Source organism: Borostomias antarcticus (assembly GCF_949987555.1).
Source record: "Borostomias antarcticus genome assembly, chromosome: 19".
Lineage (NCBI taxonomy): Eukaryota > Metazoa > Chordata > Actinopteri > Stomiiformes > Stomiidae > Borostomias > Borostomias antarcticus.
Window position 1 is genome coordinate 1,732,202 of NC_140252.1, and position 72,089 is coordinate 1,804,290.

The window sequence follows — 72,089 nt, forward strand, 5'->3', positions numbered from 1 at the left end:
AAAGGGCAACATGAACTGCAGTCTCTTCAGCCGTCCAGGCATTAAGTTGAGCAGCTAGCTGGACCTGGATGAGATAGTTCTCTATGGGTTCCTCCCACCAAACCGCAGCAGTTTATTGGCACTTCTCTGGGCTCCGTCGGCCGGCGCTGGGAGGGGAACTGGGGAGGTGACATTAGCATCCTCCATCACTCTCGCTGACGGCAGTACAGCAGCAGCATCTTCTCTCTGCAACGTTGCAGAAGAGACAGTATCTCGCCGTCTCACCGTGGAGCGCTGGCCCCCTCAGGTATCTCGCTGTTTCCTTCTCTGTGGCTCCTCTGTGGAGGGGGTGCTGCTAGCTCACTGCTAGGTAGCCCCGATGTGACCCCAGAGATACGCTGAATGCATGGTGAGCGTCAGATTTTAAATTCGCCGCCCGGAATAGTCCGGTCACCCTTTTCTATATCCTTATATACGTGACCTCAGATTAGCGGAGCGACATCATATCTCTGGGGTCACATCGTGGCTAACTAGCCTCTAGCTAGCCTCACATTAGCTAACGTTGAGGTAAACAGTTGCTCTCGCGGCCGCATCTTGCGGTCGCAGACTTGTAGGCTCTCAAGAAATGTCTTCCACCTCTCTTTGAAACTTCAACATTTTCTTATCCCTCTTCTGACACCAATGTGGCGAGAATGGAAGAACCGGTAGTCACTTTTAGCCACAAACACGGGCGTATTTATTCTCAACCGTAAGTCACGTTGGCAGCTCATTCTTCAACTACCAGCCCACGCATAGTCACGCGCATAGCAACAAAACGTAGCAGCGTCCATACAGTAGCAACAACTGAACTGGCTGAACGCCCATACCCCCCCTCTCTACCCAGGGAACGCTGGGAATGTAGTTAACTTCCCCCTTGATGCTACAGTATTTACAATAAGTTTTTCAAATCGCGGTAGTCAAATGCAGTTTTAATAATCATTTTATCACAATAAATTTAATAGAATTTTATCACGGTTCATCATTGTACCTGTTATCGTTACATCCCTACTCGACTCGTTAGCAGTTTTTAGTGATTTCATTTTACAAGATGTAAGTCCCATTATATTTCAGGTGTTTGCTGTACTTGAAATGTAACTAACCCTACTTCCCTTCCTCCCCGCTTGGCCCCGCCTACAGGTGATGCTGCCCCACCCGGTCCCGCCCGCCGCCCCCTCATGAGCTGACGGGACTCCCAGGGACCTCTGGAGAACATAAGAGTGTGTGGCGGCCATCATGGTGACCTTTGCCGATCCGTCAGGGGCCCGGCCGATGGAGCTGCAGGAGCCCCCGAGCTGCCTGGCCACGCCCCTGTCTCCTGGGCTGCGCAGGAAACGGCTGTTGTGGCAGAACGCCGTCAAACACATCATAAGCCAGCGGGGGATGAACGAGCAGGTGAGGCGGCCCACAGCGTACACTCTCCTGCAGGGGCGCAGGGCTAGACATCATCCCCACCCCTGTGGTTCCATGTCTCCCAGGGGCGCAGGGCTAGACATCATCCCCACCCCTGTGGTTCCATGTCTCCCAGGGGCGCAGGGCTAGACATCATCCCCACCCCTGTGGTTCCATGTCTCCCAGGGGCGCAGGGCTAGACATCATCCCCACCCCTGTGGTTCCATGTCTCCCAGGGGCGCAGGGCTAGACATCATCCCCACCCCTGTGGTTCCATGTCTCCCAGGGGCGCAGGGCTAGACATCATCCCCACCCCTGTGGTTCCATGTCTCCCAGGGGCGCAGGGCTAGACATCATCCCCACCCCTGTGGTTCCATGTCTCCCAGGGGCGCAGGGCTAGACATCATCCCCACCCCTGTGGTTCCATGTCTCCCAGGGGCGCAGGGCTAGACATCATCCCCACCCCTGTGGTTCCATGTCTCCCAGGGGCGCAGGGCTAGACATCATCCCCACCCCTGTGGTTCCATGTCTCCCAGCCAGTCATGTGAAACCCTAGCCCAGGGGTCGGCAGCCCTTTAGCCCCTCCACAGTGGCTCACTGGCTTTGACAAACATTATATGGAAATGAATAATTAAATAAATGTATTACTATTAAATACATGTATTTATTACTAAAATAAATAGTCCTGTTGGCATTCAAGTTAGCTAACTAGCTAGATAGCAGTTAGCCTCGTGAGACCATCCTGATTTTGTGAGCTCACATTCTGTTTCTTTTGCAAATCAGTCTGGATACTCTCCATGAAAATCAGTTTGTGTCAGATCAGAAAACGATCTCGCCAATCAGCGTTGGTTGTGAGGAATTTGAAATACAAACAGGCAAGGTGGGTTTAAGTGTGACGACAGTGAGGAGCGGTTGAAGTTGTAGCGCGTGATAGATGGTGATACACGGATGGTTCATCCAATCACCTGCCAAGTAATTTTGAAAGTGTCTGCCCTTTTCCAAGCAATACCAAAGGAGATTTCTCAGATGATTATGCAAAGCAAACTATCTGGCGCGTCAGGTTAGATAGCAGCAGACTGCATAGAAATTCACCAGAATGCAGGAAATGTAGTGTTTAGTGCTCAAAATTTCCCCCTTGGACCCCCAGACACCCCTACCCCCCTTTATGTGTCCCCCCTGGGTGCATATACCACCACGCCTGAAAATACATCTAAGGGGAAGCATTACCTTCATTTTAAGCTCAAATATGTTTTGTGGCTCCAGTCAGATTTTGTATTCATTTTTTGGCCAAAAATGGCTCTTTTGTTAGTAAAGGTTGCCGACCCCTGCCCTAGCCTATGTCAGAGCACAAGGCCAAAATCCCAAACCACTTCCCTTTCTTCCTGAACAAAAGGTAATGTAGCTCGCTGGCACTCAAAAAGTATCTAGAAAAAGGATTGAGTATAACCAGGCCAGGTCCAGCCTGGCTTATGTGCGTGGCAGGCTTGTTTCTGTTCAGGACTGGTAGGACGGAAGCTAGTCATGCCACTGAAATAGCTGTGAATTGAAATGACATGAAATAAGGTCTGATAAATTAAGATGGGTATTGTCACCTGGCCACATCAGTTCCAATGCTTCCAATGCTAATCCACAATGAGAGCGGGATAGCCAGTTAACTCATGAGCTCACAACAACTAGCAGCAGCTTCCATAACATTAATGGTAGCAGTCAGTGGCTAAAGGAGTTACACTGATGATTACAGTAATGTTAGCTATTTTGCTGCAATTGTTTCAACTTCTGTTTCTGGACAAAGGTAAGGGATAAACCCAGATAACACAAGGCTAGAGGACCTACAGCGGGTCCCCGATGGACGAGCTGGCGGACCTCAGGCGGAATACAACACAAGGCTAGCGGACCTACAGCGGGTCCCCGATGGACAAGTTGCCGGACCTCCGGCCGAATCCGCTGGCGGGTTCCTGGCCATTTGCACATCAAATACCAAGCGGACCTCTGGTGGATTATTAGCGTCAGGGACAGCGGTCCACTAGTAATCCGAAAGGCTCCCGCTGTTGCTCCACCACCATTCCCCATTTTTTGGGTAACCCTTCCTTTCATAGTCCCCCAATAACTAAACATGTACCTGGTAAATACATGCATTAGTATAGCCTAATATATAATGGGTAATTACTGAGACATCTATACTGTAGGTATAATTTCAAAACAGGAGTATTTCAAATGTTCAATTACTGCACATAAATTCAATAACTGACATAGCACCACCAGGTAACCACATTTTTACATAGCTTCTATAACATCCAGTGACAAAAAATCTCCCACAGTGGGGTTTGAGCCCCTGACCTTTGGCATGGAAGTCAGGCACTTTATCCACTACACCACCAAGGATCTGGAAAGTTTGCAGCTTCATAGAGTTTTTGTTTTGGTGTTCTGGGACCACTGCCTCTTGTGGTGGCAACATAGAACTGCAGGTTACATGACAGAGGAAGGGAGGGAAGGAGGAAGGGAGGGAGTGACAACCGGACATTTGCTATCTATGGTGCGTGTCGCCACGCACAAAAATACTTTATTGTGGCTACATATTTTGCCCTGCAAATGCTAACATGCAACTGGTCTTCATTTGGGAGGTTAACTTTTATTCAAGTGCGATTTTTCCCAAGTTCCAAGAGCACCTAAATACTTGCTAGCTTGAGCGCCTAGTTGAACCCTCTGCTGCCATCTTTTCCGTCCTGCTGACCTGTCATTCCTCTTCCCTCGGCAGGTGGGGGTGGAACCGGCGCGGAAAATCTTTGTCACCGACGCTTACATCGACGAGATCAACCGCCAGATCCGCAGCAAGGCCTCGCGGGGTGCCACCAAGCGCCGCTCCTCTTTGGCCCGCGTCCACTCCGTCCACGAGCGAAGCTCCGTCCACGAGCGAAGCTCCACCAGCACCTACGTCAGCACATCCACGGGAGACTACGCCAGCGACGCCGACTTCTTCCACCGGTGGGGTCACACGGTATGCGGCGTGCATCTACCCACCCTGCGCCACACCTTCAAGTCCCGCGACCTGGAGAAGCTCTACCAGCGGCACTCCTCGCACCAGCGCCGCTACTCGCTGGCCGTCACCAACGCCATTGACGCCGCCGCCAAGCTCCACGTCCTCGTCCTCTATCTGGCGCTCGCCCCCGAGGCGCCGGCTGACACGCCGCGCGGCTGGCTGACGGGCTTCTTCATGGCGTTGGCGTTGGCGCTGTGCCTCCTGGCGCTGACCCGCAGGGACTCCATGTCGCCGCGGCGGCTGCGCTACGCCGGGCTGGCGAGCTGGCTGTTGCAGACAGCGCAGGTGCTGGGCGGCCTGGCGTACGGGCTGGAGATGGACCCGTCCTGGTATGTGCTGTTCACGCTGTTCGCCACCTACACCCTGCTGCCGCTGCCACTGCTCTGGGCCATGTGCGCCGGCTGCCTCACCTCGGCGCTGCACCTCCTTGTGGAGACGACGCGCCACTACAACGAGGCGGCGCTGCTGAGAAAGGTGAGTCAACCAAGCCACGTCAGACGTCCTGATCTAGCGCGCTCGCTTTGAGTTTCTCTCCGCAGATCTGTCCGGCCTTCACCCTGTCTAGAACGATTTCAGCGGGCGGGAGAAGGCTACTTGCCGCGACAGACTAACTCATTCAGCCGAGTTGTTATTGTATTGAGTCGATTTTTGCAATAACTGCTCTCATGGCTGTTTGTTCTACTGTTAACTTTACCGCTTGTTGCTACGGGAGACTATTTTGCCAGTGGCCTGTATTTCATTTTCACACATCAATTACGGGAACAAATCAGGGGCTACGTTCTATTTGGGGGGAAGGGGCAGAACAGCAGTCAGAACACAGTCCCTGACTGTCACCCTTTGGCCCAGTCAAAATGTAGTCTCTCTCCACACTCAGATATTACGAATTGCTGTGCTCTACAATACTACATACTACTACTACAGTCTTTGCCACTTCTGAGGGCGTATCGACAGGTCAAACTTGAAAGAGTGATGGGTCATAACAGCAAATGAGAGACGTTAGTCCAGGTTAAATGGGAGGGGCCAGGTTGGGTGGGAGCGCCTGATCGCGAAAATCGTTGCTGATTTATGGAAGTTTTTTGGCCTCTTTATTCAAATGGCAATGCATTTTGCAATTGGCAATTCAATGTGCAATTTGGTCGTGCAATTTAAAAATGCATTTTAGATTTGGCAATTCAATATGCAAAGTGGTCATGCAATTTGAAAATGCATTTTCCAATGGGCAATTCAGTATGCAAAGTGGCAATGCAATCCTCAATTCGGTTTGAATTATTTTGATGAAAAAATAGAATGAAATCTAAATCAATTGCATTTCATATTGCCGTGGTTTTCGGGTGTCTTTATTCAAATGACTATTCAGTGTGCAGACCCGCTCCTACTCAGCCCCCTAAGATAACCAACGAAGGCAACGAGTACCAGCCACTTAGAATGCTAGCATGATGGCGGCGGAAGAACTTGTTAATGCTTTATAATACAACCCGTGTTTTACCCATGTCTTACCAGTCTTACCCATGTCTTACCAGTGTCTTACCAGTGTCTTACCAGTGTCTTACCAGTGTCTTACTCGTGTCTTACCAGCGTCTTAGACTGTCTCACCAGTGTCTTACCAGTGTCTTACACTGTCTTACCAGTGTCTTACCAGTGTCTTACCAGTGTCTTACCAGTGTCTCACCAGTCTTACACTGTCTTACCAGTGTCTTACCCGTGTCTTACCCGTGTCTTACCAGTGTCTTACCCGTGTCTTACACTGTGTCACTAGTGTCTTACCAGTGTCTTACCAGTGTCTTACCCGTGTCTTACACTGTGTCACTAGTGTCTTACCAGTGTCTTATCAGTGTCTTACCAGTGTCTTACCAGTGTCTTACTCGTGTCTTACCAGCGTCTTAGACTGTCTCACCAGTGTCTTACCAGTGTCTTACCAGTGTCTTACACTGTCTTACCAGTGTCTTACCAGTGTCTTACCAGTGTCTTACCAGTGTCTTACACTGTCTTACCAGTGTCTTACCAGTGTCTTACCAGTGTCTTACCAGTGTCTTACCCGTGTCTTACACTGTGTCACTAGTGTCTTACCAGTGTCTTACCAGTGTTTTACCAGTGTTTTACCAGTGTCTTACCAGTGTCTTACCAGTGTCTTACCAGTGTCTTACCAGTGTCTCACCAGTGTCTTACCAGTGTCTTACACTGTCTTACCAGTGTCTCACCAGTGTCTTACCAGTGTCTTACACTGTCTTACCAGTGTCTTACCAGTGTCTTACCAGTGTCTTACCAGTGTCTTACCCGTGTCTTACACTGTGTCACTAGTGTCTTACCAGTGTCTTACCAGTGTTTTACCAGTGTTTTACCAGTGTCTTACCAGTGTCTTACCAGTGTTTTACCAGTGTCTTACCAGTGTCTTACCAGTGTCTTACCAGTGTCTTACCCGTGTCTTACACTGTGTCACTAGTGTCTTACCAGTGTCTTACCAGTGTTTTACCAGTGTCTTACCAGTGTCTTACCAGTGTCTTACCCGTGTCTTACACTGTGTCACTAGTGTCTTACCAGTGTCTTACCAGTGTTTTACCAGTGTTTTACTAGTGTCTTACCAGTGTCTTACCCGTGTCTAGACACTGGTAAGACAGTGTAAGACACTGGTAAGACACGGGTGAAACAGTCTAAGACACTGGTAAGACACTGGTGAGACACTGGTGAGACACTGGTGAGACACTGGTAAGACACAAATAAGACACTGGTAAGACACTGGTAAGACACGGGTAAGACATGGGTAAAACACGGGCTGTTGTCGTTGCCTTGTTGGTTATCTTAGGGTTAGAGAGGTTGAGTAGGAGCGCACACTGCACAGTGCACACTGAATAGTCATTTGAATAAAGATACCCGAAAACCACGGCAATATGAAATGCAATTGATTTAGCTTTCATTCTATTTTTTCATCAAAAATAATTCAAACTGAATTGAGGATTGCATTGCCACTTTGCATACTGAATTGCCAATTGTAAAAGGCATTTTCAAATTGCATGACCACTTTGCATATTGAATTGCCAAATCTAAAATGCATTTTCAAATTGCACGACCAAATTGCACATTGAATTGTCAATTGCAAAATGCATTGCCATTTGAATAAAGAGGCTTCCATAAACGTCCATACTGATTGGTGTCGCCGGGATTCCTGTGCTACCAATCAATTGCCAGGATTTGAACACCAGATTTTTGCATGAAGTGTCCCAAACCCATAGAGAGATCTGCAGCATGAAGTAATGTAACAAAGCTTATGTAGTGTATCAGTCAAAGAACTCTCATGGGTCTGGCATTGAGACTAGTCAAAACTCATCATTGGACATAGCTGGAAATCACTGATCTGTGGAGAGAAACTGAAAGTGAGCTCGTGAGATCAGGATGGTCTCACAAGGCTAAGAGAAACCACTTTGACCTGTTTTAGAATATGTCCTTCAATCAACATTACTGTCGGTGGGATATCAACTGTAATGTACATTTTAACATTGACATCCTTATTGCCGTCGCCTGTGGTAACATTTCTCCCTTGCTACAACTGCATGTCCCACGTCAATGTCCTCATCTCCTCAATGTCCTCATCTCCCCCTCAATGTCCTCATCTCCCCCTCAATGTCCTCATCTCCTCCTCAATGTTCTCATCTCCTCAATGTCCTCATCTCCCCCTCAATGTCCTCATCTCCGCCTCAATGTTCTCATCTCCTCAATGTCCTCATCTCCTCCTCAATGTCCTCATCTCCCCCTCAATGTCCTCATCTGCCCCTCAATGTCCTCATCTCCTCCTCAATGTCCTCATCTCCCCGTCAATGTCCTCATCTCCGCCTCAATGTCCTCATCTTCTCCTCAATGTCCTCATCTCCTCCTCAATGTTCTCATCTCCTCAATGTCCTCATCTCCCCCTCAATGTCCTCATCTCCTCCTCAATGTCCTCATCTCCGCCTCAATGTCCTCATCTCCTCCTCAATGTCCTCATCTCCCCCTCAATGTCCTCATCTCCGCCTCAATGTTCTCATCTCCTCAATGTCCTCATCTCCTCCTCAATGTCCTCATCTCCTCAATGTCCTCATCTGCCCCTCAATGTCCTCATCTGCCCCTCAATGTCCTCATCTCCCCCTCAATGTCCTCATCTCCGCCTCAATGTTCTCATCTCCTCAATGTCCTCATCTCCTCCTCAATGTCCTCATCTCCTCAATGTCCTCATCTGCCCCTCAATGTCCTCATCTGCCCCTCAATGTCCTCATCTCCCCATCAATGTCCTCATCTGCCCCTCAATGTCCTCATCTCCTCCTCAATGTCCTCATCTCCCCCTCAATGTCCTCATCTCCTCCTCAATGTCCTCATCTCCGCCTCAATGTTCTCATCTTCTCCTCAATGTCCTCATCTCCGCCTCAATGTTCTCATCTCCTCAATGTCCTCATCTCCTCCTCAATGTCATCATCTCCTCCTCAATGTCCTCATCTCCCCCTCAATGTCCTCATCTCCTCCTCAATGTCCTCATCTCCTCCTCAATGTCCTCATCTCCCCCTCAATGTCCTCATCTCCCCCTCAATGTCCTCATCTCCTCAATGTCCTCATCTCCCCCTCAATGTCCTCATCTCCTCCTCAATGTCCTCATCTCCTCCTCAATGTCCTCATCTCCTCCTCAATGTCCTCATCTCCCCCTCAATGTCCTCATCTCCCCCTCAATGTCCTCATCTCCTCAATGTCCTCATCTCCCCCTCAATGTCCTCATCTCCTCCTCAATGTCCTCATCTTCTCCTCAATGTCCTCATCTCCGCCTCAATGTTCTCATCTCCTCAATGTCCTCATCTCCCCCTCAATGTCCTCATCTCCTCCTCAATGTCCTCATCTCCTCCTCAATGTCCTCATCTCCGCCTCAATGTCCTCATCTCCGCCTCAATGTCCTCATCTCCTCAATGTCCTCATCTCCCCCTCAATGTCCTCCTCTCCTCCTCAATGTCTTCATCTCCCCCTCAATGTCCTCATCTCCTCTTCACTGTAGGTGTTGGCCAAGGGGCTGCTGTACCTGGGCATGAACACAGCTGGCCTGTTCATCCACTACCTGACGGACCGCGCCCAGAGACAGGCCTTCCTGGAGACGCGGCGCTGCATCGAGGGCCGCCTCAAACTGGAGCAGGAGAACCAGAGACAGGTGACAGGACGTTCTCAGACCGCCTAGAGTAAACAGCACCGCTCCTCGGACTAAAAATACTTGTTAGACAGAATGTCGGCAGCTCTCATTTCTTCGAGGCAGTTTCATGTGAGGCTGTTTTGCGTGTTACCGTTTGGTAGACATGCGACTTGACTATTTTTTGTAGTCTATGGAAGATGCCTCTTGACCTGAGGGCTTTGGTGGGAGGCAGTTTGGTGCGATGCCGTTTCATCTCATGCCATTTGGTAGGAGACCAGAGATTTGATGCCCTTAACCTGAGGGCTAATACCCAACAACGTTATTTCTAACGGTGATTTTAGTCTGAGGAATGATGCCGTTTACTATAATGTCATATTATGAACACAGTAACCTACTGAAGGACTGCACTAGGCTACAGGCTACACAACAGGGTGGGGTCAATCCCCTCTCAATTTAGTTAGGCAAAGAGTTTAGATCATTAAATGTGAAAACTGAAAAACGGTATCCATAGTCAAATGTTCACGGTATCCTATTTAGGTGAGCACACAACTTGTGAGAATTATATCATTATGAGCTGGTCAGTATGTCAGTATGAGTGAGCTCTAAGCAAAGACACTTTTACAAAACCTTGGTCGTTCAATTCTTCTGTCAGTTGTTCAAGATTCAAATTCAAGATCAGTTTATTCGCCATGTATATGGTTTACACATACGTGTGAATTCAATTATATAATTGTGTTATAGTATCTTAACAGGACTCATGCAAATCTTACATAACCATATCCTGAAGATGTTATTCTGTTTTGTCAACTGTACCTACAATACAAATGACGGTTGTTATAACAGGAAGACGTTTTAATCCTCTTTACTGAATGGTATGGATCAAGTCTGTAGGCCTACATGTCGGTTGAAAGACGGTTTGTGTCCAAACAGGAGCGCCTTGTTCTGTCCATACTGCCTCGCTTCGTTGCCTTGGAGATGATCGCGGACATGAATGCTCTGGATGACGAGCTCTGTCCCCAGGAGTTTCACAAGATCTACATCCACCACTACAAAGACGTGAGGTACACACACACACACACACACACACACACACAACATCTACATCCACCACTACAAACACGTCAGGTACACACACACACACACACACACACACACACACACACACACACACACACACACACACACACACAACATCTACATCCACCACTACAAACACGTCAGGTACACACACACACACACACACACACACACACACACACACACACTTATACACAAGATCTACATCCACCACTACAAAGACGTCAGGTACACACACACACACACACACACACACACACACACACACACAAGATCTACATCCACCACTACAAAGACGTCAGGTACACACACACACACACACACGCACACACACACACACACACACACACACACAAGATCTACATCCACCACTACAAAGATGTCAGGTACACACACACACACACACACACACACACACACACACTTATACACAAGAAAATGTGCGAGTCTATACGTTTCAAATCATCTCAGATTTATTTAATGATGCGTCAAAGCAAATTTGTGAGGGTTGGGGCCCGCGATTTCAGAATAAAAGTGAAAGAAAGGTATAGAAAAAATACATATTAATATCAATACAATTGATTATACAACGGCTTGTGTGAATACTCGATTGTGATTGGCCAAGACGCATTCGAGAGGCATACATTATTTCTCCACAACGCTATATATATATACGCCCGGCATCAAACGTGTTCTAAATCAATGCGCAGTTCAAGATACAACTGACCCAAACAAGAGCCGTAGCATCCCAAACATGATGTAGTGGTTGCTATAGAAACCACTGCGTTTCCAAGCTTGCCCAAGATAAAACAGCGGTGAACAAATAGCAACAGAATAGCAAAACAATGATGAATGAAGATATTTTCGATGTGAATTTTAATATATTTGGCAAAGGCAATACACTAGGCCTATTACTACTACTGCTGCTGTTGCTGCTAATAACAACAACAATTAGCCTACTAATAAAATGAGACTGCTTCCTGGGTCTAGACGAGTGATAACGTCATAACGTTAGATTTGGGTGGAGAGGGACTATACTGGTTACTGGTTGCTATGGAAATTGTATAACTCAAACCATGAAATATCAACTTGTCAAAGCTAATATGAGCAATAGATGTACTTTGTTCTCAGAATTATGTTTTCTGTTGAAAGGATAATGAACTCGGGGCCGGGTCTTTGTGCTGTTTAAGTGACCTTCGACCTATGCCTTCACTACCTCTGCGTGGGTCATTATAAACAGCACAAAGACCCGCCCCTCGTTCATTAAACAGCACAAAGACCCGCCCCTCGTTCATTATCCCTTACATGATTCACTATGACTCATCAATACTGTTTCTGTATTCCTCAACAACTCTCTGTACTTTGGAGAACTTAAGTGCTCCACAAAGAATGCTATACAGCATAAAACTAATGTAAACTAATGTTGTAAAGCTTCAACATTGTGATGCTACTGTACCCACAGCTGTTCCTGACTGTTGTACTGTAGCAAGTTCAGCATAGATGGTAATCCTCCCCTGGGAAACACACAGAGCAGTATGGCCCCTGATGTTCTTCTGAATGAGGACAGTTACAAAACATGAGAAAGAAAGAGAGACAGGTGTGCATGAAACCAGAAGGTCAGGACTGCACTGACATGCACATGCACATGACTTCAACTGGATGGAGCAGCGTTGTACAGTCTCTGGTACCAGACAAGTAAGGCAGGACTGTTATCTCACAATCATACATTTTGTTGTGAACGCTCTGTACAGTGCCTTATACCAGGAGTCATCAACTACATTTGGGGGTCATAATTTTTCCCAGCAGACACGGTGGGGGCCAGACTCAAATCATATATATATTTTTTTTTTTATTACTTTCGACAAACACTCTGATCGTCATAGAGGCAGGGGGCTAGATGCCGTTCCCCCTTCTGGCTCTCTGGGCCAAGCGGCCCAGAGGGGGGGAACACCTAGATTGCCTCCCCCTGCTAACGCGCTTTCCACATCGGTGGAAGGCAGGGGGCCCCCCGAACAGAGCACACCGCCAAAATTCATATGCTATGTATTTATAGATGCATGCTAATAATGGGTCAATTTTGACAAAAGTGATCTCGACTGAAACTGAAATAAGGACAATCTTGGCTCCTCAGATACAGTAGCGTACAGTGAAACACAAAATGAAGTTCATCTTCCACCACACCCAAATCACATACAGTACAGTACAAAGTCCCTCCTCCTCAGCAATGGAGGTGAACCTGCCCACTTCAATTGCCAGAGGGAAAGGACTTATTCCGGTTTCTCTACAAATTCACACGTATTGACCGGTCCTTCCATGTCTCTCAGTCAAACTTTAAATGTGTCCCCCCCGTCCCCGCTCTCTCCTCAGTATCCTGTTTGCTGACATAAAGGGCTTCACTCTGCTCTCCATGAACCTGTCGGCTCAGGAGCTGGTCCGAATACTCAACGAGCTCTTCGGGCGCTTTGACCACTTGGCGGAGGTAAGACCGCCTACGTATCGCAAATGCGAACCCTCCGACCCCTGACCTCTTACTTCCTGTGACGTGTTGTGACCGTTTACCCTAACCACAGACCTAACCTTGGCCTTTGTCAGAAGGTTGTTTTAACTTTCTCCACCCCCCAACAATAACATATATCAAGGCTCTGAGACTGTAGACAGTGTCTGCTGCGGCCTACGACTGACTCTGTTCACAAGCAATTTAGCCATCTGGTCTTTTCAAATGAAGAACACGTCTTTATTTGTCACACGACACACAACACACGCATGCAATGGGCTGATACTGTATGGGTGACATGACACACACACACACACACACACACACATGCAGTAGGCCGTCGCCGATGAAATGTGCTCCTGTCCTGTCTTTGCCAGGGACGGACAGCGTTAGCGATCTGTTCTTCTGCATGTGTTTTGGGTTCTTTATGGGAGGAAACCCTTGTGAACACTGGGAGAACATGCAAGACCTTCTTGCTGTGAGGCGAAAGTACTACTGTAATACTACCACATAAGAGATACTGGAGAACGTTTGTCCTCTCCTACAGTATCTTCTGTTTTCCCTATATTCAGTCTTACTGGCCATGACGTGAACAGTGGCAAGGCAAATCTTATTATATATATATTCTCTGCAATGTAATTTTTTCTTTATTCTCTGCAATGTAATTTTTTTGTCCGTCTTCTCTCCCTCTCTATATCTGTATAATGTAATTCATACCATAGCCAGGGTGAATACTCTTTCCTGATTGGCCAGCAGGTGTGAGTTCAGTAAGGGGTAATAAACGAGTAGGTGTGCGTTAAGTAAGGGATAATAAACGAGTAGGTGTGTGTTAAGTAAGGGGTAATAAACGAGTAGGTGTGTGTTAAGTAAGGGGTAATAAACGAGTAGGTGTGTGTTAAGTAAGGGATAATAAACTAGTAGGTGTGTGTTAAGTAAGGGATAATAAACGAGTAGGTATGCGTTAAGTAAGGGGTAATAAACGAGTAGGTGTGTGTTAAGTAAGGGGTAATAAACGAATAGGTGTGTGTTAAGTAAGGGGTAATAAACTAGTAGGTGTGTGTTAAGTAAGGGGTAATAAACAAATAGGTGTGTGTTAAGTAAGGGGTAATAAACGAGTAGGTGTGTGTTAAGTAAGGGGTAATAAACGAGTAGGTGTGTTAAGTAAGGGGTAATAAACTAGTAGGTGTGTGTTAAGTAAGGGGTAATAAACGAGTAGGTGTGTGTTAAGTAAGGGGTAATAAACGAGTAGGTGTGTGTTAAGTAAGGGGTAATAAACGAGTAGGTGTGTGTTAAGTAAGGGGTAATAAACGAGTAGGTGTGTGATAAGTAAGGGGTAATAAACGAGTAGGTGTGTGTTAAGTAAGGGGTAATAAACTAGTAGGTGTGTGTTAAGTAAGGGGTAATAAACGAGTAGGTGTGTGTTAAGTAAGGGGTAATAAACTAGTAGGTGTGTGATAAGTAAGGGGTAATAAACGAGTAGGTGTGTGTTAAGTAAGGGGTAATAAACTAGTAGGTGTGTGATAAGTAAGGGGTAATAAACGAGTAGGTGTGTGTTAAGTAAGGGGTAATAAACGAGTAGGTGTGTGTTAAGTAAGGGGTAATAAACGAGTAGGTGTGTGATAAGTAAGGGGTAATAAACGAGTAGGTGTGTGTTAAGTAAGGGGTAATAAACTAGTAGGTGTGTGATAAGTAAGGGGTAATAAACGAGTAGGTGTGTGTTAAGTAAGGGGTAATAAACGAGTAGGTGTGTGTTAAGTAAGGGGTAATAAACGAGTAGGTGTGTGTTAAGTAAGGGGTAATAAACGAGTAGGTGTGTGATAAGTAAGGGGTAATAAACGAGTAGGTGTGTGTTAAGTAAGGGGTAATAAACTAGTAGGTGTGTGATAAGTAAGGGGTAATAAACTAGTAGGTGTGTGATAAGTAAGGGGTAATAAACGAGTAGGTGTGTGTTAAGTAAGGGGTAATAAACGAGTAGGTGTGCGTTAAGTAAGGGGTAATAAACGAGTAGGTGTGTGTTAAGTAAGGGGTAATAAACGAGTAGGTGTGTGTTAAGTAAGGGGTAATAAACTAGTAGGTGTGTGATAAGTAAGGGGTAATAAACGAGTAGGTGTGTGTTAAGTAAGGGGTAATAAACGAGTAGGTGTGTGTTAAGTAAGGGGTAATAAACGAGTAGGTGTGTGTTAAGTAAGGGGTAATAAACTAGTAGGTGTGTGTTAAGTAAGGGGTAATAAACGAGTAGGCCTAGGTGTGTGTTAAGTAAGGGGTAATAAACGAGTAGGTGTGTGTTAAGTAAGGGGTAATAAACTAATAGGTGTGCGTTAAGTAAGGGGTAATAAACAGGGTGCGCCGGGATCAGTTCAAGCGGAAGTTGACACATGTATGTGCTGTGACTAAATAGTTCTATGCTAAATATTTTAAAAAGCCTTTCCCAGATGAACTAGAATCTTACTTTATGGCGAATTATATGTCAGAACGCCAACTAACACCTCTGTGAGTTTCTTGTCTTTGAAATTGAGAGTTTTTTAATGATTTTTCACGGTGCCCACCCACATCCTTGTATGACCAAAACGGTGGTAGAGCAATTATCAGACTTTCTCAAAAAGGCTAGTTTTGTCAACGTTTTGATCTGAACCATTGTATATGATCATAAGTAACCTTAAAACAGGGCTAAACATGCATTTTCCCTTTACTACTCCTTTAAGATGAAATCAACAACATAGTGGGGCTTTAAAACCATAACACACATACTCGTTAAAGTAAACAATGATGCCAAAGCTGTTCACAGTAAAGAGACAAAATATATGAACACAGATAGGACTAAGGGAAAATGCAATCAGAAACCAATAGTAATACAATTCATTCATTCATATAATCGACAGAATGTAATTGTGTGTGTATGTGTGTGTGTCTGCGTGTGTGTGTGTGTGTGTGTGCGCGCACGTGCATGCAGACAACAAACAGAAATATTATGATGTTCTAAGACATTTCTCTCTCTCTCTCAACAGGAGCACCATTGTTTGCGGATTAAGATATTGGGGGACTGTTATTACTGTGTGTCGGGGGTTCCCGAGCCACAGCGGGCACACGCTCGCTACTGCGTAGAGATGGGCCTGGCCATGATCAGCACCATCAGGTCAGCCCATCCTCCGGCTTTATAGATCAGCACGGTCCAAATCACATGTAGCACATTACAACTCAGAGCAGAATTCCCTCATAGATTACATTTGACTGCTGCCTCCAGCTATACTGAAGCCGCTTATGTGAAGTACATCACGTGCAGCAGTGTCCAGATGTGCCGGACTATCTGTCCTCTTGTCTCCCTCCACCCTCCACCCCCCCCCCGCCCCCAGGTCTGTGAGGAAGCAGCTAAACAACGACATGGACATGCGGATCGGGATCCACTCTGGCTCGGTGCAGTGCGGCGTGCTGGGCCTGCAGAAGTGGCAGTTTGACGTCTGGTCCTGGGACGTGGGCATCGCCAACATGCTGGAGGCAGGGGGGATCCCAGGGTGAGAGCCGGAGCAAAAATAGCTCCACTCTAACACTTTAGAAAATAGCTCCACTCTTACACTTTAGAATAGCTACCGCTTATAAATAGTTAATAGATCATTCACAATGAGTGGTTGGTTAACGAGTTATTAATGATGTGTTAAATGTTTGTTAATAATTGGCTAATGATTTAAAACTACACCTTATAAATAGTTAATAGATCATGAACAAGCGATTAGTAAACTACTTACTAATGACTTCAGTATTTCTTAATAGTTGATCCACCTACAGCTGGCCCCATCTGGCCTTCTATCAGGGAACCCACCTCAAATATTTAGAAGTGAGTAACAAATCATTATGTAAAGGTTAGTAAATATATTTGGTAAGACCATGTCAATAGTTTATAGACCTTATCAGGGGCCTCATTCATCATCATGGTTTACACACAAAATCCATTTATCAAAGGAAAAGTGTGTAAAGTACACACAACAAAAAGTGTGTAAATTACACATCCTTCAGACATGGTGTACCGTGTTTTACACGTTTTTTGAGGACAGGGGGAGTTGCAATGTGTGAGGGAGAGAGGGAAACAGAATAAGGTCTCACCCTGCTCGCCCGGGCCAAACTGTGCGACGCACCATGCTGTCATCCTGTTAAGTTACAACTCTCCTTTAAATATTACCGGTTCAAATAAAACATATAGCCTAAATATTGTCTTGGAATGGACGGAATTTGTCATGATTAGGCTCCTTAGGCTACAGTAGAACCACACAGTGATTTCATGACAGTAGGCCACTCAAGCGACTTTGAGAAGCCATGAAAAGCAGCCAATAAACGTGATGGACCATTATTATCATCCATATCATCAACATCATTATCACACACAGGCCCACGCACACACGCCTCCATGTGATCTAATTACATCTGTTGAGATTTAATAGTACCCACGGTGACAACGTTGTGGCCTGTGTGATGCCATTCATGAAATTGTGACAGGCCCAAAACAGTAACCGACCCCCCGACAAAGTGGGTCATACTACTCTACTGGCGTTCACAGCGGCGGTGACGGCCTTCCGCATGTTTGGCTTTGTTTGTGAGCTTCAAACCATGCCTAGATGTGATGTAGACAGGATCATATTCGGTGGGTATAATGTTCGGTGCAACATTTTCATGTACATATGATCATTACTGTGTTTGGTTTATTGTTCTCTACTTAAGCAATAAACCACGAGAGGCCGTGTGTTATAGTGATTTTATAACAGCTAGGAGGCATTGTTAGGCACGACGCGAAGTGTCGTGTGTTATCACTATAACACACGGCCTCGAGTGGTTTATTGCTTTTATACAACGGTTACTACAGCTATTAGTGTAAAATAAACACACAGCAATGTAAAATATTAACATTTATTCCAAACGAAGCATCATTCCCTCAATTCCGCCGAGCAAAATAGTTCCCCTAACAAAAGGGTTGCCAAGCAACAACAACAACTACAATGCATTGGATCAAAGGCGCATTAATACTGAAAATGGAATGATATGCGGTCCCAGGTGTGTGTTACAAAGTATTTTAACACGGCTTCTAGCCAATCAGAATCAAGAACCAGAACTAACCGTTGTATAAAGGTTCTTCTATTGTTCCTAAATAAATCATCCAAAAACAGCTTGCTCTTTGCACTACAAGTTCATACACTTCATGAGCATCATGTAGACTGGACGACAGAGCACAGTCAGCTGACCCTTTTCACAGTAGCCATTTTGACTTGTCATAGTAGGGTGACACTAAAGTGAATGGGCCCATTAATAACTTGATGTCACAACTATTCCATTGTTTATCCCACAAAGTCAAAATTGCTGCTGTGGAAAGGGTATCCAGGGGCGATGAAAAGTATACAGGTTTCAAATGAAAAGTGCGATACAAATAACATGTATTATTATTATTATTATTATTATTATTTGACTCATGCAAATACCTTGCAAAGAGGGAAGATTTCCTCGCTCGCACTTGACTAACAAGTGTGTGGATCTCAGCTTCCGAGAAGTTTTTCTTCTTTCTCCTCTTGGGTGCCATCGCTCTCTGTTTTTTCTCTCCACACATTCCATTGTACAGGTGGTTCTTATGTGTCAATCATTGCATGTGCTCATTTGCATAGTTAAATTTGGCTTAATGTGGGCGGGCTACAACCATATATGGGTGTGTTTGGGCTTGTTGGAGGCGGACTGTGAGATGCACTCTGTTGTGGGTAAGGGAAGGTTTATCAAGGGGAGATTTGTCTCAGCTGTGCTGACACACGTTTGGCTGTGGTACAACAAGTTTGGTAAATCTGAAAACGGTGTACATTTTTCATGTGTATGGATTCCTTTTGTGTGTATCCATTTTGTGTGTATCCACTTTTTTTGTAACAGTTTCACACGCTTTTTGATAAATGATAAATTTGATAAAAGGCCCCGGGATGTTATTATAAAGTTGCAACTATTCCTCATTTCCTAATGTTTACAAATGTTATTTTACATTATGTAATTGGTAAGAAATGATTTGTTACTCACTTATAAACATGTATTAATTTTTTAACAAGGCATTAATAAGTAGTTTACGAATCGCTTGTTCATGATCTATTACCTATTTATAAGTCATATAAATAGAGACAGGAAGTACAGGGTGTAATCTCACCAGTCTCACTATGCTATCCTGTGAAATATCACAATCCGAATGTTTTTACATGTTTGGCATGACTTGGACATAAGCATTCCCCTGGCGCTTGTTTTTACTGCTCCCATGGAGGACTATGTCCAAGTCATGCCAAACACCTAAACATATTCAGATTGTGATACATTTCACAGGAGAGCATACTGAGACTGGTCAGATTACACCCTGTGCTTCCCGTCTTAGAAAAGCACATTTATCATAGTTTTTCAAAGCATTTGCATTATGCCCCATTGACTTCCATTGTAGCCCAGTGAATGTCCACATAAAAACTGCAGCTAGCTCAATACTGGAACGATCAGTGAAATTATGATCTCTATGTTTCAGGTTCATGTTAGACAGACCACAAGTAGGGTTAAATGTACAAAACAGCACACTGCCTATTTAACAAACATTTAAAAAGTAATTAATAAGTCATTAACTAACAGTTTGTGGATGATGTACTATTTATAAGGGATAGTTGTAAATCATTAACTGTATATTAACAAATATTTAACACATTAATAACTCATCAACTAACAGTTTGTGGATGATCTATTAACTATTTATAATGGGTAGCTATTCTAAAGTGTTACCGTTTTTTTTATAAGGTTCTTGTTTTTCAATGTTGTTTCGGTCACAATGTGAATTGTGGCTTTAGAATAGCCGAACTAACGGCCTCTGGTCTATAGAGCAGGTCTATGTCTGGTCTGTAAAAGCAGGTCTATAGAGCAGGTCTATATCTGGTCTGTTAGAGCAGGTCTATGTCTGGTCTGTTAGAGCAGGTCTATGTCTGGTCTGTTAGAGCAGGTCTACAGAGCAGGTCTATATCTGGTCTGTTAGAGCAGGTCTATGTCTGGTCTGTTAGAGCAGGTCTATGTCTGGTCTGTTAGAGCAGGTCTAGGTCTGGTCTGTTAGAGCAGGTCTATGTCTGGTCTGTTAGAGCAGGTCTATGTCTGGTCTGTTAGAGCAGGTCTATGTCTGGTCTGTTAGAGCAAGTCTATGTCTGGTCTGTTAGAGCAGGTCTATGTCTGGTCTGTTAGAGCAGGTCTAGGTCTGGTCTGTTAGAGCAGGTCTATGTCTGGTCTGTTAGAGCAGGTCTATGTCTGGTCTGTTAGAGCAGGTCTATGTCTGGTCTGTTAGAGCAGGTCTATGTCTGGTCTGTTAGAGCAGGTCTATGTCTGGTCTGTTAGAGCAGGTCTAGGTCTGGTCTGTTAGAGCAGGTCTATGTCTGGTCTGTTAGAGCAGGTCTATGTCTGGTCTGTTAGAGCAGGTCTAGGTCTGGTCTGTTAGAGCAGGTCTATGTCTGGTCTGTTAGAGCAGGTCTAGGTCTGGTCTGTTAGAGCAGGTCTATGTCTGGTCTGTTAGAGCAGGTCTATAGAGCAGGTCTATGTCTGGTCTGTTAGAGCAGGTCTATGTCTGGTCTGTTAGAGCAGGTCTAGGTCTGGTCTGTTAGAGCAGGTCTATGTCTGGTCTGTTAGAGCAGGTATATGTCTGGTCTGTTAGAGCAGGTCTAGGTCTGGTCTGTTAGAGCAGGTCTATAGAGCAGGTCTATGTCTGGTCTGTTAGAGCAGGTCTATGTCTGCTCTGTTAGAGCAGGTCTAGGTCTGGTCTGTTAGAGCAGGTCTAGATCTGGTCTGTTAGAGCAGGTCTATGTCTGGTCTGTTAGAGCAGGTCTATGTCTGGTCTGTTAGAGCAGGTCTATGTCTGGTCTGTTAGAGCAGGTCTATGTCTGGTCTGTTAGAGCAGGTCTATGTCTGGTCTGTTAGAGCAGGTCTAGGTCTGGTCTGTTAGAGCAGGTCTAGGTCTGGTCTGTTAGAGCAGGTCTAGGTCTGGTCTGTTAGAGCAGGTCTAGGTCTGGTCTGTTAGAGCAGGTCTATGTCTGGTCTGTTAGAGCAGGTCTATGTCTGGTCTGTTAGAGCAGGTCTATGTCTGGTCTGTTAGAGCAGGTCTAGGTCTGGTCTGTTAGAGCAGGTCTATGTCTGGTCTGTTAGAGCAGGTCTAGGTCTGGTCTGTTAGAGCAGGTCTATGTCTGGTCTGTTAGAGCAGGTCTAGGTCTGGTCTGTTAGAGCAGGTCTATAGAGCAGGTCTATGTCTGGTCTGTTAGAGCAGGTCTAGGTCTGGTCTGTTAGAGCAGGTCTATGTCTGGTCTGTTAGAGCAGGTCTATGTCTGGTCTGTTAGAGCAGGTCTATGTCTGGTCTGTTAGAGCAGGTCTATAGAGCAGGTCTATGTCTGGTCTGTTAGAGCAGGTCTATGTCTGGTCTGTTAGAGCAGGTCTAGGTCTGGTCTGTTAGAGCAGGTCTATAGAGCAGGTCTATGTCTGGTCTGTTAGAGCAGGTCTATGTTTGGTCTGTTAGAGCAGGTCTATGTCTGGTCTATAGAGCAGGTCTATGTCTGGTCTGTTAGAGCAGGTCTATGTCTGGTCTATAGAGCAGGTCTATGTCTGGTCTGTTAGAGCAGGTCTATGTCTGGTCTGTTAGAGCAGGTCTATGTCTGGTCTGTTAGAGCAGGTCTATGTCTGGTCTGTTAGAGCAGGTCTAGGTCTGGTCTGTTAGAGCAGGTCTAGGTCTGGTCTGTTAGAGCAGGTCTAGGTCTGGTCTGTTAGAGCAGGTATATGTCTGGTCTGTTAGAGCAGGTCTATGTCTGGTCTGTTAGAGCAGGTCTATGTCTGGCCTATTAGAGCAGGTCTATGTCTGGTCTGTTAGAGCAGGTCTATGTCTGGTCTGTTAGAGCAGGTCTAGGTCTGGTCTGTTAGAGCAGGTCTATGTCTGGCCTGTTAGAGCAGGTCTATGTCTGGTCTGTTAGAGCAGGTCTATGTCTGGTCTGTTAGAGCAGGTCTATGTCTGGTCTGTTAGAGCAGGTCTATGTCTGGTCTGTTAGAGCAGGTCTATGTCTGGTCTGTTAGAGCAGGTCTATGTCTGGTCTGTTAGAGCAGGTCTATGTCTGGTCTGTTAGAGCAGGTCTATGTCTGGTCTGTTAGAGCAGGTCTATGTCTGGTCTGTTAGAGCAGGTCTATGTCTGGTCTCTTAGAGCAGGTCTATGTCTGGTGTGTTAGAGCAGGTCTAGGTCTGGTCTGTTAGAGCAGGTCTATGTCTGGTCTGTTAGAGCAGGTCTATGTCTGGTCTGTTAGAGCAGGTCTATGTCTGGTCTGTTAGAGCAGGTCTATGTCTGGTCTGTTAGAGCAGGTCTATGTCTGGTCTGTTAGAGCAGGTCTATGTCAGTCTGTTAGAGCAGGTCTAGGTCTGGTCTGTTAGAGCAGGTCTAGGTCTGGTCTGTTAGAGCAGGTCTAGGTCTGGTCTGTTAGAGCAGGTCTATGTCTGGTCAGTAGAAATGATTTGTATGGAGGGGTGAAAATTAAACTGGAGTTTAAAAAGGACCAAACAATTGTTTTCAATGTTATTTGAGCCAAGGCTAATCTCTCTCTTTTCTCTCTCTTCTCCCTCATCTCTGCTCTCTCTCTCTCTTCTCTCTCTCTCAGGAGGATCCACATCTCCCGGGCCACGCTGGACAGCCTGGGGGGCTCCTACCAGACGGAGGAGGGCCACGGCCGAGAGAGGAACGAGTTCCTGAGGAAGCACAACATCGACACCTTCCTCATCTGCCCCGAGGAGGAGGAGCTTCCGGCCGCCGAGAAACCCCAAGCGCGCAGAACCCGCCAGAGCCGCACCTGGAACGCAGAGCCGCCGTTGGGGAACATCATCGTCGATATGAACTGTGTAGGTGGAACAGTATCGGCTCTATGGTTTTAACCTCTGACGGCAGTCATGGTTGGTGTTTCTCCGAAGAGTTCAAATGTTCCCATTACTTTGAAAGTACTCTGGCTCGACGGAGATAAGCCTTGTCATTAGTTTATTAGTGGTGCCGATTCATGTGATCGGCCAGTCAGTGAGACAATCCCAGACTACATGAAACAACAACAACCAAGCAACTGCTCTGCCGAAGACTATTGCGATTGGTTTAAAGAAATACAGCCTCCCCCCCTCGAATGGTAATGAGTCCAGCCAGACCTTTCTCCAGCGCTGGCACAGCGTAAACGAAGTGTGGAGACAGGTCTGGCTCTGTAGAAGTGTGGAGATAGGTCTGGCTATGTAGAAGTGTGGAGATAGGTCTGGCTATGTAGAAGTGTGGAGATAGGTCTGGCTATGTAGAAGTGTGGAGATAGGTCTGGCTATGTAGAAGTGTGGAGATAGGTCTGGCTCTGTAGAAGTGTGGAGATAGGTCTGGCTCTGTAGAAGTGTGGAGATAGGTCTGGCTATGTAGAAGTGTGGAGATAGGTCTGGCTATGTAGAAGTGTGGAGATAGGTCTGGCTCTGTAGAAGTGTGGAGATAGGTCTGGCTATGTAGAAGTGTGGAGATAGGTCTGGCTATGTAGAAGTGTGGAGATAGGTCTGGCTCTGTAGAAGTGTGGAGATAGGTCTGGCTATGTAGAAGTGTGGAGATAGGTCTGGCTATGTAGAAGTGTGGAGATAGGTCTGGCTATGTAGAAGTGTGGAGATAGGTCTGGCTATGTAGAAGTGTGGAGATCGGTCTGGCTATGTAGAAGTGTGGAGATAGGTCTGGCTATGTAGAAGTGTGGAGATAGGTCTGGCTATGCGAGACTAGTTTGTAAGCAACTAGAATCTAGTTCAATCATCAATCAATCAAGCTTTATTTATACAGCGCATTTCATACCCAGAGGCAACACAATGCGCTTTACAGAGAACAAGGGAGGTGGGCAGACATCCCACCCCTACATATTCCAGAGGGAAGCAAAAAAACTGTAATCACCCGGGGGCCAGATAAGTGAGCTGTAAAAATTCTTCCCTGACCCCTCTCAACGAGGCGATCGAGCAAGCTCCAGGAGTATGTTTGTCTACCGGCTAAGAACATTTATAGAGCAATAAATAACATTAAATTACATTTTCAGAGTAAGAGAGGCTAATAACATCATAGGAGAGACATGGCAAACATTGGTGTAAGTCTGTGTGTGCATAAATGTGCCTGGGCCCAGATAGAGGCAGGGTCAGGGGTAGGATCGGGGTAGGAAAAGGATACGGACCCGGGTTAGGGTGAGGGGAAGGGGATCTGAGCCCAGGACTGGTGTCTGTCAGTGTGTGTGTGAGTGTGCCTGGGTCCAGGTAGAGGCAGGGGTCAGGGGTAGGGTGGGGGTAGGAAGAGGATACGGACCCGGGGTAGGGTGAGGGGGAGGGGGTACTGGACCCAGGCCTAAGGCCGGAAGTGGACTGTTGTATGTCTGTGTGTGCGTGTGTGTGTGTTAACTAATTTGCTACGACATCTGCAGCAGACACAGGGGTATCTATCGGACTCAGGGTGGTCTGCTGGTGACAGTGGGGCATCCACTGGACCTGGTTAGAAGATAGGAGGGAGAGAGAGAGGCACTAAGGAGAGGGGAGGCAGAACAGGGTTAGTAGCACACGGAGCCATATATAGAGCAATACATTACGTCAAACTACATTTTCAGAGCAAGAAAGGCTAAGAGCATCATGGGAGAGGTGTGGCAAACACTAATGTGTGTCTGTGTGTGTGTGCGTGCCTGAGCCCCGATGGAGGCAGGGGTTGGGGTAGGGTGGGGGGTAGGAAGAGGATACGGACCCGGGTTAGGGTGAGGGGTAGGGGGTACTGGGCCCAGGTAGTTGCTTACAAATTAATGGGAGAGTGATGCACATGCGCTAAGCTCATGACATGGTGAACTCTGACCCTCTGACCCCCTCTTCCCCCCACAGATCCTAGCCTCCATCACCAACGGCTCGCAGGCCCAGCTGCCCACCTCGTCGTCGAGGCGTCCGGCGTCCAAAGAAATCAACAAGCGCATCGAGCACGCCATCGAGGTGCGCAGTAGCGAGCGCATGCGCAAGGAGCACGTCACCCCGGCGACGCTGGTGTTCAAGGACACGCACATCGAGGACAAGGTAAAGGGGGCGTTGACTAACTCAAACCCAGACGCAGTCCAACACCAGGGTTTTGGTTCTGGAGTTTCTGCGATGAGATAGCGGGTTGAGACTTAAAGGAGTAGTAAAGGGAAAATGCATGTTTAGCCCTGTTTTAAGGTTACTTATGATCATATACAATGGTTCAGATCAAAACGTTGACAAAACTAGCACTTTTGAGAAAGTCTGATAATTGCTCTACCACTGTTTTGGTCATGCAATTGATGTGGATAGGCACCTTGAAAAATCTATTAAAAACATGTTAAACTCTCGATTTCAAAGACAAGAAGCTCACCGAGGGGATAATTGGTGTCCATTGTTGTTCTAACATCAAATTCACCGCAAAGTATGAATCCTCTAGGGTTTTATTGATCATTTTATGAAATCCATTGACTTGTATTGACCCTACCGTTGTAGATGTGTAGATCAATCCGCAGAGGGGATTCAGGAAGCGTAACTACTTACGGTAGCTATTGTTATTGTTTATGTTGCTAGGTTACCTAGTTTACGGAGGTTTACACACGTATGTGCTGCGACTAATGGCGCGTTCCAGGCAACCCGTAACTTGTGTTTTTCCGACCTCCTACACGTGAAAATGCTCTGGAATGGCAGTCAAACCCGTAACTTCCCACCCGTGAACTCGTACAGATCGATGTACTCCCAGTTGCGCTCTCTGACGTCACACAGCCCTCTAAGCAAGATGGCAGCCCCCATGGGTATGGTGACAAAGATAACTTTAGGGCAACGTAAATTAAATTTGTACGTTGTAATCAAAATAATACAAATGATTATGCACTACAACCTGCTATGTGTATGTAATGATGCCCAAATATGTTGACAAGAGATATAGTGCTAGCTAGCTAACATTAAGGTAAACCTGAACGTGACCATGCAAACGGCGAAAAGTCGATGATGTCAATAAATAAAATGTAACGTACAATTTCTTAGCATAGCGAAATTAGGCATACAATGTTTAGCTTGCCAGCTCTGGCAATGTGCCAAATCTCAAGCTTTTACCATATCGGCTTGTTTACATTTATCTAGAATGCCACGCATTCAGACAGTTTGCCTGGAACGCTATGAAGTTAACTTACGGGCTCAAAATCCTATCTGGAACGTGGCATAAATAGTTCTATGCTAAATATTTTAAAAAGCCTTTCCAGATGAACTAGAATTTTACTTTATGGAGAATTATAATGTCAGAACGCCAACTAACACCTCGGTGAGTTTCTTGTCTTTGAAATTGAGAGTTTAACATGTTTTTGAATGATTTTTCACGGTGCCCACCCACATCCATTGTATGACCAAAACGGTGGTAGAGCAATTATCAGACTTTCTCAAAAGTGCTAGTTTTGTCAACGTTTTGATCTGAACCATTGTATATGATCATAAGTAACCTTAAAACAGGACTAAACATGCATTTTCCCATTACTACTCCTTTAATGGTTTTTGGAGGGGGGGGGGGGGGGTGCGGTAAGGGGACCAGGGAGGAAGGAAGCAGAGGATGACGGTGTACACAGTACACACGACCCTACTACACTATTTCACATGGAAAACTGGGGACGATACCATCCGAATTCCAGTCAGTGTTGGCGTGGGGATCCTTGCAAAAGTTGAAACCAGAGTTGGTGGAACATGTTTTGGATCCGATTGTGATCGTCCACTCGTGCCCCCCTCCCCCCCCCCCCCCCCCCACCCTCCCCCACCCTCTGCGCCACAGTTTTCCCAGATGAGAGACGAGATGTTCAACTCCAACCTGGTCTGCTCCTTCATCATTCTCCTCTTCCTCATGGCTGTCCAGGCCCTCGTTCCCGCCCCCAGGTATCCCAGCCTCTACCTCCGCGTGTGGGCGCTTACTCTGTGCCCTCAGGGGTTTGGCTCTTAACTCAAATCTATAAACTACAACAAACACATGTCCTCTGTTCCTCCATTTCTTTCATCAATATCGATCTCTCCCTCCTTCTTATATGGAGCGCTTCGTCCCTGTTTCAAGCCGTTCCTCTGTGAGCTCTCTCTTGACCGGAACATTCTTTTCATTCTCCGTCCTCCTCTCTGTCCTCCCTGTGCAGGCAGTACCCCGCCGTGCTCCAGTTCTCCGTCTTCCTGCTGGCCTACCTGCTGCTGCTGTCTCTGGCCCTGGCTGAGGAGTTCAGGCGGGCTCCCTGGGCCCTGCAGCGGCTGTGCTGCTGGATCCACGAGAACAACGTGGCCCGCAGTCTCCTCACGCTCGCCGCCATCGCCCTCAACTTCGCCGTGGTCTCCGCCGACATGGTGAGCGGCGGCGACGCCCCTCCCCGGCCGGACACCGGGCAATCGCCAGATCGCTGCGGCTTCTTTTGTCCACCATCCATTTGAGGGGTGGGAGTTCTTATCAGTGACACAGGGGTGGAGAGACAGGAAGGTTTGGCGCTCGCGAGCTGGGCTAGGGGCTTTATCTGTTTGTCGCCGCCCCACGTCCCAGGCTTGGGTCATATTTAGCTCATTAAAAGGAAGAAAAAAAAAAGCGTTCCATGATTCTTTATTTTTCTCGTGATGCTGACTGGCTGAGGTTGCCCAGGGGGATGTGACTGTGTTGCTCTTCGGCTGCTGTGGTGTTGTTGTTGTTGTTGTTGTGCCTGACTCCTGCTGTGCTCCCTAGGTGTGGTGCTCTCTGAGAGACACAGACACGAGAGGGGAGGAGGTGATTGACGGGAACAGCTCGCCTCACCAATGGGCTCTTAGCGCCTGCACCTACCCAGAGGTAACGAGGGACAGCTATTGGACAAGCGTATTGTTTGTATCAGTGTCAGGGACAGCTATTGGACAAGCGTATTGTTTGCATCAGTGTCAGGGACAGCTATTGGACAAGCGTATTGTTTGTATCAGTGTCAGGGACAGCTATTGGACAAGCGTATTGTTTGTATCAGTGTCAGGGACAGCTATTGGACAAGCGTATTGTTTGCATCAGTGTCAGGGACAGCTATTGGACAAGCGTATTGTTTGCATCAGTGTCAGGGACAGCTATTGGACAAGCGTATTGTTTGCATCAGTGTCAGGGACAGCTATTGGACAAGCGTATTGTTTGTATCAGTGTCAGGGACAGCTATTGGACAAGCGTATTGTTTGTATCAGTGTCAGGGACAGCTATTGGACAAGCGTATTGTTTGTATCAGTGTCAGGGACTATACTTGGAAGGAGTACTGGACCCCAGTTAGAACTCTTCCTTTTTTTTTCATGTCTATAATATGATTTATACATAATATCTTTATAATATTAAGACTTCTCTGAGGAACAGACTTGAGTGCGATGTGGACTCAACCACAACTCTCTCCTGTCACTCATATCCTTTAAATTGTTGAATTTGAATGTACTCACGTCCATTTATGGCACATTATCCCTCACTTCCTATCTCTCTCTCTCTCTCTCTTTCTCTCTGTCTCTCCATCTCCCTCTCTTTCTCTCTCTTTATCTCTGTCTCTACATCTCTCACTCTCTCCCTCTCCATCTCGCTCTCCCTCTCTCCATCTCGCTCTCTCTCTCCATTTCTCTGTCTGTCCACCGGGGGGAGTAGTTCTTCGTGCTGAGCGGGGTGGTCTCCATGGTGACGTGTGCGGTGTTCCTGCGTCTGAGCTCCCTGCTGAAGCTGACCGTTCTTCTGCTGGTGGTCGCTGTGTACTCCTATTTCATCCAAGTGGCCTTCCATGTGCTCTATGTCAGCCAGCAAGAACAAGATCTTGTGCACAGGTACGCTCTCTCTCTCTCTCTCACACACACACACACACACACGCACACACACACACACACACACACACACACACACACACACACGCAAAGATATATAACACCTACAGTATGCAAACCGTGCTGATAACTCCTCTGTAATTTGATTGTCTAGTCTCTGTCAGTTGAACACCTGAATTATTGCTGATGCTCTAATAGCTCTCTGCTGTCAGTCAACCAGTTCACTCACCCTGAAACCCCCACACACACACACATACAGTATACACAACCGGACACAACCACACACACTCAAAGATAACACCTATACAAATACTGATGATACTGTAACTCGTCTGTTTATGACTTATCATGTAGGCTCTGTCACTTGAACACCTGAATTAAGGCCGATGTCCTAATTCTCATCTCTCTGCCCTCGACTTTCTCTCACACACACACGCCCACACACACACCTACAAACACTTTCACCCTCTCTGTCACGCGCACACACGCACTGTCTCCCTCTCTTACATGCACACACACACGCACACACACACACACAGGTCTCACTACGTAAGGAGAAAGGGCATCTGCATCCTGCTCATGGCCATGTTTGTCGTAGCCGTGTTCTACAATGGACGCCAGGTACTGTAAGAAACGCCGGTTTCTGCCTGCTTCCTTCCATCTCCACGTTCAGACCCTCTCCTAATATGATCTGCAGTAGTGTTGAGTAGAAGTAGTGTTAGTAGTTCAGACCCTCTCCTAATATGATCTGCAGTAGTGTTGAGTAGAAGTAGTATTAGTAGTTCAGACCCTCTCCTAATATGATCTGCAGTAGTGTTGAGTAGAAGTAGTGTTAGTAGTTCAGACCCTCTCCTAATATGATCTGCAGTAGTGTTGAGTAGAAGTAGTATTAGTAGTTCAGACCCTCTCAAATATGATCTGCAGTAGTGTTGAGTAGAAGTAGTATTAGTAGTTCAGACCCTCTCCTAATATGATCTGCAGTAGTGTTGAGTAGAAGTAGTGTTAGTAGTTCAGACCCTCTCCTAATATGATCTGCAGTAGTGTTGAGTAGAAGTAGTGTTAGTAGTTCAGACCCTCTCCTAATATGATCTGCAGTAGTGTTGAGTAGAAGTAGTGTTAGTAGTTCAGACCCTCTCCTAATATGATCTGCAGTAGTGTTGAGTAGAAGTAGTGTTAGTAGTTCAGACCCTCTCAAATATGATCTGCAGTAGTGTTGAGTAGAAGTAGTGTTAGTAGTTCAGACCCTCTCCTAATATGATCTGCAGTAGTGTTGAGTAGAAGTAGTGTTAGTAGTTCAGACCCTCTCAAATATGATCTGCAGTAGTGTTGAGTAGAAGTAGTGTTAGTAGTTCAGACCCTCTCCTAATATGATCTGCAGTAGTGTTGAGTAGAAGTAGTGTTAGTAGTTCAGACCCTCTCCTAATATGATCTGCAGTAGTGTTGAGTAGAAGTAGTGTTAGTAGTTCAGACCCTCTCCTAATATGATCTGCAGTAGTGTTGAGTAGAAGTAGTGTTAGTAGTTCAGACCCTCTCCTAATATGATCTGCAGTAGTGTTGAGTAGAAGTAGTATTAGTAGTTCAGACCCTCTCCTAATATGATCTGCAGTAGTGTTGAGTAGAAGTGGCATAATAAAAAACCATAAGCCAATGGTTCCCAAATGGTGTGCCGTGGGATTTTGACATTGCAATAAGCTGTACAACTGTACAAAAATGAATGAATGATTTTTTATTTACTCTATCAGTAGGCTTTTCATTTCCAGAGCCCCTTGAGATTTCCACTTGCTCTTTGGTGTGCCTTGGGCACAAAACGCTTGAAAACCTCTGTGCCTTGGGTACAAAACGCTTGAAAACCTCTGCCATAAGCTACCCTGACCTCCTACTGCCACTGTAATTGAATCCAACACTCTGAATAATCAACTCTAAATGATGAGTCCAGTTCTGGTAGAGACTGGTAAAGCTCGGTCCTGATTGGCCTGCACCTTGTCGTCCAGTGGGAGGCCACGGCGAGGCTGGACTTCCTGTGGCGTCTGCAGGCGCAGCAGGAAGTGGAGGACATGAGGGAGCTGCGGGAGCACAATGAGTGTCTGCTGCACAACATCCTGCCAGCGCACGTCGCGCGACACTTCCTGGAGCGGAACAGGAATGATGAGGTACACAGACAAACACAAACAAACAAACATGGTGTTCAGTCGGAGTTTTTCAATTCCTAACCCAACATCCAGTTTGAACCACTGTCTTGCTCCAAATAGCGACGACTCTTGTCTGTTGAGGGTGGAGAGTCTGGGAAGACAAGGGCCTCGTTGACTCCACGTTGGATGGGAACAGACCTGGGCTGAGTTTCCCAGAGGCATCGTAGCGCTATGATGAACGCCATAGCTTACGATGAACGTAGCGCTACGATGCCTCTGGGAAACTCCGCCCTGGATGGCGTTAAGCAACAGCTGAGTACTTTAGTGAGCTGAACGTCTGTGTGCTGCCCCCCTCTGTCCTTAGGAGCTGTACTCCCACTCGTACGAGGAGGTGGGGGTGCTGTTCGCCTCCGTGGCGGGGTTCAATGAGTACTATGAGCAGAAGGAGATCAAACACGAGGGGGTCGACTGCCTGCGACTGCTCAACGAGATCATCGCAGGGTTCGACGAGGTCAGCCGGGGGTCACGGGGATCTATTCATTACTGAGAGACGGCTCCAATGTTACTAAAGAAAAATCATTTACAAATCTCTCTCTCCCTCTCTCTCTTTTCCTCTCTCTCTATATACATCCCTCCCACTAGCTGCTGGAAGAGTCCTATTTCCACTACATAGAGAAAATCAAGACAATTGGCAGCTGCTACATGGCTGCATCCGGGCTCGCACCAGACAGACAGGTGGTTACCGTAGGTTACCGTACCGACTCACTCCGCTGCTAAGCCTGGAGATTCCCTCAGCATCCATGTCCGCTAAGCCTGGAGATTCCCTCAGCATCCATGTCCTCTAACCCTGGAGGTTCCCTCAGCATCCATGTCCGCTAAGATGCCCTGCAGGTGTAGTCTGCTCTACTGACCACTTTTCATTTCCCTTATTGCTCATTTCCCATGTTCTCTCTCTCTCTCTCTCTCCCTCTCTCTCACACACACACACACACACACACACACACACACACACACACACACACACACACACACACACGCAGGGGAAGGTGAGTGACTGGAACCACCTGAGTGAGCTGATCCTCTTTGCCTTGGCCATGCAGGAGACTCTGAGAGAGATGAACAGATTCTCCTCCAAAAACTTCCAGCTGCGAGTAGGTAAGAAGAGAGACAAGCTGGGGTCCAGCACACAGAGAGACCTGCTGGGGTCCAGCACACAGAGAGACCTGCTGGGGTCCAGCACACAGAGAGACCTGCTGGGGTCCAGCACACAGAGAGACCTGCTGGGGTCCAGCACACAGAGAGACAAGCTGGGGTCCAGCACACAGAGAGACCTGCTGGGGTCCAGCACACAGAGAGACCTGCTGGGGTCCAGCACACAGAGAGACCTGCTGGGGTCCAGCACACAGAGAGACCTGCTGAGGCCCAGCACACAGAGAGACCTGCTGGGGTCCAGCACACAGAGAGACCTGCTGAGGTCCAGCACACAGAGAGACAAGCTGGGGTCCAGCACACAGAGAGACAAGCTGAGGCCCAGCACACAGAGAGACAAGCTGAGGCCCAGCACACACAGACCAGCAGAGAGACCAGCACACAGAGAGACAAGCTGAGGCCCAGCACACAGAGAGACAAGCTGGGGTCCAGCACACAGAGAGACAAGCTGAGGCCCAGCACACAGAGAGACCTGCTGGGGTCCAGCACACAGAGAGACCTGCTGGGGTCCAGCACACAGAGAGACAAGCTGAGGCCCAGCACACAGAGAGACAAGCTGGGGTCCAGCACACAGAGAGACCTGCTGGGGTCCAGCACACAGAGAGACAAGCTGAGGCCCAGCACACAGAGAGACAAGCTGAGGCCCAGCACACACAGACCAGCAGAGAGACCAGCTAGTGACCAGCAGAGACCAGCTAGAGTGACCAACAGAGAGACCAGCTAGAGTGACCAGCAGAGACCAGCTAGAGTGACCAGCAGAGACCAGCTAGAGTGACCAGCAGAGACCAGCTAGAGAGACCAGCTAGAGTGACCAGCTAGAGAGACCAGCAGAGACCAGCTAGAGTGACCAGCAGAGACCAGCTAGAGTGCACCTGCTTGGCTGTCAGAGGACTGTGGCCCCAGTGTCATTATGAAACATTTGAAAATCTCTGATTCTGTTGGTCTAGAGCCCAATTTCCCCTCTGTTCTGTATGATCTGAGAGAAGCTCCCGTATTGGGCCAGCTGTTTGATGTGTGGGGCAGATTGTAACAAGATTGCATTTATCCTATAATAAAAACACAGGACCAATGACCTGATTTTTTCTTCTTCTTTCTAAATCAGATTGGGTTAGCTTGCTTGAGCGTCTGTGATTGGTTATCTCCCACAGGTATCGCCCACGGGCCGGTGGTCGCCGGGGTGATCGGCACCACGAAGCCGCAGTACGACATCTGGGGGACGACGGTGAACCTGGCGAGCCGCATGGACAGCACGGGCGTGGCCGGCCGCATCCAGGTGCCCGAGGCCACGCGCCGCATCCTGCTGGACTGGGGCTTCGTCCTGGAGCTGCGCGGACACATCTTCATCAAAGGGGTGAGCGGCGCACGCAGCAGCGAGACGTGACGCAGGGGATTACTTCCTGGTGTGTTCTCTGATGTCATCAGAAACCAGGAAGGGTAAATGTCGGGGCGAGGAAGCGCACGTCGTCGATCCCTCTCTCATTTTAGTGCGCGTTAGGATTCTAGCAGCAGCATTTTGAACTCGCTGCAGGTTTTTAATGGATTTCTTGGGTAGACCAGGTAAAGGTGCATTTCAGTAATCAAGTCTGCTAGATACAAAAGCGTGTTTGAGTTTTTCACAGTCGGCAATGGAGATAATAACACAGACCTTTGAGATATTTCTGAGGTGATAATATGCTGTTTTACAGACATTGCTGATGTGATTATTAAAACTATCAAAGATAACTCCTAGATTTCTGATGTGGTCTTTGGGCTTCAGACACATGGAGTCTAGATAGGGTAACACATCTATTCTTTGTTTTTCATTTCCGACAACAAGGACCTCTGTCTTGTCTTTGTTTAGTTGGAGAAAGTTCTGGGACATCCACAAGTTTATGTGATTAATACAATCAAGAAGGGAACTGACAGACTTGTGAGCATCAGGTGCTAACGACAGATACAACTGAGTGTCATCTGCATACTGGTGAAAGCTAATGTTATGGTTATTGATAATACTAGCTAGTGGGAGCATGTATAGATTAAATAATAAAGGGCCAATAATTGAGCCTTGGACTCCGTAAGATATGGTATGGCGTTCAGAGGCATGAGTGCCAAGGGCAACATAGTATTCACAACGAACTAAGTATGATCTAATCCAGTTTAAAACAGTGCCAGAGAGTCCAATCCAATTCTGCAGCCGATCCAATAGTGTATATTTTGTGATGTGTATGTATCGTGAGGTTTTTAAATAGATTATTGTTGTTTATGTCCTTATGTGTTATTTGTACAGTCTTGGATTATGTTGTGCCTCTTGGCCAGGTCGTCATTGTAAATGAGAATTGGTTCTCAGCGGACTTACAGTAAAAATAAATGTTAAATAAAGGTTAAATAAAGGTGAAATAAAATAAATAAATAATCAACCACCGCTGTGTCCTCTGTCCCTCTCTCCCCCCAGGTGAGCGAGCGTCAGGGGAAGGTCCGAACCTACTTCATCAGCAGCAGCCGCGGCCAGAGGACCAGCAGCAGCAGCGGGGGCGCGGGTCGCTGTGGGGGCCGCTCGGGAGGCCGGACCACGCTGGCGGCGGTGGTGTTCGGTCTGGTGCGGGCCAGGAACAAGGAGAAGCAGAGGGAAGCCAACGGGGGGTTCAGCCTGCCCTCTGGCGCCGGACAGTGCTGAAAGACCCCCGGGTCAAAGTTCATGGACTGACCACTTCCTGCGCAGCCGTCTGAGACGTTTATTTATCTCCCCTGCTTTGGATGGGTTCAAACTACGTGATCTCCACAGACGCTTCCGTTGTTGTAGATCTCGTGAGTCGTGCTCGGTGGTACCTACGGTACGATGGTGTTGATGATAGAGAGAGGGACAAACAGCGCCGTTCCTCTGTGGACGCACGACGAGGACCTCACAGACAACCCCCAACACCTCTGAGGGAGTCTGGGGAGATAGTTGATGTTTTGTCCATCATCCACATGTCTTGATAACGCGCCTCTCGAACACTACCTTGGAGCGTGTCACAAGGGAACTCTCCTTTGGTTTTAACAAACTTTGAGCTTTCATCTTTAATCATTTCTATTTTTCTACTGCCATGTTCTTTCTGTTTTCAGGTGTATTTGGTTCCTCTGTGTATCGGACTGAAGCCACCTTTTATGGACTTTGTGTAAAAACAACCCTGCTGTTTACATCTCCAAGCCTCAAAGCCATGATGACATCATACCTCACTATTCTAACACTAGAACCATGCGCAATAATAGTGTGATTAAGAGTGAAATAGAGTACTATTTTTTATTTTTATCTAATTTGTGGACAGATTGTGCTGTTTAAACAATCATGGTAGCGGTTAATAGGTCTTCATTGCTTTCCTAGATCCACAAGTGACAGGAAAACCTCACAACATTTAATGGAAGTTACACCACAGTATGGCTTTTAGTCCACTAGCTAAATTGGTTAGGGATTTGAACAGTAGGTGTCGAGGAAACCTACTCAAATTCTTACACACGCACTAACAGTGTTTAGAGCTCCAGGCTTGACCAGCTGGGATCTTCACCAGTGTCTGGGGGCTTTATGGCTGAGTTCACATCAGTCGTTGCCTACCATTGTGCCCTTGAGCAAGGCACTTAACCCCAGCGCTAGCATCCAGGTGCTAACGTAAGGGCGCCGGCCGTGCTGGCTGACCGTTCGCTCGACTCCACTGATGGTTGAGATAGACAAGCAGAAGATACATTTCCCCTTGGGAGAAGAATACAGTTTAACAAAAAATAAATAATAATACATGTGGCATGAGGATCTATTGAGTCTACTGTACATTCTGTTCATAATAGGCTAATGCTGAACTAATGCCATCCCTTTGATCAGTATTTAAATAGTCCACTTCTAAGTTATTAAATGTTCATTCATCAGTTAAAAAATCATTAATGTCTTTATATCAGTGTCAAACATTTCGTGACCAATTACAAGTTGTCATCTGCAGCCTGTCTTTGCCTTGGTATATAGTTCAACCTGGCCACATTATCACTCAACACCAGTGTGCGAAATACCCCTCAATATTCGGGGGGGTCCCCATCTCCCGTTTGTTGCGCAGCACCGGTCGAAGATTTCTCAATATGCAGTAGGCCTATATATCATGGATGCAAGCCAAGACAATCAGTCTATAGCCTACATGACAGCACACACGCCCACGTCACCAGGGCTCAGTGCTAGAGTGGACCAGCTGCAACGGGGGGCACAATTATTACTAACAATTTTTGATAATCCGATATGCTAGTATTCGAAATGCAACACTGACATGCATAGGAGGTTGCACTGGCTAAAGTTGTTTGAATGCAACTTATTTTATAACAAGGAGAGGCAAAGTTGTGCATTACAATGCAGACACAACAATTGCCACCAATCTGGCGCACAAGAGCAACAACTGAATAAATGCCAGGGATAGCCTACATACCGGTCACTTAGGAGACTGGCACGCAATCAGTGCACTTGCAAATGGGATAGCCTACAGTATGACCGATCATGTGACATTAAACCATCCATCTAGCCTACAGCAAATACGATCAGACAGATACATCATCGTTGAACATGTTATACACAAAGCACATTAGCCTAGCCGTGCTAACAGGCCATCTCTCCAATTGAAAAAAGCACCACGGCGGATGCTGACACAGATAGGCCTACAACAAGCAAAACATCACCACGGCAGGTGCTCTCTCTCTCTCTCTCTCTCTCTCTCACACACACACACACACACACACACACACACACACGATTCTGTCAAATATATCGTTTCGAAAAATGATTTATTTATCCAGGCATCTTAGTTTTATCAGTTTCATTATAGCGGAGCAGGTTATATTTGCTCCAGGAACCCCTATGCCAAGCCGAGCTGCATTCTGGGCCGGCCACAATGTGATCAGCTCGGCTTGGCATAGGAGTTCCTGGAGCAAATATAACCTGCTCCGCTATAATGAAACTGATAAAACTAAGATGCCTTGATAAAGAAATAATTTTTCGAAACGATATATTTGACAGAATCAGTATTCTATGCAAGATTATATCGCTCGTTAGCTTGAAGCCCGAACACGCCCACCCAAGCAGATGACAACGCGGAGGGCACGCGGACACGCGGTCATTCCCCAGTTGACCACTGCGGTCAAGCCAGCCTTCAATTCGGAAATACAAGTCATGTGGGCCACAACCAATTCCCCTTAGCGCAAACATTAGGTAAATTGTTTTTTCTCTTGTAAGGACTTGCCACTGTGGCGTTCACCGACAAGTAGTGAAGTCAAATAACTGTAGTTTGATTAAAGAAGTGAAAGGAGGTTGTGGTGTGGCATTTCAAAATAAAGGACCTCTAAATTGTCACAACTATATTTCCTTAATATTCAGATTAGAAATAAAAGGAAATCGCCCATAATGCCACACCTACTCCAATCCAGAGAGCTAGCAGACCACGGGTCTGTCCCAATTCAAGGGTTGCATCCTACCTAGGTCGCGTCCTTCAGGCCAAGTAGGCCAGATATAAATGTTTTGTGAAATGGGACGGTCTAGCCTACGGAGGATTCCCAACTAGTCATTGTGTTGCCTAGGCAGCCCCAAGCGCGTGCCAAGCGTGTCGCGTGCCGGTAGCGCGACCTGTCCTAAGGCTGACGGCAGGTTGTTATGGAAACACCACAGCAAATGCCTGTCTAAATCGTCTATCTAAACTCGTAGATACAGGTGTAATTTGGATAAAGTTTGCACATATTGGGATTATATGGTGGTACTATCAGGCATGAAATTGTATTAAAACGTAATAATATTAACATCAAAGCGGTTTAAAAACGTTTTAAATTCGGGCAATGGCGGCTGGTACAGGAATTCATCCGGACCGAAACGCATTCTGGGAGGGAGGCCGCGAAGGTCGATGGCTGCGTTCCCAATCGCATACTACCCTACTATATAGTATGCCAAAACAGGATGTAGTATGTCCCAATACATAGTATGCCACATGCAGTATGGCAAAAATACCAGGATGTCCTACTACATCCGGTCGTATTTTGCAGTATGCAAGCCAGCAGGCTTTTCTGGCTATTCTGACCCACAATCCTGTGCGCAGCGGAAATGTGCGTCACATGTGCGAGTGAGTCAGCTGTAGATGAATGTCGCGTTATGGACAGCGACGGATGTGGGCAAATTTCAAGGCGCAATGTTATGACAAGGTAGGATGTCCCAATTGGATGCCTACTGCTTGCAAAGTATGTACTTTCTAAGGGCAGTTGTAGTAGGTACTGGTAGTAAGAAGTAGAAGTATGCGATTCGGAACGCAGCCCATCAGTTGTATTAAATTCGTCAAAAGTAGGCCGCATTTGTGTCATGGATGGTATTAAAGGACAATGCTCGTTTTTGACAACCTGGACCTATTTTACGACATATTATAAGACGTTTGACTCACCGAGATCACTTTGGTGTAGTTCGGAGGCATGTAGAAGAAATTTAAAATCCAGCGCGAGCCAGTATATCCATGTAATGGCGGTGATCGGGGCACTGAGAATGCAGTTTCTAAAAATCTGTGTTTCATCAATCTGTCTTGATGAATCGCTAGTTGTGCTTACATAGAGCATAATCATGTTGTGGTATTTCACATGCCTCTGTAATATGATCTTTAGAAACGTCTTTAGACACGAAATAGCTTCCTCACTTGCTCCAGCACGCATGCGCACAACAGGCCTATGCTCTATGTAAGCACAACTAGCGATTCATCCAGACAGATTGATGAAAACAACCATTTCGCGGCAAGGTTGTCAAAAACGAGCATTGTCCTTTAATAGAACTGGATACAGCCACTCCATTCACTGACCGCTATCACAAATGAAGCCCTATTGAACCGCGCCATCTCGGCAAATTTGTAGTCATTTGACTATTTCCGGTGACTTTTGTACTTGCGCAGTTGTGCTTTTCTGGCTTTCCGGTGACTTTTGTACTTGCGCAGTTGTGCTTTTCTGGCCTACGAGCGTCCACGAACAAGTTCACGAAATGTAGACGCACGTTCCCGGCTCTCGCCGCTTTGATTTAGCAATGAAAACCGGCTTGCATATTAACCTGTTTTTGTCAAATATATCCATTGGAGACATTGTTTTTTTTATCCAGGCATCTTAGTTTTAACAGGTTAATTATAGCTGAACATGTTTTGTTTGCTAGTAGATGGTATTCATTCCGTTCGCGATAACGTTATTGCAGCCAGGCTGACTTCCTCCAGGGAGCCAGTGACAGGCGAGTTGAAAAGCTTCACTCCCCGCCAGCAGGAGCTTTGGCCGCTGCTACCGCATCTAGCTACCGCATCTAGCACGTAGGACAGAAAAGCACAACTGCGCAAGTACAAAAGTCACCGGAAATAGCCAAATGACTACAAATTTAGCCAAGATGGCGCGGTTCAATAGGGCTTCACTTTAGATTTCGAATCCTGGGGGCTTGATTTGTGTGCTGCATTCGGAGGACTCTTCGTAGGCTGAATGAATTGGGACAGCACTTGTCGCCCCGCTGTGACGTAGCAGCCTTCAAATCCGGCCTAGGTAGGATGCAACCCTTGAATTGGGACAGACCCAAGCCCCCAGGATTCGAAATCTAAAGTGAAGCCCTATTGAACCGCGCCATCTTGGCTACATTTGTAGTCATTTGGCTATTTCCGGTGACTTTTGTACTTGCGCAGCTGTGCTTTTCTGTCTTACGCGTCCACGAACAAGTTCACGTTTATGTGAAATGCAATGAAATGAAAACCGGCTTGCATATGAACCTGTTTTTGTCAAATATATCCATTGGAGACATTATTTTTATCCAGGCATCTTAGTTTTAACAGGTTAATTATAACATGCTGAACATGTTTTGTTTACTAGTAGATGGTATTCATTCCGTTCGCGATAACGTTATTGCAGCCAGGCTAAATTCCTCCAGGGAGCCAGTGACAGGCGAGTTGAAAAGCTTCACTCCCCGCCAGCAGGAGCTTTTGCCGCTGCTACCGCATCTCGATAAGTGTTGATGCATTATGGGCGGTCTCCTTTTAATCCTAATCGTAAATTGCAGGAAACAGTAGGTCGTATAGCACAGTTTAGATGGCCTTTATTTTGAAATGCCACATCAGAATGTCCTGAAAATCACTGGGTGACACCCTGAGGTGGCCTACTAGTACTCTGAAGTGGAAGTGTTGATGCATTATGGGCGGTCTCCTTTTATTTCTAATCTGAATATTAAGGAAATATAGTTATGACAATTTAGAGGTCCTTTATTTTGAAATGCCACACCACAACCGCCTTTCACTTATTTAATCAAACCACAGTTATTTGACTTCACTACTTGTCGGTGAACGCGACTGTGTCAAGTCCTTCCAAGAGAAAAAACGATTTACTGTAATGACGCTAATGTTTGCGCAAAGGGGAATGGGCTGTGGCCCACATGGCTTGTATTTCCAAATTGAAGGCTGGCTTGCCTCAGTCAGTTGACCAGTGGGGACAGGGGCCTACACCAAGCCTTTTCACGCGCGTCTCGTGCGTGGAACTCGCGCGCGCGTTTGGAAAGATTCCATTGATGTCAACGATACCGGCTACACCGAGAACGCCGACAGCACGGACCCCGCGTATGCGTGCTCTAAAATAGGAATTGGTTCTATTTTTTCCCGCGCGTATATTGTGTCCAGAAATGCAAAGTTGGTGTCTCTTTCAATTGTCATAGTATAAATGTAGTCTACTAAATATGTCTCCCATGACCATCTTTCTTCAGGCACTGTTTGTCCACCTGTAGCCTACTGGTGCTACCAGATTGTGGTAGTGCCTTGCTCTCTCCTCCTCTGGTTCAGAGGGTGAACCCACCATCTACGGCCGGGTCCCCCTGCGTGTCTGCAGCTGCAGTCTCCGCAAGAGCAACAGCAAGAGCCCTTCTGCAATTCACAGCAGCTGACAAAAGAGACACACTTATAGGTCTATCCCTTCACAAAGTGGGGTCCAGGGTCCTTGAGGGGGTTCCAAATAGACCATTACAGGTCTATAATTAACTCAGAGTACAAATGGAACCTAATAAGAACCACACTGGTCTAAAAATGTTGCAGTAAATCCAAGTTTAATCAAGACACCGCAATAACAATCACTTTGTAATCAAAACGTTGTGTAGGTTAGGGTGAATACAATATCCATTGCTCCCCAGGCATAGCCTACTGAAGAATAATAGGTATATTATTGATTCATTATGATTATAATAAATTCAAATAACATTTCAGTATTTTAAGAAAGTGTAGAACATGTCAACAACATATGCCTATGCGACTTGTACAATTATTACATTATTACAACTAGTTCAAGTTAGGCCTATATGATCAAGGGTGTACACTGATGCTGCCTACAATATGCAATACAATATTCAATATACCCACCCATATTGATGAATTGAAAAGTTAAGTGAAAATCGATTAGCTGATGTCAGCAGTAGCATGGACAGTAGGCTACGCACGCAACCCTACACTTCCTGGTGTAGCTCAGACAGTTCCCGGGCGGGATTCTTTTCACGGACTGCGCGTGCGTATCTTGGTGTAGCTCGGCTGTTGTGCACAGCAATCAGTTCACAATTCACGGCCTTCCACACCCTCTCATGAGTTTCTGCTTCAATAGGCCTAATGCACAATGCCAAGTGCAATAATTATTTTTCGATTACAGCACACCTCTGGGTGTATTATCTCGCTTACCATGGCCACTTGCCAAAGACAAAAAATATGTGCCATTTACTCACATTTTCTACATTAAATTATAAAGAAATATGTTATTTATGCTTTGCTCACTGCTGAGTTTCATTATCCCTCTGCGCTAAATCACGTTGCTATGGAATTACAAATATAATATTCCCTGGAGGAATTACATTAGAAGAGAACGGTTTGTCACAGTAACATCATATTTTCACTCGACATGCATCACATCTCAGAAAGTAATTTAAATACAGAAATACAGAATAGCAGAATCTGGCAAATGGGTTAGGGTTAGGGTTAGGCTGACTCCTAAGGGTTAAAAAGGCCTTGCTTGACTTTGCTGGAGGTTCCATGAGTAGTCATTGGCAAAGTTGACAATCTGAGTCATGGCGGTCATCAGCAGAACATCCATGTCATTGTTCAGCGCACCCTCCTCATGGTAGTTCTTCACAGGCAGGATGCAGGTCATGGGGACACCCAGCCTATTACTGCACGTTTCCATCTGAGAGAAATGGAGGTCAAACTTGAAGTTACCTGTGATTATTGAATTATTTTTGTTTTGATTGTTTGATGAAATTTGACAGTAAACCAGTGCTTACTTTATCTTTTATGATCTTGCTTGTGTAGATTTTCCTCACATCCCTCCCCACCAGCTCACAAGCCTTGTCTGGCATTGTCATGACAACAACTTGAGGGATTTCTAGGATGGAAATAGTTGAAAGGAGAGACTTTAGTGTGATGCCATGATTCAACCAAAGACTAACTGACAGACATCATTTGACAATATGAAAACCCCTAATTTGCAGGTATGGTTTATGAAGAAATAATTGATCATTATAATAATAAAGCCTAGCACAGCCTACAGCATTATCTCTGTACTCATGGGAGTATAGATGAGGGGTTTACTTACCAAGGTCACTGGCAACTTTTCTGACTCTCCTCATTTGGTCTATGACATCATTTTCCATAAGACTGATTGCATCCGCTGACACAACACTCACCAGACAGTGAGCTTTGTCACTGAGGGCGGGGTTTGCTTTAAACTCTGGCATTGTATCATTTAATGGTGCTAGAGGATTGAACTGGCCAAAAGAAACAAGTGAAGAAATGTCAGCTGATACCACTTTTTTCATATTCTTCATGTTTTCTTAAATGAATGGGGCTGGTTTACTGTCAATGGGGCGTACATACAGCTGTTCTTTTGATAGTTCTGGACAAAAGTCATTGCCTGCCCTATGCCCAATGCGTTAAGCAATTAGACCTAACTTCCTTTTTATGCGCGCTGTATTGACTTTGAGGGCGGCCATGATCATTTGTGCCCGATGACTCTTGGAGAGCATGCATATTAGGGCTGGGGCGACGTCATTGACTACGTAAATACATCGACTTGCCAAACGTGCGTCGACGCGTTTCAAAGAAGTAAGCTGGATATGCCAGAAATATTGAAATATTAATGAGACATTTTTATATATTTGGGGTAAATTAAGTGCTCTATTAATTGAGAAGTAAACATATAATCATAAAAATAATTGTCAAATTAGTCATTAGATTAATCGACTAATCAAAAAAAATAATCGCTACATTAATCGTTAGAAAATTAGCCATTAACTGCAGCCCTAATGCATATTAAGTAGACTGTCAAAGGGATGATGCGTTAAGCATTGAGACCTCACTTCTGTTTACACGGCGTTGCATTGATGTCGAGTGCCAGCCATGTTGAATTTTAGCCAGTCACCCTTATAGAGTGATATAGCGGTCTAGCAACACTGATGGCGAGTTGCTTTCCCGTGTCTGGTCATCAGGCAGCGCATGTGTCAGGGACGTCCGACAGGGCGGCTATGGACCAACAAAGCCTCAGAGCGAGGGGCGGAGCATGTGATAAAAGAATCTCTGCTAATACTGGGCTGCAGGCTCCGCCCATCAGCCAAAAGGGTAATATGGTCAGTGTTGCACTATAAAACAGTTAAAGGAGTAGTAAAGGGGAAAATCATGTTTAGCCCTGTTTTAAGGTTACTTATGATCATATACAATGGTTCAGATCAAAAAGTTGACAAAACTAGCACTTTTGAGAAAGTCTGATAATTGCTCTACCACCGTTTTGGTCATACAATGGATGTGGGTGGGCACCTTGAAAAATCATTCAAAAACATGTTAAACTCTTTACGGTGGTAGAGCAATTATCAGACTTTCTCAAAAGTGCTAGTTTTGTCAACTTTTTGATCTGAACCATTGTATATGATCATAAGTAACCTTAAATCAAGGCTAAATGTGATTTTTCCCTTTACTACTCCTTTAAGTCAGATTTTACATAGATTGTAACATTGTGTTTTTTTATGAGAGTTGATTTGTGTGGTTTACCGTGTAGTTCTCTGGGATGCGACCTTTCAGAGCATTGATGATGTCATCAGCGTGCATCCCTCTCCCTGTCTGCTCTAGACCCATCACATCATTGAATACAAATGGCAAACGCCTCGCTGCGTTTTTTATGTAGTGGCTTTTGTACTGAAAATGAAATAAAATTAAAAACATAATCTTTGTGTATCCTTTAGGTGAACACATACTAATCACACATTATTTCTGTACTGGTGTACTAGTGAACTCAAGTGAAATGAGACATTAGTGTTTGCGCTCAATTAAGTTAATTTGTTTTAGTAGTGATTGGCAGCTCACCTTCAGTGTGAAGTTCGTCCCTGCACCGCTAGCTGCCAGCGCTCCCGCTGCTGAGCGCCCCCTGAAGATGCTGTTGAGAGAGCTGATGACGCTGGACTTCCCAGATCCCACCGGCCCAAGCAGCAAGATCCTTAGTTCAAAATCAGGATCATTCAGCTCAAAGTTCCTCAGTTCATCCACCATCCTGTCTCGTGTCTCATGGCTATAAATGTTGGAGGAAGGCACACATTTGACCCACAGTTATCTACTGTATGTATTATAATGCTGTTATACTGTATTTAGTCATATGTACCTACTTAAAAATCAACAACATATAGAGCTATTTTTACAACCACACAGCTGTATATATATACATACAGCTGTGTATATATAATATCTGTGTATGTGCATTTATTTATTTATTTTTTACTGTGTATACAGTGTATATATATATTTGTGTGTGTGTGTCTGTATATACAGTATATATACACATACTCACACACAGCTGTGTGGTTGTAAAAATAGATCAATTATTTACCTCCAGTCTACTGGTCTCCATGGTCTGGACAAAGCTCTATCCTATGACACAAACAATTAGTGTTAATAAGTAACAATACTAAGTAATAAGCAGTGTACTGTACAGTACTGTATGTGCTCTGGCTGCCTCTTTTCACCACCTCTCATTTCTGGAAACATACTGGACATAATTTGATCCCAAATTTCATGCAGCAGATTTGGTAGCATGTAATTATGATCCCAGAGTGAGTGAGTCGTGCTGTATCCTGGTAGTCAACACCTAGTATGCTCTGCCTGCCTTGTGTGTGTGTGTGTGTGTGTGTGTGTGTGTGTGTGTGTGTGTGTGTGTGTGTGTGTGTGTGTGTGTGTGTGTGTGTGTGAAACATCATATTTCCTCATATTTTCACTCAACATGCATCACATCTCAGAAAGTAATTTAAATACAGAATAACAGAATAGCAGAATCTGGCAAATAGCTGACTCCTAAGGGTTAAAAAGGCCTTGCCTGACTTTGCTGGAGGTTCCATGAGTAGTCATTGGCAAAGTTGACAATCTGAGTCATGGCGGTCATCAGCAGAACATCCATGTCATTGTTCAGCGCACCCTCCTCATGGTAGTTCTTCACAGGCAGGATGCAGGTCATGGGGACACCCAGCCTACAACTGCACGTTTCCATCTGAGAGAAATGGAGGTCAAACTTGAAGTTACCTGTGATTATTGAATTATTTTTGTTTTGATTGATGAAATTTGACAGTAAACCAGTGCTTACTTTATCTTTTATGATCTTGCTTGTGTAGATTTTCCTCACATCCCTCCCCACCAGCTCACAAGCCTTGTCTGGCATTGTCATGACAACAACTTGAGGGATTTCTAGGATGGAAATAATTGAAAGGAGAGACTTTAGTGTGATGCCATGATTCAACCAAAGACTAACTGACACACACAATTTGAAAATATGAAAACCCCTAATTTGCAGGTATGGTTTAAAGTCAACCGTTCAAAAATTTTTCAACCCTTTAGTGTGGTTTTCATATTTGTGTGTCATTCGTGGTCTCCGTGGATCACCTGGACCCACAACATTTATTGGGTTTTGTTGAATATGGTTGATTTTCAAAGAAATACCTTTTAATATGACCCTGTTAGCTATTTCCTAATTATGATGATTGACCTCTGAGTATGGCTGTCGGCTTGAGTTTTCGGTAAGAAACGGTGTCCCTCTCCCATAGACTTATGAGATAAAGACATTCCATGGTTGGTACACTCTGTGCCAAACACCATTGTTGTGGTTAGAGATAAAGGCCTGGGCGCCGAGGCGGCGTAGGTTAACTTGACAAAACAAGGCCACAGAAGAGACCAGAGAGACAGTCTTATCGGAGAAGAGACGAGGGAGGGTGGACACTCAAACCACATAAGAACGTTGCAACGAGATCAATGCTTTAATTTGGGTCCAGACAGCATACAGAGAGGTCAACTGTACATTAGGCCATGCCATCGTCTTTTGTATGTTAAACCTTCTGGAATAAACCGCTCGCTTGAGGCTCAAATCCCGTGTTGGAGAGATTCATTTGGAATACACCTGGAAAAGGGACACTGGACTGTGTGGTATTGTGTGAGATTGGGGGCTGTCTTTTATTGAAATCAAGCACTTTCCACGCCACGAAAAAAACAACTCATTACAGTAAGACAACATTATCGTAGAAAATACGGAAAGAACATTTAAGGAATTACGGTATAATATTTTGGTTAGCCTACATTTTTGTCACTGTTAAATGTACAAACCATTGTGTTGGTAATGGAATAATAACAATATATATAGCAGCCGTTACTGTAATTTTTGCAGTTTTTTTTTGTAAAAAACACATTTTGTCACTGTTAAATGTAAACAAACCACTGCATTGATGACGGAATAATGCCGTAATATATTGAGCAGCCATATTGTCATTTTTGGAGTATGTTTTTGTAAAAAAAAAAAATACAAAAAATGTTTAGTGAGAAACAGTTAAATGGCCACAGCAAACACAGTAAAATGAAAAACATTATATTAGATACAGTGAGAGAATTACTGTAAATGTAGATACAATATCTTTATTTTATTTTACAGCAAAACTTTGTAAAAAGTATAATATTTTTCTGATAAAAATATCAATCTCTAATAAATAAGTAAAAAAATATTATTGGGCAAACAACCATTTACCGTAGAAAGGGCATTACCATGATGTTTAAGATTACGTAGAATTAATGGTGAAAGACAGTTGAATGGTAAACCATTCAACTAGTATTTCTCAATTAACGCTACTAAAATGTAAGACAGAAAAATCTCAAAAATATGTACAAATTATCCTGAATATACAGGGAAAATACAGGATATCCCTGTAATATAACAGTCAATGCTGTTCTTTGGCAGTGAAATATTCCTCAATTAACTGTACTTAAAATATAAGACTACAGAAATTTCACGTAAAAATATGCACAAATTATCCTCAATATACAGGGAATACACAGGATATCCCTGTAATATTAAATTCAATACTGTTCTTTGTCTTCAATTTTGACCGAAATAGTCAAAATAACAGGCTGAATACACTATCGGGGTTACAAACTCATCATTACCAGACTCTGATTGTTTTTCACTGCCGTTGTTTTCGCGTTTAGAAACACATGGAGGTGAATGAGCCATAGTTAGCCGTCAGCTGCATTCACTCCCATGTATTTCCAAACGCGAAAACAATGGCAGTGAAAAACAATCGGAGTCTGGTAATGATGAGTTTGTAACCCCGATATTCGGTATTCGGTGTATTCAGGCTGTTATTTTGACTATTTTGGTTCTTGAATTGGTGTTTTTACAGCGAACTTTTAACCTTGAAGTCAACGGGCACTTCCGCATCCGCACCCCTCATTACGTAAGACTGACCAATATGGCAGCTGAGGTGAATAAGGCGAATAGGAAGGCTGGTAGGCTCTGTTCCTCCGTATCCTCCTCCCCTTGGTATCTGTTGAGAAATGGATGCCTCTCAATTATTGTGCAATTTTAATTCAATAAAGATTACAAAAGAATGTGAATGCACAACTGAAGGTTTTGTGCAAGTTTGTCTCTGCTAGATAGCTAGCACTCTATGTAGCTAGTTAGCACCAGCTAGCTAGCCTAGCTAGCACCCGCTAGCCAGTTTTTGATTAACAGCCAGCTAAATATAGCTAGGTAGGCTGAAGGTGCAAACAGCTAACTGAATTAGTTATGAGGAAATGAAAGTTGTCTTTAATAGGTAACTCTGGTAACTAACCTGCTCGCTATCTAGACCAAACCGAAGCCCAAACATTGTTAAAATCATGAGCAGGTGATTCGTCTTCCATGACAGAATTGGCGCGCGACATGTGAAAATAGGCTAGCTACACAATATGAGCTGGTGCTAACTAGCTACATAGTACGCTAGCTATCTAGCATAAGCAAACTGGCGCACAGCCTTAAGTTGGCTAACGTCAGCACCTTCAGCCTATCTATATTTAGCTGGCTAAATATTATACTTTGGCAAAAGCACAGAACCTGAACACAATTCTAGCTAGCATGCATATACTTGCCTCAGTGTGTTCCCCGCGTGGTCTCAGACGGTGGAGAGAGCAACTAGTCGGGAGCTTGCACGATGACACACAAAAAAGCTCTGTTCCAACTGTGTGCTGGGAACCAATTCAAATGTAGCCTACTGTAGCTACTGATGGAGAAGGCAGTTGAATACACGTTGGCAACTTACACAAACCAAATCTACTTCTCGCCAGGCTCACAACGTTAAGAGAAAGAAACACGCAACGAACAGCTCTTTTATGAACTAATGGGGCAAGCCCCCCTCCACCCGCTACTCTACGGGTGTAGGCTACCAACAAACTTGATTGCATACCGATGTGCGGCAGAAAGTGAGATGATTGACAGGCTCACCCCTCAAACCAGAACTCCCTTTGCAACTCGCAGTTATCGTTTTCAAATTCAAACTAATATGTCATGGCATTGTGAAAGGTATTTTTGATAAAGTACTATTATAGTTGTTTAATACAAGGCCTGTCTATTTAGGCCTAGTTACGCTTCAATACTGCTGTACACTTTGTACTTTTCCAGAACACATAGTACGCATGAAAAGTTGTTATTATCTGTGTTCCAGTAGCAGATAAGTTGACTGCTAAGGACACCTCACAATGAAAAGCATGTTAAAGTTGTAACTAACAGGGAACACCCTAATCACATCGGCTGAATGGAAAACGAAAGTAGTAAGCTCATAGGACAAGCATTAGATAAAAGTTTCAACCAATCAGGTACTCACACATGTAGTCACGCGCCAATGTATTGTGTGGAATAGTATATACAGAACGTTCCGACTTGAGTCGGCGCGCTTGCCCAGATACCCCTTGTGTCTCTGTGTAACCGTCCCTTTGCTGCAATTGTAAGGTAATAAAGTATGTTTCTTTTACTCTTCTCTGTTATATTTCTCGTCCTCATTTGACAAGGTTGTGTGATTGTGTTGGTCCTTGGGAGGAGAACCCTGTGGTAGGCTACTGGTGAATTCAATCTGAAGTGTTATAATAGTACTTTGTGAGTGTCCAAATGTCATAGGTCAACCGAGTCCAGCCACCACATTTCACTGGTGTCCAGAAGTGGGATTCCAGCTGATCTGCCCGTCTGAGTGAGCCTCCGTTGGACTGATCACCCTTCACGCATCCACTTCATAGCCAAGCCGTCGACGGACGAGGTTGAGGGCGGACGCAGGGTCGCTCAGATCGGGCAGGGAGGCCTGGAATCCATCGATAGGAGGACAGCCAACACACAACTGGAGGATTTTGCTTTTCTGACATTTTAAGTAAGTTCCAAACGTACACCAATTGTTCACAGAGTTAAAAATTCCTTTTTAATGAGAGTATATACCTAGGGCTACGCTTGACGTACGGCATAGGATATAAAGAGATTATTAAGGTCCACACATACACATTGGTTGCCACGGTGAGGTTTTAATGCTAGCTACATTATAACTACATAGTCCGTCCATAGACCAAGAATTCCCACACCTAAACACCGGTTAGGCTCACAGAGAAGTGCTGCGCCCGTGTTTAACATTTTAGTTGTTGAAGAATTATTCTTTTGGTTGGGTTTTCAAATTCATTGACTGTGTGAAGTGTTTTATCTGAGCGGTGCGAAATAGAACCATAACGACTCCGATATTAAACAGTGTTGCTGTTCCACATAAAGTACGTTCCCCATTCTGATTAAAGGTACCATTCTACTACTACTGTTCTACTACTATTACTATTACTATTACTACTACTATTCAAGAAGTTGTGATTGAAGTGACTGTTGTTTTGTGTGCGTTAGAGACATTGCCTTACAATTGCAGCAAAGGCAATTACACATATTTGTAACATTCACATATTACTGTCATGTTGCTCACGGACGTGGTCACGTGAGCAAAGGGGGGATTAGTCAGATCCTTACCCCATCCTGGTACTGCCCAGGCATCACAAAAAAAATAAAAAATCTAAGTGTTCTCTCAATTGACCAAATGATCAGGAACAATGGAACCAGCCCACCTCCAGTAACCTGTCAGCACCAGAACGAGCCAACATCCATGTCGACGCCCACAACCCCAACTATAGGTAACCTATCGGAATGTCACACACAATGTAACCTGTCCTTGGGGAGCTATAACCACTCCTAAGAGCCTGCTGGCGTATGGGTGGGTCTGTGGAGAAAGACACAGATACACCCTAGGACCAGCAGGAACCTGGAGGGGAAGACATCCCAGAGGAAACCACCAGAGACTTCCCATCGTGTGAGCCAGAGTCACCAACAAAGGGGGGACCCGACACCCCACAAACTGACATTCCTTCTGTTCCCAGTTTTTTCCCCTGTCAAGGAAGAACAACCAGTCCCCGAGCCCGCGGACCCAGAGGTCCCAGAAGAGGAGGAGCCGACCCCACCACCTAGGAGACCCCAGAGAGAGCGAAAGCCACCCGCCCACCTAGCCCAATATGAATGGAAGTAATCACCGCCAGGGAAGGTGGAGTATGCAAAATGTTAGGCATAAGTTGTTGTTTCTTTATCCCAGACGCCAAAGACAATGTCACTAACTATCTCAAACATAGCGCCACCATGATTGAACAAGTATTGAGCAAGACCGCCACCATGATTGAACAAGTATTGAGCCAGACCGCCCCCACCGGAGGAGACCTACATTGGCTGACCGAGTTCTTCTCTGGCTGGGCGGGGAAAGCAGTCTCCATGATCGTGAGTGTCCTGGTTCTAATTGGAATACTAGTGTTCTGTGGCATCCCTATCTGCAAGTGTCTCATCACCAAAGCAACCAGAGCCACCCTGGGAGCAGACGCCACCGAGATGGTCCTGCTGCAGGATGAAGAAGCCTCCCTGTCCCCAGCCCAGCAGAAGGCTTGGGACCTCCAGAAATACCATGAGGCTAACCCTGGAGTGATCCACCAGTAACAGGCAAGATCTGAACATACACATACACTTCCAGACACTGATAACTGACATACACCCCACACGGGGACCTCCTAACTCGGGTAGACACGAGAGCCGTGGCCCCTGCTAGTCAAGCTACAAACACCTCCCTACAGTGACAGACCAGCTGGCAGTCACCTAAAGGTTGAGCACCGGAGAGGACTTTTGGAGTCCTGAAGACCAATCCACCAAGAAGCTGAGCAACTGACCAATAGGGTCAACCCAAAAGCAATGATACTGTTGTAAATTTCACTATTAAAGGCTCATGCCATTCCTGACATTTTAAACTGTTGTTTTATGATTGTACTAGTTACAGTACAGTAACTATGTTCCATTATGTTTTATACTCTGTTTTAAAGTCACTGGGCTATTTAGATGTGTTTTCAAGTACTCTGTTATTCCCCATTCTGATAGCTTAGCTTAGCATCATTCACCAGTAATGTTAACAGTAGAGTGATCCATAGTATGGATCAAAGGGGGGAAATGTGAAAGGTATTTTTGATAAAGTACTATTATAGTTGTTTAATACAAGGCCTGTCTATTTAGGCCTAGTTACGCTTCAATACTGCTGTACACTTTGTACTTTTCCAGAACACATAGTACGCATGAAAAGTTGTTATTATCTGTGTTCCAGTAGCAGATAAGTTGACTGCCAAGGACACCTCACAATGAAAAGCCTGTTAAAGTTGTAACTAACAGGGAACACCCTAATCACATCGGCTGAATGGAAAACGAAAGTAGTAAGCTCATAGGACAAGCATTAGATAAAAGTTTCAACCAATCAGGTACTCACACATGTAGTCACGCGCCAATGTATTGTGTGGAATAGTATATACAGAACGTTCCGACTTGAGTTGGCGCGCTTGCCCAGATACCCCTTGTGTCTCTGTGTAACCGTCCCTTTGCTGCAATTGTAAGGTAATAAAGTATGTTTCTTTTACTCTTCTCTGTTATATTTCTCGTCCTCATTTGACAAGGTTGTGTGATTGTGTTGGTCCTTGGGAGGAGAACCCTGTGGTAGGCTACTGGTGAATTAAATCTGAAGTGTTATAATAGTACTTTGTGAGTGTCCAAATGTCATAGGTCAACCGAGTCCAGCCACCACAGCATCTTGACCGTTACTAGGGAGGATTTGTGCATATAGTCTTCCTAGGGGTAATTGTGAATCCCAGCTCCTGCTCCCGCCTGCGAGCTGCCTGCCTTTTTACTGTTTATCAATCTAAATAAATGGTACAAATGTAATGTAAAGAGATCCTGTAGGTTTGGAGAGACTAGCTGAATCCCAAATTGCACACTTAGGCGAAAGTGCAGAGCACTCGCGGCCTTGTGGACTTACATGCGCGTTCCCGCTTAGTCCACAAGGGCTCAGGGTAGTCCCAAAACGGAATTGCTAGGTCCACACGTGCGCCACTGCCGCCATTTTGCGCACTTTAGCCGTTGGCCTACCTAGCCCCTGTCCCCACTGGTCAACTGTCACTCGTGGGGAATGAACGCTTGTACGTGTACACGGTCACTCGCAGGCTTCAAGCTAACAAGCGTTATAATCTTGCATAGAATACTGATTCTGTCAAATATATCGTTTCGCAAAATTATTTCTTTATCCAGGCATCTTAGTTTTATCAGTTTCAGTATAAGTTGCATAGGGGGCAGCTCGGCTTGGCATAGGGGGTTCTGGAGCTCTGTAGCCTGGCTGTACGATCGCGAACTTGTGAACAAAATAAATACCACATACGAGCAAATATAACCTGCTCCACTATAATGAAACTGATAAAACTAAGATGCCTGGATAAAGAAATAATTTTTCAAAACGATATATTTGACAGAATCGTGATTTGATGACAGGTACTTCACAATGCTAATGCAGGGACATGCAATTCGCCTTATTCACCTCAGCTGCCATATTGGTCAGTCTGACGTAATTAGGGGTGTGGATGCAGAAGTGCCTGTTGCCTTCAATGTTAAAAGTTCGCTGTAAAAACACCACTTCAAGAACCAAAATAGTCAAAATAACAGGCTGAATACACTATCGGGGTTACAAACTCATCATTACCAGACTCTGATTGTTTTTCACTGCCATTGTTTTCGCGTTTGGAAATACATGGGAGTGAATGCAGCTGACGGCTAACTATGGCTTATTCAACTCCATGTGTTTCTAAACGCGAAAACAACGGCAGTGAAAAACAATCAGAGTCTGGTAATGATGAGTTTGTAACCCCGATAGTGTATTCAGCCTGTTATTTTGACTATTTCAGTTCTCAACATTGAAGGCAACGGGCACTTCCGCATCCGCACCCCAGACTGACCGATATGGCTGCCAGGTGAATAAGGCGAATACAGCTGGGAGAGCAAAAATCCACATGAACTTGTAATACCCTCTCCTGATTGGACACTGCTACGCGTAAATTATCATAAAATAGGATGGATGTCTATTTTATGCTAATTAGCTCGCGACTCCGCAACGTGCCGCCAGGGCGTTTTCCCTGCGACCAGAAGATCATTCGACTTCACCTTCCGGCAATCGCTCTCCATTGGTTTTGAATCGGACGCGGAAATTGACGCGAGTGACAGTTGACCAGTGGGGAAGGGCCCTTACCGAAAGTCCGCAATTTGGCGGACTTAGGAGCAGAAAATACACCGCGTCTCATGTGACAGTGCTTGAGTGCATCCGAGTCATGATCCGAGTGCATCATACATAAATGATGACATTTGCCGATAACACAACATTGATCTTGAAATCCACATGCTTCAAACATATCCCACCCAACATAATTATTAATTATTATTAAATTAAAACAGACATCAGTCGGTCAATTTGCAGAGCCGAGCGAAAAGCTGAGGAGCGCGTCAGAGCAGCCTCTGCGTCGGAGGGACGCGGCAGCCAATGAAAACTAAGTGAGAGGGGCATTGAGCTAAACTGGCTTGGGAATCGTTGGCACGCCGCTGGAAGTGCTGTCCCGTTTAATTCACGGCCCTGCACCCTCTGGCCCTTCCAGCTGACGTCAATTAAGTGCTCAGGCCGCAAATCCAAGGGGCCGCAAGGGTGGTTTGCGCACTCAGATTGGGATACAGCTCTAGTATGTGAATCTGGTCATCTCTCTCCCACAAACACATAGGCCTACACACACTCCCCCCTCCATCTGTGCACCTCTTGGCTGAAAAGGGAAAATTGGAATGGTGTATGGGTCAGACTTGTTCAGGTTTATAGCCTACCCTGACTCAAGACTAAAAGGGATAATGACCAGATGGCTTGATGGTGTTATTTTCAGAGCTTTGAAAGTAAAATACTGTCTTCCATTTAAATCAATTTATGTTGCGAATATCAGCAATATCTGTTAGTATATTTTATTATTCAAAGGCCTCAGACAGAGTGTCTTTAACACATGTTCTTTGTGACCTTGTTGTCAGAAAGATGACCAGCCATTCCAGAGTTTTAGCTAGGATATATGATAGTTTTAGCTAGGATATAGGATAGTTTTAGCTAGGATATAGGGCTGCATACAGTTCAAAGTAGATGAGAAATCGACAAAACATATACATGCATGCATCTTATTGCTCTCCAGGTGCCCGACATCAACATTCAATAATGTTGCAGTGGGATCCTCTACCCCCTTCCTAGCTTGCTATGAGAATTGTAGTGGCTCTGATGGAGTGAACCATGTCCCTGATATGTTGGATAGACCACACTACCCTCTGCAGCATTTTGCAATGGAGGGCAGAGCAATTTCCATACCATGTTGGGGTCCCAGATAGCAAGCGGATCTGGGCCATATACAGGCCAGATCTGGCCCTTGTGGCTTAGTTCCGGCCCATATATGGCCCAGATCCGCTTGCAATCTGGGGTGTTTGCAGTCAGGATGCTCTCGGTTGTGTCTCTGTAGAAGGCCCAGCTGGCTAGCTGGCCAGCCAGGTACGAGGTGTTGACTGCAGTGGTTTGGCACCATCCCTGATATAGGAAAATGTAAATCGAAATGGTTGACCTTCTCACTACAGTGACTTTCTTCAATGTATTTCTGTTATTGATGGAGGAAAAGACAGTGTATGGATAGGCCCTAAGCAAGAGCGATGTTCCTCCATGAACGCCTCGACTTGCTGTTAACTCTCATTTAGCAAATAGTGACAGCAATTGGATAATGTTTACCCACAGGTGTAGAAACCAAAATCACTATGGGGTTACAATAGTCTGAGTTCAGTTAACATATTGCTAGAACATGGGAGTGTTGACTGAAACTAACAACAGTGAATGTCGTCCAAAATAAAGATGCTTTATTTTCTTTATGATGTGTGTGTACTGTGTGTGATAAAACTTCAAGCACGTCAAGGGCTGTGTTCGCCTCAATCCAACTCTTTCTCTTTTGTTTGCTTCGCTAGATAAGATAGATGGGCAGATAGTCCCAAACAAGTGCAGCTACAATCTTACTATAAAGAATATGTGGACAAATTCTTACGGCAAGTGCCTAAAATAAAAAAGCTTTGCACCAAGTAGGATTCGATCTCCAGACCATATTGCCAAGCCGTGTCTGGTACCGCTAGACTGTCCAGTCATGACGAGACAGCGAATGATGTTTTCGTAATAGAGAGATCGACTATTTTCACCTCTTTTTGCCGACACCCAGCAACCTGTTTGTCATATAACGTCTCAAGAGACAGGAGGAGTCAGGGGGGACGTCGGAGTGCGGGGACGAGAAAGGCGAGGGACCCATGCTGGATATATTACTTGACTAACTGTTCATTAAAGTTAAGCGAATACTACCCCGACTTGTGTATATGAAAGAACCCAACACGACATGGTGTCAGAACCAGGGCTAGAGTGTGTCGGATTCGGAAAATAAAGTTAGTTTTGAAAGTTTGGACCGAGTACAGACGGAGCATCGAGATGGAGAATGCTAACGCTGATGCGGGGCAGGTAGCAGTGCCTGCTGTCGCGACACCCACCGCTACATTTTCTATAAGTCCCCCGGAGTCCTTTGACTTCACAAAACCCCATGAATGGGAGAGATATATTAGACGTTTTGAACGGTTCCGAGTGGCAAGCAACCTTGACAAGTCATCCGAAGCTAACCAGGTGAACACGCTTATCTACTGCATGGGGGATGAAGCAGACGACGTGCTACGTGGATTAGCCCTGACCGTCCAGCAGAGAGAGCAGTACAACAGCGTCAGAGATGGTTTCAACAGATTTTTTGTACCAAAGAAGAATGTGATATATGAACGGGCCAAGTTCAACCTACGGGTGCAACAGAATCTGCGGACTCATTTATCACTGCTTTATATGCGCTGTCTGAAAGCTGTGAGTACGGTCTGTTACGTGAGGAACTGTTATGGGACACAATAGTGGTGGGCATAAAGGATGCTGCACTGTCAAAGAAAATGCAAATGGAAAGAAATGTAGCTAGCTAGCTAAAGCCATCAGTACGGCCAGACAAGCTGAGGATTATGGAAAGGCAACAGTTGGATCTCGGGGGCGAAAGAGAGAATGCCAGTAGAGTTAATGTAGATGCACTACAATTCAGGAAGAAGAAACAGCCAGCTAACATGGCTAGACAAGAGTCGCAAGGCAGAGCAGAGCAAAAGTCATGCCCAAAGTGTGGAAAATCGCCCCCCAATGCCAGATTTCAGTGCCCTGCTAGGGATGCAGACTACTATAACTGTGGGAAAAACGGTCACTACGGCGTGTGTAAGTCATCAAGGACAGTGAGCGCAGTCACAGAGGAGGAAGAGCACAGTAGATGCTGGTGAGGATGCATGGACTGTGGACATCGGAGTGAAACACACACAAGTGGCTTTTAAGATCGACACAGGGGCTGATGTTACAGTGTTACCTGAGCAGCTGTACAGGGAGATAACACAAGGGGACACAAGCGACCTCACCCCTGGGAAGAAAGCACTGTTTGGGCCAGGACAGGCTCCACCCACGGTGGTGGGCGTGGCCAAGGAAGTGCTGCAGTGTGGAGACAGGTGCACCACTGAGGACGTGTATGTGGTGAAACACCTGAAGAGAGCACTATTGAGCAGACCAGCGTCAGTGAGACTCAGGTTAGTGGCTAGAGTAGACAGCATTGACTTAGAGACTGTAAAACAAATTTACCCTACGCTGTGTGATGGGTTAGGCTTGCTGCAGCAGCCTTACACAATTAAACTGAGACCAGATGCTGAGCCTGTTTCCTTCAAAGTGCCACGGCGCGTCCCACTGCCAATGATGGGAAAGGTGAAGAAGGCTCGAAGAACAGCTCGGAGTTATCAGCTGCATAGAGGAGCCTACAGAGTGGTGTTCCGGCATGGTCGTGGTGCCAAAGAAGGACTCTGACGAAATCTGCATCTGTGTCGACCTCTCACCCCTCAACAACGCAGTGCGCAGAGAAAAGTTTGGCCTTCCCTCAGTGGACCAGACGCTGGGAATGCTATCAGACGCGGTAGTTTTCACTAAACTCGACGCCAACATGGGGTTCTGGCAGATCCCATTAGCCCAAGAATGTGCACACTACACCACCTTCATCACGCCATTCGGGCGTTTTCATTTCAACCGCCTCCCATTCGGCATCGCCTCAGCGCCTGAGCACTTTCAGAACCAGATGGTGACAGAGGTGACCTCAGGCCTCGAGGGAGTCGTCTGTCACATGGACGACATCCTCATTTGGGGTTCGACTCAGGAAGAGCATGATGTCAGGGTGCACACGGTCCTGGAGAAGGCACAGAAGGCAGGCATCACTCTGAATGAGTCCAAATGCAAGTTCAGTGTGTCCGAGGTGCAGGAGATGGACCAGCCATCAAGTGTCAGCAAACTGAGGAGCTTCCTCGGCATGGTGAACCAGCTCGGCAAGTTCATACCAAACCTGGCCGAGAAGGACAAAGCGCTGAGGGATCTGCTGTCAAAGAGGAATCACTGGTACTGGGGTCCAGACCAGGAGAGAGCCTTCACAGACCTCAAACAGGAACTGTCTTCCACCCCAGTGCTGCAGCTGTACAACCCGAACAGGGAGCTGAAGATATCGGCGGATGTATGGTCTGGGCGGCGTACTCCTGCAAAAAGACCAGGACGTGTGGTCACTCGTGGTGTATGCGTCCAGAGCGCTGATGTGCACAGAGCAACGCTACGCACAAGTGGAGAAGGAGGCACTGGCCCTGACATGGGCATGTGAAAGATTCAGTGACTTCATCGTTGGGCTCCATTTCGGGCTGGACCACAAACCTCTTGTGAGCCTGCTGGGAGGACAGTCTCTCAACTCCCTCCCACCGAGAATACAGAGGTTCAGGATACGTCTCATGAGGTACTCGTACATATCAGCACACTCCCCGGGCTCTTACTTGCGTACATTAAACTGTGCCCTTTCGACCCTTTTGTTATTGATCACGCAGGGCTGCTGGACCTGACCACATCACCGTGAGACGCGTCTGAAGCATCTGTGCCAAGAGACGATAAAGAGGCAGGACAACGCCAACACCCTGCTTTCCTGCTGTTAAGTATGAGGCACAGGTAATATCACTCACACACATGCTCATGCACACACACGCAGGCACAGGTAAGATCACTCACACAGACACACGCACGCACGCACTCACTCACTCGTTCACTCACATTTACTCGTTCACTCACTCACTCGTTCCCTCAGACTCACACACACAAACACACTCTAGATGTTCTTCAGTGGTTGTTCCTCCTGCTGACCAATGCACTCTCTGTTCTGCTCCCCATGCAGCACTGACCATGCAGCCCTGTACATTTTTAGGACCTGGAGGAGTTCCATTTCAAGTTCTGCGTCAACCACCAGACAGCCGTCACCCAGGCCCAGGCCTTTACCAACATGGACCACGACCTGCTCAAGAACTTCGTCAGCAGGGCCAAGGGGGATGGAGGGAAGAGAAGGTGAAGAGGAGTTCGCTTTTTACTTCTAGGTCAAATTGTTGGTGTGTTATTATAGTCAGGGGGCCAATCCTGAAAAGTGCTTCTGTGCACTTTTGTGCACATGTTTGGGTAGAAGCTGTCTATATATTTTTTGGGTAAGAAGGGACCTATTGAAGAAGTTGTAGGGTGGTTGATTTGGTGACTTTTAGAGGCCATTTCTTGCTCGTAATGACATGCCCACAATAAATATAGAATATCTCCACAAACACAAGGGCCATATACATAATCTTGGTATCAAAAGAAAGCTACAAGCCATACTACACGCCTCAACCAAGTTTTGTGAAAATTGGTCATATAGTTTGCGTTTAATCCTGGTCCACAAAAGGAATGGAGATTCCCACTTACAGCGAATGGAATGGTCTATAATTTTAATCATAGGTACATTTTAACAGTGAGAGACGGAATATAAAAATATTCCAGATAATCACGTATACAATTTTAATAGATTATTTGCATTATTGAGTGAAATGAGTATTTGATCCCCTACCAACCAGCAACAATTCTGGCTCCCACAGACCTACTCTTCTCGCACAGTACCCCTTTCTCAACTCGTCATCCTGATCTCAACTCCTCATCTGTATGAAAAAAACCTGTGTCAACTCGTTAACTGTATAAAAGTCACCTGTCTACAGAATCAATTGATCTGCATGCAAACTCTCAAGGCCAAGCTGTCTGAGGACGTCAATAGATCGATGATCATGAGAGAGGGGAGGGATCGGTACAGAACTACACGGGAGGAAGTTGTTCATGATGCCAAGACAGCAGGTACCACAGTCACAAAGAAAAACATTGGTAACGCACTGCACTGTAATGGATTAAAATTTCCCCCACCACAGCATAATGGATTAAAACCACAATTGGTCGATTTTGGTCTTATCTGACCACATCGCCTTCTCCCAACCCTTCTCTGAATCATTGGCAAACTTCAGACGGGCCTATAGATGTGCCTTGAGTAGGGGGACCTTGCGGGCACTGCAGATCAATAACTAGTTCCTACCGTGTAGTTCTGGACCAGTCCCTCACCTTTCTCATTATCATCGATGCCTTGATGTCCTCTACATGCCTTGACAGCTTGGTCTTGGAGAGTTTGCATTTGGATCAATTATTTCTGTCAACAGGTGAGTTTTATATGAAATGCGTTTATCATGTTTTTAAAATGCCTGGTTGCTCATTTTATCTTTTCTTTCTTTGTCCTCCCATGTAGTTGGCTGTAACTACTTTGTTGTTTTTAAACACGTTTTATAGCACTTTGAGATTTTTTTCTAAATGTAAAGTGCAAAACAAATAAAATGTATTATTATTATTATTATTATATGTGTGTAAAGTTCTGCTTGAACTGATTCCGATCTCGCGCAATGCCTACCGTAAGTAGTTCCGCTTCCTGAATCCCCTCTGCGGATTGATCTACACATCTACAACGGTCGCGTCAATACAAGTCAATGGGTTTCATAAAATGATCAATTAAACCCTACAGGATTCATACTTTGCAGCGAATTTGATTTCAGAACACCAACGAGCACCAATTACCCCCTCGGTGAGCTTCTTGTCTTTGAAATCGAGAGTTTAACATGTTTTTGAATGATTTTTAATGGTGCCCACCCACATCCATTGTATGACCTAAACGGTGGTAGAGCAATTATCAGACTTTCTCAAAAGTGCTAGTTTTGTCAACTTTTTGACCTGAACCATTGTACATGATCTCTCTCTCTCTCTTTCGTATCTTTGAAGCTGGTTGGTTATATGACAGTTTCCCATGTCATTGTATATGATCATAAGTAACTTTAAAACAGGGCTAAACATGATTTTCCCTTTACTACTCCTTTAATAGTTTTAGCATGCAGTAGTTCTGTGGCAACCACTAATGCATACTGTGATTGTATTTAAAGGTTTTAACTGTAACTTATACACTGAAATGTAATGTAAATTAAAGCTTTTTAGATGGCAGTTTCTGTTGCCACTGAAATACCGTAAAAGTGTTTTGATGGGTTGTCACTAACTTTTGCACTGTCACACTGTTATATGTAGTGCAATTTGCTGTAAACAAACAGTAGTTCTTTGTATCTATGACAGCAACTTCATGGTGTAAATTCAGTTTATTACAGTAATTTCTATGTTGGAACACCGTAGTTGTTACCACGACAACCGGTACATGAAATGTGATTTACCATAAATAAACAGCAAATATCTGGATAATTTGTTTTCTAAAAAAAACAAAAAAAAACAGTTCATAACAATGATTTTACGCTGAACATTTGTTACATTTAGTGAAATGTACCGTAAACACATGCAGTCATAAACTGTAAAATCTACAGTACCCAAAATATTATACCGTAGTTCTTGAAATGTTCTTGCCATATTTTTTATGCTAATGTAGTGCAACCAGATGGCCAGTATTTTACCGTAAAACCTTAAATGTTCTCACCGTATTTTTTTTACGGTAAATTGCTGGCAATCTGGTTGCCAGTACTTTACCGTACATTTTTCCACTTTTTTTTTCTACAATGATAAAGCCTAGCACAGCCTACAGCATTATCTCTGTACTCATGGGAGTATAGATGAGGGGTTTACTTACCCAGGTCACTGGCAACTTTTCTGACTCTCCTCATTTGGTCTATGACATCATTTTCCATAAGACTGATTGCATCCGCTGACACAACACTCACCAGACAGTGAGCTTTGTCACTGAGGGCGGGGTTTGCTTTAAACTCTGGCATTGTATCATTTAATGGTGCTAGAGGATTGAACTGGCCAAAAGAAACAAGTGAAGAAATGTCAGCTGATACCACTTTTTTCATATTCTTCATGTTTTCTTAAATGAATGGGGCTGGTTTACTGTCAATGGGGCGTACATACAGCTGTTCTTTTGATAGTTCTGGACAAAAGTCCTTGCCTGCCCTATGCCCGATGCGTTAAGCAATTAGACCTAACTTCCTTTTTATGCGCGCTGTATTGACTTTGAGGGCGGCCATGATCATTTGTGCCCGATGACTCTTGGAGAGCATGCATGTTAGGGCTGGGGCGACGTCATTGACTACGTAAATACATCGACTTGCCAAACGTGCGTCGACGCGTTTCAAAGAAGTAAGCTGGATATGCCAGAAATATTGAAATATTAATGAGACATTTTTATATATTTGGGGTAAATTAAGTGCTCTATTAATTGAGAAGTAAACATATAATCATAAAAATAATTGTCAAATTAGTCATTAGATTAATCGACTAATCGAAAAAAATAATCGCTACATTAATCGTTAGAAAATTAGCCATTAACTGCAGCCCTAATGCATATTAAGTAGACTGTCAAAGGGATGATGCGTTAAGCATTGAGACCTCACTTCTGTTTACACGGCGTTGCATTGATGTCGAGTGCCAGCCATGTTGAATTTTAGCCAGTCACCCTTATAGAGTGATATAGCGGTCTAGCAACACTGATGGCGAGTTGCTTTCCCATGTCTGGTCATCAGGCAGCGCATGTGTCAGGGACGTCCGACAGGGCGGCTATGGACCAACAAAGCCTCAGAGCGAGGGGCGGAGCATGTGATAAAAGAATCTCTGCTAATACTGGGCTGCAGGCTCCGCCCATCAGCAAAAAGGTAATATGGTCAGTGTTGCACTATAAAACAGTTAAAGGAGTAGTAAAGGGGAAAATCATGTTGAGCCCTGTTTTAAGGTTACTTATGATCATATACAATGGTTCAGATCAAAAAGTTGACAAAACTAGCACTTTTGAGAAAGTCTGATAATTGCTCTACCACCGTTTTGGTCATACAATGGATGTGGGTGGGCACCGTGAAAAATCATTCAAAAACATGTTAAACTCTTTACGGTGGTAGAGCAATTATCAGACTTTCTCAAAAGTGCTAGTTTTGTCAACTTTTTGATCTGAACCATTGTATATGATCAAAAGTAACCTTAAATCAAGGCTAAATGTGATTTTTCCCTTTACTACTCCTTTAAGTCAGATTTTACATAGATTGTAACATTGTGTTTTTTTATGAGAGTTGATTTGTGTGGTTTACCTTGTAGTTCTCTGGGATGTGACCTTTCAGAGCATTGATGATGTCATCAGCGTGTATCCCACTCCCTGTCTTCTCTAGACCCATCACATCATTGAATACTAATGGCAAACGCCCCGCTGCGTTTTTAATGTAGTGGCTTTTGTACTGAAAATGAAATAAAATTAAAAACATAATCTTTGTGTATCCTTTAGGTGAACACATACTAATCACACATTATTTCTGTACTGGTGTACTAGTGAACTCAAGTGAAATGAGACATTAGTGTTTGCGCTCAATTAAGTTAATTTGTTTTAGTAGTGATTGGCAGCTCACCTTCAGTGTGAAGTTCGTCCCTGCACCGCTAGCTGCCAGCGCTCCGGCTGCTGAGCGCCCCCTGAAGATGCTGTTGAGAGAGCTGATGAAGCTGGACTTCCCAGAACCCACCGGCCCATGCAGCAAGATCCTTAGTTCAAAATCAGGATCATTCAGCTCAAAGTTCCTCAGTTCATCCACCATCCTGTCTCGTGTCTCATGGCTATAAATGTTGGAGGAAGGCACACATTTGACCCACAGGTATCTACTGTATGTATTATAATGCTGTTATACTGTATTTAGTCATATGTACCTACTTAAAAAACAACAACATATAGAGCTGTGTGTATATAATGTGTGTATATGTATTTATTTGTTTATTTTTACTGTGTGTGTGTGTATATACATTTGTGTGTGTGTGTGTATATATATATATACACACACTGTTTTGTGGTTGTAAAAATAGCTCAATTACTTACCTCCAGTCTACTGGTCTCCATGGTCTGGAAAAAGCTGTATGACACAAACAATTAGTGTTAATAAGTAACAATAATAAGTAATAAGCAGTGTACTGTACAGTACTGTATGTGCTCTGGCTGCCTCTTTTCACCACCTCTCATTTCTGGAAACATACTGGACATAATTTGATCCCAAATTTCATGCAGCAGATTTGGTAGCATGTAATTATGATCCCAGAGTGAGTGAGTCGTGCTGTATCCTGGTAGTCAACACCTAGTATGCTCTGCCTGCCTTGTGTGTGTGTGTGTGTGTGTGTGTGTGTGTGTGTGTGTGTGTGTGTGTGTGTGTGTGTGTGTGTGATCAGGAAGTGAGACAGGGACAAGTATAAAGACGTCTGAATTCAGCTCCGTTACATAGACATGAACAAAGAGTATGCTTTCTTATTTTCTGATAATATTTCTGTAGTACTGTAGATAGATGTTACTGTGTTGATACAGTAGCATCTTACATGGTGGTGTTGGTGTTGGTGTTGATTCAGAACCCCCCATTTCTTTTTTCTGAGGAAGTAGTCGAGACAAAAAAAACATTCATGTGAAGCAAGCAGCAGATTAACACCATAATATTAAAAAATACAGATACAGTATTTTCCAAAGGGTAGCGCATCCTGCTATCTGAAACAGACAATATATTATGAAAGGTAAATGTGGCATTCGAAAGTTAGTCTCAACTCTTGATTTATTGAAATGAATAGACAGGCTTTGTACTGTAGGTACACTGTATGTTATATCTGTCACAGGAAGTGATAAGGAGATCATAGAGATCGCTCCACCACCCTTCCACAGAGAACATAGGTCCCACAAAGTAAATGATTCCACAATAATTTAACTTTGACTAAATGTATGTATTAACACTCAAATTAACCCCTGCCAGAATCTCCTCATATTTTATTTGCTTTGGGTGCACTGTGGAGTCTTTAAGTGAGTTTGGTACTGGATGCTACCACACTATTGCACTGCGCAAGCGTTAGCGAGACACCCAAATGAACGGAAGCAACAGAACATGATTGAAAATGAATTACAATGCGCGGATATATATATTATATTATGTTAAAACAATCACAACAATGTAAACAATTACATCTGAAACAGATCTCAAAGTGATACAGTAATACTTGAAATGCTTCCATAATTTCAATAAAATTTGTCCAGTTGATCTCATGTCTGTGAATCATATTTCAATCACGAGAGCCAAAAGCCAAAAAGTCCAGTTGATCTGTCTCGTATCATATTACAATCATGCATGCGATGTAGGCTACTGGGCTAGCATACTGCAGAAATGAATCAATTTAGCCGTTGCATACTGCATACTGCTATGAACAATCAGTACAGTATGCAGTACATACAGTATGCAGTATCCAGTATGCAGTTCAGTAGTGTGGTTTCGAAAACAGCCATAGCCTAATAGGCCTCGGTGTTCCGGTCCATGCCCCTGTATCTAAAAAAGGCAAAGGACGTCTTACCTGGTCGACGTTCCTACTGGTAGTGAGGCAGGGGAATGGTGAAGCAGTATTTAACATGCGAAAGTGTTTATTTATCGGGACAATAGCAGGAGCACGTCCATGTGATCATTTCTGGGAAACCATGCCGTCCCCATGGTTGTTTGCTTCAGTTTAGTTTCACTTTCTAAATGACTTGCATTTATTTAACCAATAAAGTCCTGTAGAGATTAGCAGCAAACGTTTCAAACAACATAGAACATTACATTACATTACAGTCATTTAGCAGACACTTTTATCCAAAGCAACTAACAATAATTGCATTTAACGTAGGAAGAGCCAATGTACTACTACTTGTCAGAACTCACAAGTGCATCTTCTTTCTAAAACAAGTGACTAAGAGCATAATCTAGTGCTGAAGGCAAAGTGCAAGAATAGCAATCTAAAGTACAGTGCAATATAATATATAATACAATATAATACAATAAGTGCTTAGGAGGGAGGATTGTTGTAGTACTTCTTGAAGAGATGAGTTTTGAGCCTGTGACGAAAGATGGGCAGCGACTCTGCTGTCCTGACGTCAGTGGGCAGTTCATTCCACCACTGCGGGGCCAGGACAGAGAAGAGCCGTGACCGTGTCGATCGACCGCAGGAGCCTCGGAGTGACGGGGCAACCAGTCGCCCTGAGGTAGCAGAGCGTAGCGGTCGGGAGGGGGTGTAGGGTTTGACCATGGCCTGGTGGTAGGAGGGGGCTGTTCCTCTCATTGCCCTGTAGGTTAGCGCCAGAGTTTTAAACTGGATGCGAGCCGCTACAGGGAGCCAGTGTAGGGAACGGAGGAGGGAAGTTGTGTGGGAGAATTTGGGGTGGTTGAACACCAGGCGAGCAGCAGCTTTCTGGACAAGTTCCAGAGGTTTAATGGCTGACGCCGGAGCCCCAGCGAGGAGGGAGTTGCAGTAAGTCCAGGCGGGAGATGACCAGGGCCTGGATGAGCACCTGCGCCGTTTCATCAGTGAGGAAAGGGCGAATCCTCCTGATGTTGTAGAGCATGAATCTGCAGGAACGTGTGACGGATGTGACGTGCGGAAAACGACAGTTGGTCATCCAGGGTCACACCCAGATTCCTCGCAGTCCGAGTCGGCGTCACCACTGTGTCTTCAATGGTGATGGCCAGGTCCTGGTGCGGGCAGCCCTTCCCCAGGAGGAACAGCAGCTCAGTCTTGTCCAGGTCGAGCTTGAGGTGATGTGTCGTCATCCACTCCGAGATGTCAGCCAAGCACCCAGCTATGCGTGTCTCCACTTATGTATCAGAAGGGGGAAATGACAGGACCAGTTGGGTGTAATCGGCATAGCAGTGATAGGAGAAGCCATGCGAGCGAATGACAGAGCCCAGAGATGTAGTGTAGAGGGAAAACAGGAGAGGACCCAGGACAGACGCTTGTGGAACCCCTGTAGTCAGACTACGCGGTTCCGACATCGACTCTCTCCATGTCACCTGGTAGGAGCGGCCCGTCAGGTAGGATGCAAACAGGGAGTGTGCAGAGCCAGCGATGCCTTTCTCCTCGAGGGTGGAGAGGAGGATCTGGTGGTCTACCGTATCAAATGCTGCTGACAGGTCTAGTCGAGTGGCCAGCCTTGAACCTGGACTGGTGGGGATCTAGGAGGTCGTTCTGGTGGAGGTACGAAGACAGTTGGTTAAAGATAGCACGTTCAAGTGTTTTGGATAGAAAGGATAGAAGGGAAACCGGTCTGTAGTTTTTGACATCAGAGGGGTCGAGAGATGGATTCTTTAGGAGGGGGGTGACTCTGGCAGTCTTGAAAGCAGAGGGAAAGCATCCTGATACAACATCAAACAGCAGTAATAAAATGTCAAAGAACATCAGCAGCCTTGTCTTAATCTCATTCAGTTCTACTCTCTCCACCTTACATTGTTGACATACTTTAGTTTTCCTTTTGCAGATAGAAGACTGCGGTCACGCCATCTCCGCTTCACAGAAACGCAGTCGCCCTATCCCCGCTTTAAATCTGAGTGAGCATCTACAACGCGTTTTACGGTAAAGCGTGTTAGAGCAGGCAGGGATTTCGTGGTGCATTTCAAAACTTTATTTTAAATAGGAAATGTTTTGTGTGCGTGCATGTGTCCGCGCACGCGCGCGCGAGGGCATGTAAGACTGCAAATACTCCGGCAGAGATTTCGTGGTGCATTCCAAAACTTGATTTTAAACAGGAAATGTTTTATGTGCGTGCGTGTGTTTGTGCGTGTGCGTGCATGTAGGACTGCAAAAACTACCTGACTTTTTTCTAACACAACCAGGCAGGTTCTAATTAGAATAGGAGGAGGGGTGTAGCATGGCATGGGCCGACGGAAGTTATACATTTTACTTCTCTCTCTCTCTATAAAATGGACCCATAGACTTAAGTCTGTGTTATACAGGCCACGCCCCCTCAATTCTGTTTGGTCCTTGTTTTACGGCAATAACTTTGGTTCTACAGGTCCTACAACAATAACACTTGGTGAGTGATATGGAAGCCTATAGATCAGTGGTTCTTAACCTGGGTTCGATCGAACCCCAGGGGTTCGGTGAGTCAGTCTCAGGGGTTCGGCGGAGGTCAAGACACACACCCGACTCATATGATTCGTGATGACACGCCCCGCTTGGCCATCATTGGCAACAGCAGAAGTCACACTGATTTGCAGTAAATATTCATTATTATGTTTTAGGTTTTTGTGTGAAAATCATGTTTTGATGGTTTTGTTCTTTGAACACAGTGATGTTGATGCACGGTTCATTTTGTGCACCAGTAAAATATATACCTATGTTTTGAATTTGAAAAAATCATATTTTATTTTTCCAATTAAGAAGGGTTCGGTGAATGCGCATATGAAACTGGTGGGGTTCAGTACCTCCAACAAGGTTAAGAACCACTGCTATAGATCAATCCATGATACACAGGCCACGCCCCTAAATGCTGATTGGGTCTTGGTTTTTGGTCAATAACTTTGGTACTACAGGTCCTCTAGCTAAAATCAAATTGTTTTCAGCACACACCAAATATCCTTTTCCTACAAGGTCTCAAGTATATCTGTGAGCATTTTCAAAATTTTTACTGTAGCATTTTTAAGTATTTGGATTTCAAAGATTTTAAAGTCTCACTAAATGAAAAATGTTAATTGTTTTCAGCACACACCACCATATCCTTTTTCTATAAGGCTTCAAGTATATATGTGAGCATTTTCAAATATTTTTACTGTAGCATTTTTAATTAATTAGATTTCAAAGATTTAAAGTGTCACTATATGAGAAAATCAAATTGTTTTCAGCACACACCACCATATCCCTTTTCTAACCAGGCCAGGTCAAGCCTGGCTTATGTGTGTTGGCTGGCTTGTTTCTGTGCGGGACTGGTAGGACGGTAATGTCTGATAAATAAAGATAGGTCTTGTCACCTGGACACATCAGTTCCAATGCTTCCAATGCTAATCCAGCACAATGAGAGCGGGATAGCCAGTTAGCTCATGGGCTCACAACAACTAGCAGCAGCTTCCATAACATTAATGGTAGCGGTCAGTGGCTAAAGCAGTTACACTGATGATAACGTCATCCCCACCAGGAACCCCGGTCTCCTGGGTGGGAGTCCAATGCTCTCACCACTACTCTACTTGTGCAGTGGAGATAGACGGGTTGATTTTGGTGTCCTTCTTGATTTTGGTGTGCTGGGACTACTGCCTCTTGTGGTGCCAACAGAGAAATGCATGCCAACATTGTCCGCAGTAACGGAGGGAGGGAGTGATAACTGGACAAACGCTATACTAGGTGCGCTGGCTTACAGCCACACACAAAAAAGCAGCAATACATTAAGCTCATTCCTCCACCTAAAGCTGTGCCAGTCAACAGTCAGTCTAATCACCAAAAATAAACCACATGTAGGCGTAGACCGACTGGTGCATCACATCCTCATCTTGACTTCCGTAAGATAGAATCGTTTTACCTGGCCTACAATGTTAAGTGAATAACGAGCTAGTAAGACCGGTGTCAACGGACCGTAATGTGGACTGTATTTTCATGAGGAATGTAGGGGGCGACGGATATGGGGTTAGATCTGTTTCAATACTTGTCAATTTACACCACGTTTCACAAATGTTTTTTGGTGATACACAAATACATTTGTGTGGTTCACAAATAAATTCTTGTTTCACAAATGTTTTTTGGTGATTCACAAATAAATTCTTGTTTCACAAATGTATTTCTGTGGTTCACAAATATATTTCAAACTCACAAATAGATTAATTTGTGTACCGGACTGAAGCCAACAAAAGGTTTGCATCCCCAGTATGTAATCAGTAACACAATGAAGCACAAAAAAAACAAAGGCTTGTTTTAATTTTGGCACCGAAAGCTTGGATGAATTATGAAGGCCTGACCATTACAACATTAATACACAGCTTTAATTGAATTTAGACAATTTACCCCACAGGGACAGTATGGCTATAGGGACAGTATGGTTGTAGGGACAGTATGGTTGTAGGGACAGTATGGTTGAAGGGACAGTATGGTTGTAGGGACAGTATGGTTGAAGGGACAGTATGGTTGAAGGGACAGTATGGTTGTAGGGACAGTATGGCTGTAGGGACAGTATGGTTGTAGGGACGGTATGGCTGTAGGGACAGTATGGTTGTAGGGACAGTATGGTTGAAGGGACAGTATGGCTATAGGGACAGTATGGCTATAGGGACAGTATGGTTGTAGGGATGGTATGGCTGTAGGGACAGTATGGTTGAAGGGACAGTATGGTTGTAGGGATGGTATGGCTGTAGGGACAGTATGGCTATAGGGACAGTATGGTTGTAGGGACAGTATGGTTGTAGGGACAGTATGGCCATAGGGACAGTATGGTTGAAGGGACAGTATGGCTGTAGGGACAGTATGGTTGTAGGGACAGTATGGTTGAAGGGACAGTATGGTTGTAGGGACAGTATGGCTGTAGGGACAGTATGGCTATAGGGACAGTATGGTTGTAGGGACAGTATGGTTGAAGGGACAGTATGGTTGAAGGGACAGTATGGCTATAGGGACAGTATGGTTGTAGGGACAGTATGGTTGAAGGGACAGTATGGCTATAGGGACAGTATGGCTATAGGGACAGTATGGTTGTAGGGACAGTATGGTTGTAGGGACAGTATGGCTATAGGGACAGTATGGCTATAGGGACAGTATGGTTGTAGGGACCGTATGGTTGTAGGGACAGTATGGTTGTAGGGACAGTATGGTTGAAGGGACAGTATGGTTGAAGGGACAGTATGGCTATAGGGACAGTATGGCTATAGGGACAGTATGGTTGTAGGGACAGTATGGTTGTAGGGACAGTATGGTTGAAGGGACAGTATGGTTGAAGGGACAGTATGGCTGTAGGGACAGTATGGTTGAAGGGACAGTATGGTTGAAGGGACAGTATGGCTATAGGGACAGTATGGCTGTAGGGACAGTATGGTTGTAGGGACAGTATGGTTGTAGGGACAGTATGGCTATAGGGACAGTATGGCTATAGGGACAGTATGGTTGTAGGGACAGTATGGTTGTAGGGACAGTATGGTTGAAGGGACAGTATGGTTGAAGGGACAGTATGGCTATAGGGACAGTATGGCTATAGGGACAGTATGGTTGAAGGGACAGTATGGTTGTAGGGACAGTATGGTTGAAGGGACAGTATGGCTGTAGGGACAGTATGGTTGTAGGGACAGTATGGCTATAGGGACAGTATGGCTATAGGGACAGTATGGCTGTAGGGACAGTATGGCTGTAGGGACAGTATGGTTGTAGGGACAGTATGGCTGTAGGGACAGTATGGTTGTAGGGACAGTATGGCTATAGGGACAGTATGGCTATAGGGACAGTATGGCTGTAGGGACAGTATGGTTGTAGGGACAGTATGGTTGTAGGGACAGTATGGCTGTAGGGACAGTATGGTTGTAGGGACTAGGGATGGAACAAATCTGCTATTCGAAAATCGATTTTTGCCCAGCGATTTTTCTTCGAAAATCGCATCTCATCATTGCTCATCTGAGCGACTTTTCCGGCCAATAGGGCCTATCCTATTTCTTCATATTTTTATTTAGCAATATGAGCATATCGACATGGTCGGGATGGAGACAGGTGCGCAGTCTATTGACGATACGTCCTGCCGCGGAAAAGACCCTCTCCGAGGGTATGATGTTGCGGGTACACTCAAGTACGCATTCGACAGTTTTGCTGTTCCACATAGAACTTTTCGTTGGCTGCGTTTAGCCGCTGCATGTCT

General features: G+C 45.2%; 1 protein-coding gene across 1 annotated transcript; it reads left to right on the forward strand.

The window, feature by feature from the left end:
* Positions 1 to 1,251: 1,251 nt before the first annotated feature.
* On the forward strand, positions 1,252 to 34,957 carry LOC311321557 (adenylate cyclase type 8; the record flags this gene model as incomplete). The annotated part of the gene is made up of 20 exons (XM_084453552.1): positions 1,252 to 1,410; positions 4,163 to 4,918; positions 9,450 to 9,599; positions 10,509 to 10,639; positions 13,023 to 13,134; positions 16,155 to 16,282; positions 16,500 to 16,658; positions 22,798 to 23,035; positions 25,043 to 25,228; positions 26,967 to 27,067; positions 27,316 to 27,517; positions 27,885 to 27,986; positions 28,797 to 28,969; positions 29,506 to 29,587; positions 30,958 to 31,116; positions 31,460 to 31,606; positions 31,738 to 31,839; positions 32,136 to 32,250; positions 33,453 to 33,655; positions 34,736 to 34,957. 20 exons carry the CDS (start codon positions 1,252 to 1,254, stop codon positions 34,955 to 34,957), a joined length of 3,627 nt encoding a protein of 1,208 aa, XP_084309678.1.
* Between the last annotated feature and the right edge of the window lie 37,132 nt (positions 34,958 to 72,089).